The sequence below is a fragment of the Eleutherodactylus coqui genome, chromosome 4, assembly GCF_035609145.1.
Source record: "Eleutherodactylus coqui strain aEleCoq1 chromosome 4, aEleCoq1.hap1, whole genome shotgun sequence".
NCBI lineage: Eukaryota > Metazoa > Chordata > Amphibia > Anura > Eleutherodactylidae > Eleutherodactylus > Eleutherodactylus coqui.
Window position 1 is genome coordinate 207,831,999 of NC_089840.1, and position 72,089 is coordinate 207,904,087.

The window sequence follows — 72,089 nt, forward strand, 5'->3', positions numbered from 1 at the left end:
ATGCTATGGCAGATATTTAATGCAGAATCTGGAGGCGGACGTCCGCTCTGGATTCCGCAATGCAAATCCGGCCATGTGCAGCCTTATGATATTAGGGTTCTATTTAAAGGGGTTGTCTCGCGAAATCAAGTGGGGTTATACACTTCTGTATGGCCATATTAATGCACTTTGTAATATACATCGTGCATTAAATATAAGCCATACAGAAGTTATTCACTTACCTGCTCCGTTGCTAGCGTCCCCGTCGCCATGGTTCCGTCTAAGTTCGGTGTCTTCTTGCTTTTTTAGACGCGCTTGCGCTGTGCGGTCTTCTCCCTTCGGCTCCGCTTGGCAGCATCGGCGGTTTGGCTCCGCCCCCTTGTACGCGTCATCGCGTAGCTCCGCCCCATGACGTGTGCCGTTCCAGCCTCCTGATTGGCTGGAATCGGCATGTGACGGGGCGGAGCTACGCGATGACGCGTACAAGGGGGCGGGGCCAAACCGCCGATGCTGCCGAGCGGAGCCGAAGGGAGAAGACTGCACAGCGCAAGCGCGTCTAAAAAAGCAAGAAGACACCGAACTTAGACAGAACCATGGCGACGGGGACGCTAGCAACGGAGCAGGTAAGTGAATAACTTCTGTATGGCTTATATTTAATGCACGATGTATATTACAAAGTGCATTAATATGGCCATACAGAAGTGTATAACCCCACTTGATTTCGCGAGACAACCCCTTTAATAAGCAGAAATACATGACATAACAATCAAGGCAGTTTTCTGTCTGCTGTAAGATCATCCCCACATACAGAGTAGTTCAACTTGTTAACCAGAATATACAGATACTTGCAGACTTAGGTGTAATGCCCACGGCCGTGACGGACTCTGCCACGGATTCCACTGTGCAAGTCCCGCATGACGCGCCAACGTGCATTCGCAGTACAGCGCATTGCATTGGCAGTGTCATATGGGGACATGGGGTGGGCAGGGAAGGGTATTCATGCTATACTTCTGCTGTGCTACAGCGGAAGTATAGCGTGACGGCCGGCTTCCATTGACTACAATGGAAGCCGGCCGCACGTATTCCCGCGGGTTATTATTTCATGCTGCGGAATTCCGTGGTGTGAACTTTGCACTATTAGGTTCAATAGAACTCGGCCGTGGGCATTAGCCCTAAAGGCCAAAGAATGATCAATACATGAGGCAGAGTCAATATTTATCCACAATGCAGTTACATTTGTGCTTCTGTTGGCAGCACGGTTGTTTTCGTGTGCATCGCTAATTGTGGTTTCCATCTTATCACTGCTGTGCAGATTTGAAGTTGCTAGATTAGTTTCATTGTTGCAACCGCGATATTAACCATGGCTGCTCTGCTTTCTGTTTGCAACAAAGTGGCAGTCACAGCACTGCAACTCAATAGGTTTGGAAGCTTGCTATAACATCATGTATTTTTGTTAGCCATTAAAAGGTATCATATCTACAAGATTACTTGGTTTCTCTTGCTGAGAACAATCCCATTTTCCTCTACTGGCTAACACGGTACCAAACTTTTTTCTTTTTATCAATATTTCTGGGGTGCCTTGCATACACAACCCTCTTCAGATCATGCCACAGCATCTTCATAGGGTTAAAGAACTTTTCCATGACTAAATTATTGATGACTTATCCTCGTGATAGGTAATCAATAGTTGATCAGCAGCTGTCCGCCACTCAGAATACGTGCGGATAAGCTGATTGAAATGAGATCAGCACTCCGGTGAGCGCAGTGGTCTTGTAGCCACCAGAACTGGAAACTATGGGAGAAATTTAACAATTCGTATACACCATGATTCTGGTGCAAAAAAGTTCCAAATGTTTGCATAAGTCTCAGTTAAGCAAATAAATTGCAACTTTCAGGCCTTTTTGCACCTCACTTGCCACTTTTCAAAAAATGGATGAGGCTCAGGAAAAGAAGGGCTTGACCTCAGAGGCCAGTCAGATTTACTATAATAAGAAATCTAAGGCCGGCTGCACATGGCGGAGACCGTCATGGTGCCCTCAGGAGACCCCATAATTACCTGCGGATCCGGCGTCCTCGCTCCCGCAGGACGCTTCCCCGCCCACCTCCGCCGCGTCATGTGACACGCCCACCGCGTCACATAACGCGCCGGCCGCGTCATATGACGCGGCGGCGGTGGGCGGGAAAGCGTTTTTATGCTATCTTCCGCTGTGCTACAGCGGAAGATAGCGTGAATGGACGGCTTCTATTGACTGCAATGAAAGCCGTCTGCGCGTACACCCGCGGCAAATAGAGCATGCCGCGGGTGAGGATGGGTGAATTCACGGTGCGGAATTCCGCGGTGGAATTCCGCACCGTGAGCACTGAGCTATTAGGTTCAACAGAACCTAATAGCTGCGGGCAACGCAGCGGATCTCCGCCGCGAATTACGTGGCGGAAATCCGTTCGTGGGAAGGAGGCCTAAGCCAGCTCATAGCTAAAGTAAATTTTAGTCTGGCGCATGGAGTGGCCAGACATGCACTGAATGCATTAGGAGTCTTTTAGTACATTTGGTTCACATCATTCCCAACTACATGGGATATGCAAAGGCCTATTATAGAGAACTCGCATTACATTTACACACTGTGCACCGCTGCAAACAATAATGAGGTGGTGCACAGTGATCAAATACCACATGTTTTTGCCACAGTTTTTGGAGTAGTCCCGCATGTGGAATTTGCCCTGTCAAACACTATTTTCCACATCATAATTCCATATGTGGATCTTGCCCAGTGACAGAGTAAATTCCATGTGCAGATCTGTGTAGAAAAATACGGCAAGCAGCAGTAGATTGTGACACGATTTTTGAGGTGGTAGATTCCACGGCCAATTCTGCCATGTGAACATACCCTTAGTTTTAGCACATTTATAATTCACATGACTGTAGGAAGCTGCCCGTTACCTTTCATAAATGTATTGGATGCCTATGATCTGTGCTCATGGAAATCCAATAAATGTTCCTATCTGTTGGGTAGGTGGCTAGAGACCCCGATAGTAGTGAACGTTGTTTCCATATTTGCTTTTTTAGGACCCTTGTCTATTTCCCTCTTCTCCATGCACCCATGGGGCTTGTAGGATTAAACAGCATTGCTTTCTGACAAATGCTGCTATAATTGCATGTTGTACAACAATTAAAGCAACATACCAGCAATGCGATTTTCAAGTTCTACTTTCAAGGATACCACATGTTGGTGGGAATTAGAGATGAGCGAGCACCAAAATGCTCGGGTGCTCGTTACTCGGGACGAAATTATCACAATGCTCGAGGGTTCGTTTCGAATAACGAACCCCATTGAAGTCAATGGGCGACCCGAGCATTTTTGTATTTCGCCGTTGCTCGCTAAGGTTTTCATGTGTGAAAATCTGGGCAATTCAAGAAAGTGATGGGAACGACACAGCAACGGATAGGGCAGGCGAGGGGCTACATGTTGGGCTGCATCTCAAGTTCCCAGGTCCCACTATTAAGCCACAATAGCGGCAAGAGTGGGCCCCCCCCTCCCAACAATTTTTACTTCTGAAAAGCCCTCATTAGCAAAGCATACCTTAGCTAAGCACCACACTACCTCCAACAAAGCACAATCACTGCCTGCATGACACTCCGCTGCCACTTCTCCTGGGTTACATGCTGCCCAACCCCCCCTGCACGACCCAGTGTCCACAGCGCACACCAAACTGTCCCTGCCCAGCCTTCAGCTGCCCTCATGCCACGCCACACTCATGTCTATTTATAAGTGCGTCTGCCACAGGAAAAGCAGGCACACACTGCAGAGGGTTGGCAAGGCTAGGCAGCGACCCTCTTTAAAAGGGGCGGGGCGATAGCCCACAATGCTGTACAGAAGGAATGAGAAATATAATCCTGTGCCACCGCCATCAAGAGCTGCACACGTGGGCATAGCAATGGGGAACCTATGTGCCACACACTATTCATTCTGTCAAGGTGTCTGCATGCCCCAGTCAGACCGGGCTTTTTAATTCATAAACACAGGCAAGTACAACTCCCTATTGTGAAGTCCCTGTGGACCCACAGCATGGGTGGCTCCCTGGAATCCACCGGCGGTACATAAAAATATCCCATTGCAGTGCCCATCACAGCTGAGGTAGTAATGTCATGTTTAATGCAGGTGGGCTTCGGCCCACACTGCATGCCCCAGTCAGACTGGGGTTCTTTAGAAGTGGAAACAGATGCATTTATAATTCCCTGTGGACCCACAGCATGGGTGGGTGCCAGGAAGCCACCAGCGGTACATAAAAATATCCCATTGCATTGCCCAACACAGCTGAGGTAGTAATGTCGTGCTTAATGCAGGTGAGCTTCGGCCCACACTGCATGCCCCAGTCAGACTGGGGTTCTTTACAAGTGGAAACAGATGCATTTATAATTCCCTGTGGACCCACAGCATGGGTGGGTGCCAGGAAGCCACCGGCGGTACATAAAAATATCCCATTGCATTGCCCAACACAGCTGAGGTAGTAATGTCTTGCTTAATGCAGGTGGGCTTCGGCCCACACTGCATGCCCCAGTCTGACTGGGGTTCTTTAGAAGTGGAAACAGATGCATTTATAATTCCCTGTGGACCCACAGCATGGGTGGGTGCCAGGAAGCCACCGGCGGTACATAAAAATATCCCATTGCATTGCCCAACACAGCTGAGGTAGTAATGTCGTGCTTAAGACAGGTGGGCTTCGGCTCACACTGCATGCCCCAGTCTGACTGGTAATATGTACCTTAACAGTAACCTCGTTGGTGGTAATGTGGTGGTGACTGCGGACCTGGTAGCGCGGTTTAATGTAGTTGGTTTTCGGAATGTGGCCAGGATTAAGTGGGCCGTGGCGGGGGCATGGTGGTGGTGCTCTCTTGTTGTGTCGTTAAAGGTGAAATTCTTGGACTGCCACCAGACGGACCAATGCAAAGGTATTTGCCAAGAATGTTTTCATTGTTGGAGGAGGAGGGGGATGTTTTGGAGGCACTATGTGTCCTCTACACGTGTCCGTTGTTATATGCACCTTAACAGTAACAGCGTTGGTGGGAAATGGCCTCGCCGCCATCATGTCTTTGTGAAGCCTCTGTTTCCACACCCCAGTGACATACCATTAGCAGCGGTATAGGCAGAGCCCAGAATTATTAACATTTCAGCGGTAGCATTAGGGACAGGCCCCACTAACATATCACTAGCAGCAGTATAGGGGGAGCGCAGTCTTACTTCCATTTCAGTAATAGTAGCACTCAAGACAAGCCCCAGTAACATTCCCATTGCAGCAGTTTAGGGAGATAACAGTCTCTTTCACATTTCAGTAGCTGCAGTATAGACAAGGCCCCAGTTACATTTATGTAGCTAAAGTGTAGGCCAACCCCACACACCTTTCTATACCATGAGTGCAGGCAAAGAACATAGAAATTACTATGATTACACTGTAGGTGAGGGCCCAAAAAAATTGGTGTACCAACAGTACTAATGTACCTCAGAAAAAATTGGCCATGCCCAACCAAGATGGCAGGTGAAACCCATTAATCGCTTTGGTTAATGTGGCTTAAGTGGTAACTAGGCCTGGAGGCAGCCCAGTTTAACGAAAAATTGGTTCAAGTTAAAGTTTCAACGCTTTTAAGAGCATTAAAACATATAAAAATTTTTAAGAAAAATTATATGAGTGAGCCTTGTGGCCCTAAGAAAAATTGCCCGTTCGGCGTGATTACGTGAGGTTTCAGGAGGAGGAGCAGGAGGAGGAGGAGGAATATTATACACAGATTGATGAAGCAGAAATGTCCCCGTTTTGGATGGTGAGAGAGAACGATGCTTCCATCCGCGGGTGCAGCCTACGTATTGTTTAGGTATCGCTGCTGTCTGCTGGTGGAGAAGAAAAGTCTGGGGAAATCCAGGCTTTGTTCATCTTTATGAGTGTAAGCCTGTAGGCACTGTCGGTTGACAGGCGGGTACGCTTATCTGTGATGATTCCCCCAGCTGCACTAAACACCCTCTCTGACAAGACGCTAGCCGCAGGACAAGCAAGCACCTCCAGGGCATACAGCGCGAGTTCAGGCCACGTGTCCAGCTTCGACACCCAGTAGTTGTAGGTGGCAGAGGCGTCAGGGAGGACGGTCGTGCGATCGGCTACGTACTCCCTCACCATCCTTTTACAGTGCTCCCGCCGACTCAGCCTTGACTGGGGAGCGGTGACACAGTCTTGCTGGGGAGCCATAAAGCTGTCCAGGGCCTTAAAGACTGTTGTACTGCCTGTGCTGTACATGCTGCTCGATCTCCGCACCTCCCCTGCTACCTGGCCCGCGGAACTGCGCCTTCTGCCACTAGCGCTGTCGGATGGGAATTTTACCATCAGCTTGTCCGCCAGGGTCCTGTGGTATAGCAACACTCTCGAACCCCTTTCCTCTTCGGGAATGAGAGTGGAAAGGTTCTCCTTATACCGTGGGTCGAGCAGTGTGTACACCCAGTAATCCGTAGTGGCCAGAATGCGTGTAACGCGAGGGTCACGAGAAAGGCATCCTAACATGAAGTCAGCCATGTGTGCCAGGGTACCTGTACGCAACACATGGCTGTCTTCACTAGGAAGATCACTTTCAGGATCCTCCTCCTCCTCCTCCTCCTCAGGCCATACACGCTGAAAGGATGACAGGCAAGCAGCATGTGTACCCTCAGCGGTGGGCCAAGCTGTCTCTTCCCCCTCCTCCTCATCCTCCTCATGCTCCTCCTCCTCCTCCTCAACGCGCTGAGATATAGACAGGAGGGTGCTCTGACTATCCAGCGACATACTGTCTTCCCCCGCCTCTGTTTCCGAGCGCAAAGCGTCTGCCTTTATGCTTTGCAGGGAACTTCTCAAGATGCATAGCAGAGGAATGGTGACGCTAATGATTGCAGCATCGCCGCTCACCACCCGGGTAGACTGCTCAAAGTTTCCAAGGACCTGGCAGATGTCTGCCAACCAGGCCCACTCTTCTGAAAATAATTGAGGAGGCTGACTCCCACTGCGCTGCCCATGTTGGAGTTGGTATTCCACTATAGCTCTACGCTGCTCATAGAGCCTGGCCAACATGTGGAGCATAGAGTTCCACCGTGTGGGCACGTCGCACAGCAGTCGGTGCACTGGCAGAGTAAACCGATGTTGCAGGGTCCGCAGGGTGGCAGAGTCCGTGTGGGACTTGCGGAAATGTGCGCAGAGCCGGCGCACCTTTACGAGCAGGTCTGACAAGCGTGGGTAGCTTTTCAGAAAGCGCTGAACCACCAAATTAAAGACGTGGGCCAGGCATGGCACGTGCGTGAGGCTGCCGAGCTGCAGAGCCGCCACCAGGTTACGGCCGTTGTCACACACGACCATGCCCGGTTGGAGGCTCAGCGGCGCAAGCCAGCGGTCGGTCTGCTCTGTCAGACCCTGCAGCAGTTCGTGGGCCGTGTGCCTCTTATATCCTAAGCTGAGTAGTTTCAGCACGGCCTGCTGACGCTTGCCCACCGCTGTGCTGCCACGAAGCGCGACACTGACTGCTGGCGACGCGCTACTGCTACTGACACATCTTGATTGCGAGACAGAGGTTGCGTTGGAGGAGGAGGAGGGTGGTTTAGTGGAGGAAGTATACACCGCCGCAGATACCACCACCGAGCTGGGGCCCGCAATTCTGGGGGTGGGTAGGACATGAGCGGTCCCAGGCTCTGACTCTGTCCCAGCCTCCACTAAATTCACCCAATGTGCCGTCAGGGAGATGTAGTGGCCCTGCCCGCCTGTGCTTGTCCACGTGTCCGTTGTTAAGTGGACCTTGGCAGTAACCGCGTTGGTGAAGGCGCGTACAATGTTGCGGGAGACGTGGTCATGCAGGGCTGGGACGGCACATCGGGAAAAGTAGTGGCGACTGGGAACTGAGTAGCGCGGGGCCGCCGCCGCCATCATACTTTTGAAGGACTCCGTTTCCACAACCCTATACGGCAGCATCTCAAGGCTGATAAATTTGGCTATGTGGACGGTTAACGCTTGAGCGTGCGGGTGCGTGGCGGCGTACTTGCGCTTGCGCTCAAACACTTGCGCTAGCGACGGCTGGACGGTGCGGTGCGAGACATAGGTGGATTGGGCCGAGGACAGCGGAGGTGAGGGTGTGGGTGCAGGCCAGGAGACGGTAGTGCCTGTGTCCTCAGAGCGGGGTTGGATCTCAGTGGCAGGTTGGGGCACAGGGGGAGAGCCAGCGGTGCAAACCGGAGGCGGTGAACGGCCTTCGTCCCACCTTGTGGGGTGCTTGGCCATCATATGTCTGCGCATGCTGGTGGTGGTGAGGCTGGTGGTGGTGGCTCCCCGGCTGATCTTGGCGCGACAAAGGTTGCACACCACTGTTCGTCGGTCGTCAGGCGTCTCTGTGAAAAACTGCCAGACCTTAGAGCACCTTGGCCTCTGCAGGGTGGCATGGCGCGAGGGTGCGCTTTGGGAAACAGTTGGTGGATTATTCGGTCTGGCCCTGCCTCTACCCCTGGCCACTGCATTGCCTCTTGCAACCTGCCCTGCTGCTGCCCTTGCCTCCCCCTCTGAAGACCTGTCCTGAGTAGGCGTTGCAAACCAGGTGGGGTCAGTCACCTCATCGTCCTGCTGCTCTTCCTCCGAATCCTCTGTGCGCTCCTCCCTCGGACTTACTGCCCTTACTACTACCTCACCGATAGACAACTGTGTCTCATCGTCATCGTCCTCCTCACCCACTGAAAGGTCTTGAGACAGTTGCCGGAAGTCCCCAGCCTCATCCCCCGGACCCCGGGAACTTTCCAATGGTTGGGCATTAGTGACGATAAACTCCTCTGGTGGGAGAGGAACCACTGCTGCCCAATCTGAGCAGGGGCCCGAGAACAGTTCCTGGGAGTGTTCCCGCTCCTGAGCATGTGTCATTGTAGTGGAGTGAGGAGGCTGGGAGGAAGGAGGAGCAGCAGACAGAGGATTTGGATTTGCAGCAGTGGCCGGCGCAGAACTGTGGGTGGACGATAGGTTGCTCGAAGCACTTTCTGCCATCCACGACAGGACCTGCTCACACTGCTCATTTTCTAATAAAGGTCTCCCGCGTGGACCCATTAATTGTGCGATGAATGTGGGGACGCCAGAAACGTGCCTCTCTCGTAATCGCGCAGCAGTCGGCTGCGATACACCTGGATCAGGAGTTCGGCCTGTGCCCACACCCTCACTTGGCCCTCCGCGTCCTCGGCCGCGTCCACGTCCTCTAGGCCTACCCCTACCCCTCAGCATGCTGTATTACCAGTGATTTGATTTCCCAGGCAGGAAATAAATTGGCGCAAGCCTGCTGTTAAACTTAGCTGGCTGCGTATGATTTATTTACGTTCTGCACCCACCACACACGTACCCAGAACGCTGAGGACTGTCAGAGGCAGGCCAAATAGAATGTTTACCTTTTTTTTTTTAAAGGGAAGGCCCACTGACTATATTCAATCAGATAAGAAATGTGTTCCACAGAACTGCAGTGTTATATGAAGTGCAGCAGAGCGGTGATTTTTCCCAGGCAGGAAATAAATTGGCGCAAGCCTGCTGTTAAACGTAGCTGGCTGCGTATGATTTATTTACTGTCAGGACAGTGTCCGGGATATGGGGGTCCCTGAGATATCCCGCAACCCCTGTCCCTGCCTACTTGCCCCCCTGGGCTAACCCCCAGGGCGACAACTGGGCGGCGGTCCCTACCCTCACTAGGGAAGCGGGACACGGGAAGACGAACAGACACTGAGACAAAACAACGGTAGAATGGTCAGACGATCCGGGTTGGCAACAAGAGGGTACGCAGTACGGAGGGGTCAGGCAAAACGTAGTCAAGTCCAAAAGCAGGTGTCAGAAAAGCCGAGGTCACAAAGAGCAGTCAGGATAAACGCGGGTGCAGCTGGAGAACCAAACTAACACTGGCAAGGCCTGAAAGGAAAACACACCTATTTAAATGCTGTCAGTGCTCCCGCCCCAGAAGCTGATTGGGGCGGGGAGCCTGACAGCAGCAGGGCTAATCAGGGCGGTGCTGGGGGCACGCCCCCAGTCTTGCTGCACAGACCGTTACTAGGGAAGCCAGCCTGGTAGTCAGGCGCCTGGAAGCACCAGCTGCCTCCCTAGCAACCCGGCGGCGACCAGTCTTACAGCGGCCCGGGGAGATCACAAGAACCGGGGCACCCCTACGCCGCGCTCCTGTGACCCGGGTGGCAGGACCGGTGGTGCGGGCACGGCGGCCCCGCGAGTTGCAGGTTCTGACAGTACCCCCCCTTCTACGGGGGGACACCGGACCCCCATGGCCAGGTGCGGGCTTAAGCGGGAAAGCCCTGTGGAATGCCTGGACTAGGCGTGGCGCATGCACGTCCCTGGCAGGGACCCACGTCCTATCCTCAGGGCCAAATCCTCTCCAGTGGACCAGGTACTGCAGCACACCTCTAACCCGTCGGGCATCAACAAGCTTTTCTACTTCATACTCCAGTTCCCCCTGTACCAGGGAAGGAGGAGGCGGGTTCTGGGTGGGTAGAACTGGAGTCACATACTTCTTAAGCAAGCTCTTGTGAAAGACCTTGTGGACCTTCCAGGGGTCAGGAAGTGCCAACTTATATGACACCGGGTTGATAACCTGAGAAACCGTAAATGGGCCAATGAACCGAGGAGCGAGTTTCAGGGAGGGAACCTTAAGTCTCAGATTCTTGGATGACAATAAAACTTGCTCCCCGACCACAAAAGGTGCAGAGATAGTACGTCTTTTATTTGCGTATTTACGCAGTTTCTCTTGGGAACCCTGAAGGTTCTTACGAACCTGGGCCCAAACTGTGCACAGTTCCTCAGAGGATATGTCAGCGGCCGGATTGTTCGAGACCAAAGGAGTAGAAAGCGAGAACCGTGGATGGAACCCATAGTTACAAAAAAAAGGTGACAATTGGGTCGACGAGTTAACATGGTTGTTGATAGCAAATTCGGCGAGAGGTAAGTAGTTGGCCCACTGATACTGGTTATCAGAGACAAACAGTCGCAGATACTGGATAAGTTCTTGATTCATCCGTTCCGTTTGTCCGTTACTCTCGGGATGGAAGGCGGAGGAAAAAGACAAATTAACGTTTAGATTTTTACAGAAGGCTCGCCAGAAGCGAGCGACGAACTGAACCCCTCTATCCGACACAATATCCTCGGGGATCCCATGTAACCGAACAATCTCCTTGATGAACATTTCAGACAGAAGTTTGGCGTTAGGCAACTTGCAAAGCGGAACAAAATGTGACATCTTGGAGAAACGGTCAACTATTACCCAGATGACCGTATTCCCCAGCGAGGATGGCAGATCAGTAATAAAATCCATGGACAAATGGGACCATGGTCTGGACGGAATGGGCAAGGGAAGAAGAGGACCCTCAGGACGTCTCCTGGGATTCTTCCCCCTTGCGCAAACCGGGCACGCGGACACAAATACCCGTACCTCCTTGGCCATGTGCGGCCACCAATAGAGTCTGGACACTAACTCCAGGGTACCCCTGATGCCGGGGTGTCCAGCTAGGACTGAAGCATGTGTCTCCTCTAACACTCTCAATCTCAGTGACAACGGGACAAATAATTTGCCTTCCGGAAGGGCTTCAGGAGCAGATTGTTGAGCGGCGTAAATGAGAGGTGAAAGGTCGGAGGAGACAGCAGCGAGGACCACCCCAGGGGAGAGAATGCTCTCAGGCTCCGACTCGGAAGGTTCCGGAGACCCAAAACTCCTAGACAGGGCATCAGCCTTGACATTCTTAGAACCGGGTCTATAGGTAACAACAAAATTGAACCGAGAGAAAAACAAGGCCCAGCGGGCTTGCCGAGCATTTAACCTCTTAGCGGAATCTAGATAGGTGAGGTTCTTATGGTCTGTGAGTACCGTGATCTGGTGATGGGCTCCTTCCAAAAAATGCCTCCACTCTTCGAAAGCCCACTTAATCGCCAGCAATTCCCGGTTGCCTATATCGTAGTTCCGTTCAGTGGAAGAGAACTTTCTAGAAAAATAGGCACACGGTCTAAGGTTAGTGAGAGTGGAGGGACCTTGGGACAGTACCGCTCCCACACCAAACTCAGAGGCATCTACCTCCACCACAAAAGGGCAGGACAGATCCGGTTGAACTAGGACGGGTGCAGAGGAGAACGCCGCCTTTAGGGTATCGAAGGCCCTCAGAGCCTCTGAAGACCAGGTCCTCACATCTGCCCCCTTTCTGGTGAGGTCCGTTAGAGGTTTAGCCACCACGGAGAAGTCTTTAATGAACTTGCGATAGTAGTTGGCGAAGCCGAGGAAGCGTTGAAGGGCTTTCAATGAACCTGGCTGGGCCCACTCCGTGATGGCTTTCACCTTCTCAGGATCCATCTGGAAGTCGCATGGCGTGATGATATATCCTAAGAATGATATCTTTTGTACCCCGAAAACACATTTCTCGAGTTTAGCAAACAGCTTGTTATGTCGGAGTCGAGCTAGCACAGTCTGAACATGAGTATGGTGACTAGGCAAGTCGGAGGAAAAAATCAAAATGTCGTCTAGATATACGACAACGAACACCCCCATGATATCCTGAAACACTGAATTCATGTACCCCTGAAAAATGGCGGGGGCGTTACATAATCCAAAAGGCATAACTAGGTATTCAAAATGGCCGAGGGGCGTATTGAAGGCGGTTTTCCACTCATCCCCCTCCCGAATGCGGATGAGGTTGTATGCTCCCCTGAGGTCAAGTTTAGAAAACCATCGGGCACCAGCGACCTGGTTGAGGAGGTCAGGGATGAGTGGAAGAGCATACTGGTTTCGGACTGTGATTTTATTTAGCTCTCTATAGTCAATACAGGGCCGGAGACCCCCATCCTTTTTCTCAACGAAGAAAAACCCGGCACCCACCGGGGATTCTGAGGGCCGGATGTGCCCCTTGGCCAGGCTGTCCTGGATATAGTCCCTCATGGATTCTCTCTCTGGAACCGTAACGTTATAAATGCGGCCCTTCGGAAGTTTGGCCCCAGGAATCAAGTCGATTTTACAGTCCCATTCCCTATGAGGGGGCAGAGCTTCGGATAATTGTTTGGAGAACACGTCAGGAAACTCGGAGAGGTAATCTGGTAGGAGGCTCCCCTCGCAGGTGGAGATTCCCACCTTCACCGAACAAAGGTGGTTGGCACAGCGGGGACCCCACTTTACCAGTTCCAACGTGTCCCAATTTACCACCGGGTTGTGCTCCCGGAGCCAGGGGAGGCCTAGGACGACGTCCACAGACAAATCTCTCATCACTAGAAAGGTGCAGGTTTCCACGTGTAAGGCTCCTATCGTAAACCTTACTTCAGGGGTAACCAGATTAACAACCCCTGCTTGCAATGGAGTGGAGTCCACTCCTGAAACCAGAATCGGAGTCTCTAAACGTAACAAAACCCCGGACAGTTGAGCAACGAAATTAAAGTTAACGAAATTAGCCGCAGCCCCAGAATCAACGAAGGCTTGCCCAGTGCGGTGGAAAGCATGAAATTCTAGGGTGCAAGGCAATAACATCTTTGACAACACAGGGAGTACCTTGGCTCCTAGACAGTCCTCCCGACAACTGCCTAGGAGCGGAAGTTTTCCTGCCGTGGCTTCTTAGCGCAGGTTGCAATGCGGTGACCCGGCTCCCCACAGTAGAAGCAAAGATTCTTCTTCAGGCGATATTCCCGTCGCTGCTTGGGGTTCATGGCTCCCAGCTCCATGGGCTCAGTGGTGGGAGGTGAGAGAGTCAAGTCAGTAGAAGAAGTGGGCGTGGGGAGTGGAGTGGTCCGAGCGGCGTGTCGGCCCCTCAAACGTCGGTCGGCCCGAATAGCAAGCGTCATGGCTTGCTCCAGGGTTCTTGGCTCAGGGTGGGCCACAAGTAGGTCCTTGAGACCCTCAGACAGACCGGTCAAAAATAAGTCTTTTAGGGCGGCATCGTTCCATCCGGATTCCGTACAATGTTGACGGAATTGGGAACAGTAGTCCTCCGCCATCTTACAACCCTGGCGCAGGGCCAGAAGTTTGGAGACTGCGTAGCCCGCCCGGTCGGGTTCGTCATAAATTTGACCCAAGGCGGAAAAAAAAGGCGTCAAGGGATAGTCGGGCGGGAGAGCCAGCTGGTAGCGAGAAGGCCCAGTTTTGGGGATCCCCCCTCAGGCGGGTGATTACAATTCCCACTTTCTGGTATTCGGTACCAGAGGAGTGGGGTCGGAGATCAAAGTAGAGTTTGCAGCTCTCTCTAAATGCAAAGAACTGACCTCTCTCTCCAGAGAAGCAGTCCGGCAGCGTGGCTCGGGGTTCTGACATAGTCCCGGGAGCGGAAGGGGGCTGCGTGGGACCTGCAGCCGCCACTTGTTCCCGTAGCTGCATGCGGGCGGTTAGGTCCTGGACAAGGTTAGTAAGGACCTGGACCTGGTTCGCTAAAGCAGCCACGGCCTCCATCGAGGGATTCAAAGTAGCCGGGCGGATGCACGAGTCTGACCTACCTTCGGCCAGTGTTACTGTCAGGACAGTGTCCGGGATATGGGGGTCCCTGAGATATCCCGCAACCCCTGTCCCTGCCTACTTGCCCCCCTGGGCTAACCCCCAGGGCGACAACTGGGCGGCGGTCCCTACCCTCACTAGGGAAGCGGGACACGGGAAGACGAACAGACACTGAGACAAAACAACGGTAGAATGGTCAGACGATCCGGGTTGGCAACAAGAGGGTACGCAGTACGGAGGGGTCAGGCAAAACGTAGTCAAGTCCAAAAGCAGGTGTCAGAAAAGCCGAGGTCACAAAGAGCAGTCAGGATAAACGCGGGTGCAGCTGGAGAACCAAACTAACACTGGCAAGGCCTGAAAGGAAAACACACCTATTTAAATGCTGTCAGTGCTCCCGCCCCAGAAGCTGATTGGGGCGGGGAGCCTGACAGCAGCAGGGCTAATCAGGGCGGTGCTGGGGGCACGCCCCCAGTCTTGCTGCACAGACCGTTACTAGGGAAGCCAGCCTGGTAGTCAGGCGCCTGGAAGCACCAGCTGCCTCCCTAGCAACCCGGCGGCGACCAGTCTTACAGCGGCCCGGGGAGATCACAAGAACCGGGGCACCCCTACGCCGCGCTCCTGTGACCCGGGTGGCAGGACCGGTGGTGCGGGCACGGCGGCCCCGCGAGTTGCAGGTTCTGACATTTACGTTCTGCACCCACCACACACGTACCCAGAACGCTGAGGACTGTCAGAGGCAGGCCAAATAGAATGTTTCCCTTTTTTTTTTTAAAGGGAAGGCCCACTGACTATATTCAATCAGATAAGAAATGTGTTCCACAGAACTGCAGTGTTATATGAAGTGCAGCAGAGCGGTGATTTTTCCCAGGCAGGAAATAAATTGGCGCAAGCCTGCTGTTAAACGTAGCTGGCTGCATATGATTTATTTACGTTCTGCACCCACCACACACGTACCCAGAACGCTGAGGACTGTCAGAGGCAGGCCAAATAGAATGTTTCCCTTTTTTTTTTAAAGGGAAGGCCGGCCCACTGACTATATTCAATCAGATAAGAAATCTGTTCCACAGAACTGCAGTGTTATATAAAGTGCAGCAGAGCGGTGATTTTTCCCAGGCAGGAAATAAATTGGCGCAAGCCTGCTGTTAAACGTAGCTGGCTGCGTATGATTTATTTACGTTCTGCACCCACCACACACGTACCCAGAACACTGAGGACTGTCAGAGGCAGGCCAAATAGAATGTTTCCCTTTTTTTTTAAAGGGAAGGCCCACTGACTATATTCAATCAGATAAGAAATGTGTTCCACAGAACTGCAGTGTTATATGAAGTGCAGCAGAGCGGTGATTTTTCCCAGGCAGGAAATAAATTGGCGCAAGCCTGCTGTTAAACGTAGCTGGCTGCGTATGATTTATTTACGTTCTGCACCCACCACACACGTACCCAGAACGCTGAGGACTGTCAGAGGCAGGCCAAATAGAATGTTTCCCTTTTTTTTTGAAAGGGAAGGCCCACTGACTATATTCAATCAGATAAGAAATGTGTTCCACAGAACTGCAGTGTTATATAAAGTGCAGCAGAGCGGTGATTTTTCCCAGGCAGGAAATAAATTGGCGCGAGCCTGCTGTTAAACGTAGCTGGCTGCGTATGATTTATTTACGTTCTCCACCCACCACACACGTACCCAGAACGCTGAGGACTGTCAGAGGCAGGCCAAATAGAATGTTTCCCTTTTTTTTTTTAAAGGGAAGGCCCACTGACTATATTCAATCAATAATATATGTCTTCTGGCCCTGCCTACACAATTCTGTCCCTGTAGTATTACTGCAGGGCGCAATGCTCTGCACAGCTGATTTTGAAAAAAAAAAAAAAATGCAACACTGCTAACAGCAGCCTGCACAGTACTGCACACGGTTAAATGTGGCCCTAAGAAGGACCGTTGGGGTTCTTGAAGCCTACACTCACTCCTAACACTCTCCCTGCCTAACCACCACTTCTGTCCCTGTATAATTACTGCAGGGCGCAATGCTCTGCACGGCCGATATACAAAAAAAAAAAAATGTGCACCACTGCAAAAGGCAGCCTCCACAGTACTGCACACTGTTAGATGTGGCCCTAAGAAGGACCGTTGGGGTTCTTGAAGCCTACACTAACTCCTAACGCTCTCCCTACAGCAGCTCCAGCACCAGCAGCACTGTCCCTCAGCTATCTCACAAGGCATCTGAGGCGAGCCGTGGGAGGGGCCGACTTTTATACTCGGGTGACATCTGATCTCCCCAGCCACTCACAGCAGGGGGGTGGTATAGGGCTGGAACATCACAGAGGGAAGTTGTAATGCCTTCCCTGTCTTTCAATTGGCCAGAAAAGCGCGCTAACGTCTCAGACAGGAAACTGAAAGTAACCCGAACATCGCGTGGTACTCATTAAGAGTAACGAGCATCCCGAACACGCTAATATTCGCCTGAGCATCAAGCTCGGACGAGTACATTCGCTCATCTCTAGTGGGAATACATCAACTCATAAATATTACTACTATTGACATAAAAGAAACAGACCGGGTGTTTGGAATTTTTTAATAATAGTCTTAAATCATGAAAAGTGATTATTTTTGACTATGTACTATGAAAAAAAGTGCTGCCAGTCTTTGCAATGGCAACAGTCCCATAGATTTTATTTGCATTTTCTGAGTTTCATAGAGCTTTAGTATGTTTTTTCAACCCCTTTCCCTTCAATTATGTACATTTATATCATTGGCAGGGGGAAGTAAGGTGGGCTTTAGAATAAAGTGCTATATGTTTAAGACATATTGATGATATGGGCTTAGCAGCTGGGCCCGCAAAATCCTTAACAGGATCGGGCTGTAACTGACAGCCAAGGTCCTGCTGCAATGGGTGGGTTTGGAGGTAGCTCTGACCCTGACCACTAATCCCTTAGATGCCACAGTGAATGGTGACCATAGCATATAAATGGTTAACAGAGAGGGTTAACTCTCATGAGCCCATAAGTTTAGTTTATGGGGCTCATTGCAACTGATAGATTCCCTTTAAATTACATTTTACTTAGACACACAGAGAAAAAATGACTCAGACAAAATATAATAGGTTAAAAAATGTAATATTTATTATTATATGTGTTTTGGTTGTTACCTCCCATCACTCACGAAGAGGGAACAGCAACACGCAGGACAGGAAAAACCCCCAGTGGAGGAAACCTGTAGGGAAACCATGGCCGCTGTACTGCCCTTCCTCCGGGCATACTAAGGGAGGTAACACTATAGAATGGAATGTATGCAAGGTGAAGGTGTGTGACTATCTACAGTAACTGCATGTGACTACCTACAGTGTGGCGGTGTGTAATCATGTTTATTGAAAGTGTTTTTCGTCTGCACGTGTGTGTGCGCATGAGTAAGTATGAGCTGTGAATGTGTGAAGTCTTGTGTGTGTTCATGTGGTGACCATAGGAAGGAAATGTGACGTCTTCACCTGTCGTCGCAGCTGTTGGGATCCGTGTCGGGTTCCTCTTCTGCCTGTTGGACTCTCCACATCGATGGAAACCTGTGGATGTTCTTACAAAGAGCGCAGGGTGGAGGTGGGCTGCCCCATGGGCCGTGGATGGTGAACTCCTCATGATGTCTTCTGAATATGGGAATAGCCCAGCTGTGTTGGATCTGCCGCTGTCTTGTCCATGCCCAATGTGTAGGATCTTCTGCCATGACCTAGGATTAAACAATATATGATTAATATTATTATCACACAGACTCTTCATTCAAGACTGGAGTGTTTTGTATTATTCCTACTAACCCGTTCACAGGTGCTCCGGTCCACCAACGCATTGAATCCCATCCGGCGGAATAGCTGGTTCCGTTGTTCCAGGAATTGTTCCTTCCTCTTCCTCCAGCCATCTCCTAAGGCCCAGGCATAGATTTCATCACAGAAGTCGATGTCCTCCTCCATCTGGTTGGCTAAGAAGCTGCCACAAAAAAATTTAACCGGATGAAGAATAAGTCAGAAGTAATGCTATGGGGTCCTGGAGTCTTCTCCATAGTTCACTTGGACTCCTGTTACTTGTTTTAGTATTCATCTTTATATTTCTACATCCGCCTGTAAATACAAATCTGTTCTAATAAAAGCAACTCACAGCGCTCGAAAGAAGTTCTTTCTATATTCCTCGGTACGGAGTCCGGCTCTCCTGAAGTACACGAGGACCATCGCCAGGAGGTACTGGTGGGAGGAGAAGGACAGTGAGGGGCTGGAAGTAGATTTACTTTCTACATAACTTATAATTTATTATATATGTGATCAATACACTATGAATACTAGTCAGTACAGAATATAACTACACTGTATGGTTAAATGTCATTGTTACATATAATATTGACTATTATGTCACCAAGTAACAGAGTGCAATGTGTCACCAGGCCTATTACATCAACATAAGTCCCTTTATTTAACGGCGTTATTCCATGACAAATAGTGTTTATAGTTAAATCCAGGTGAGGTGGACACAACAGAAACAGCAGGTGGCGCTATTCTATCAGTCCTGGAATATCTGGGGATGGAAACATTTTAAAAAGTGTAAATGCAAAAATATTTAAAATTATTGTCTGGATTTATCTATAAACAATAATTGTCGCCCCTTTAAATATAATGAATATGACAGATTTTCTATTTCTTTCCAAAATATTATCTTACCTTGTCAGATGTTCTCATACAGCTGTCTCTGGTTAGAAACTTTTTGAAGTAGTCAAGCTCTAGAAAAAGAGGAGAAATATCAATATTTCAGCAATTAATGTATCAGTTTACCTGTTTGACTTTGAAACAGAGCTCTGAAGTTAATGAGGCGGGCCACACCGGACTCTCCTCGCCTGCAGCTTGTTGACTGACAGTCCTCTCTCTGCTTGTGTATAGGGATAGACCTGTCAGTTAACATGATGCGGACGAGGAGAGTCCGCCGCGGCCCGCCTCATTGACTTTAGAGCTCTGTTCCCAAGTCAGACAGGCAAACTTCTAAGTGTGTTATTCTGAAACGCCGCAGTGTTTCAGAATAACACATGTGGGCACCTTGTATTCCTGTCCTGGGATCATGATTTATCATAGATTTATCTAAGATGCTTTAAACCTGCTGCAACACAAGGAACATCGGATGGAGTCTTACCGAGGACACGGAAGAAAGCTTCCCTTTCCTCCTGTAGTTGGGCCCGGTCATCCCTCCTTCTCTTCTGGAGGTCTTCCTCACACGGGCAGAGTTTTCTCTTTCTCTTCCGGCTGGGGCGTCCTCTGTTGTTTGTTCTGGACAGCGTGCCATCCGTAATCCTTAGCAGGGGAAATAAAAAGGGATTATTATTAGGCCAATGTTCATAGTTTCTGTGCCCAGTATAAGGGCTCCTACCCACTTGTGTATTTTAAACTCTGCGATTACAGCATTGTTGTACATTGGAGTTAGTTATAGCAATGCGTTAAATATCAAGTAAATGTTACTACAGTTGTACATGTCTCCAATAGTTGTTAAAAATAGTAAATAATAGTAATTTGTTACAATTTGCTATGGACAGATGAGCAAAAAGTGACATTTTCTGGATAACACTGGTGCTAATATTTCTGTTGATATTCAATAATATTCTATTATAAAAGTATCAAATTAACAGTGACAGTAATATGTTGTCCGCACAACCCACAGCGAGCCAGAACCCAACAGCAGTATGGTAGTGTAATATCAAGTAGGAAAGTTCTATCTATCAGCCTATCTCTATCATCAGCAGTCTGCACACACCTCTGATGTATAAAGGTCTGTGGAATATGTGGGGCGCTATATAAATAAGCATATAATATACCCTGAACAGCTAAATCAATAAATTTGGGAATCTAGCTCATCCTGCCCAGCCTTTCCATATGTTTTGGCATCAAGTGAGGGATTGGGGTGCAAGCTTTGGACCACCCATCAGGGCCCATAGCGCCCTCTTTGGTAGGGATAGGTGATGGGGCCATAGCAGAAACTGCTACAAACACTGAATTACACGGTTAAACATAATAAAAACACATTTAGATTACATCATTATCCTGCAGTTCTGTAACAGCTATCTGCAATAAACATTATCTATCAGAAGCATTTGTCTAACAACTCCCTACAGCTGGACATCCCTCATCTATCACTGCAAACCCCCTATATTATGTATAACCGCTACATTATACACTCTACATATAAGGCATGTATATATTACACTTCTCATATAAGTACACTGCCAAATAATACCCTTGGACCGTATATAAAGTACAATGGCATGACTCTTACCAGGCTCTAGTAGTATAACACATGTTTCTCCCACCCACCCCCAACCAACCAACCCCCCCAAACAAAAAAAACTAACAAAAAAAAGGAATAACACAAGAATACAGCAGGTCTGTAAGACAACTTTTACAATACAGCAGGCTCAGCATATGGCACTATACATTCCTCAGATTTGGTACTTACCTCTCCTCACGGACAGCGGGCGGTGTATTCTCCATCACTGATGTGGATCCGAATCTCAGTTGAAGATAAAAGTCGCTGAAGTCGCTTTAATAAGAGCAACAGGGAGCTGGTCTCAACTCTAGTAGAGCAATCGCAGACTGGCACCAACTGTCATTCTCCTGCTCGGCTTGGAAGCAAATCCTGCGATCCTATTGGCTGTTGCTGGTGCCACCTGTCACAATGGTTCACACAGCAGTAAAGGTAAAGGGAGGCCGCACTCTCATCATCTTACCCTCCATACTACTATATTAGGGCTTTGAATGGCTACTTAAAACTTTCCATTTCTTATATTTTCCATTTTATTATCCATCTAGCGCCATTTATAGTGGCTGCCATGTTGTTCTCTTGGGTGAGATACAATCTGTCATGCTGTATATTCATACACTTGGGTATATTACAGCTTTATTCATATATGTTATCTTTAGTGAGTTTTTCCTGCCGCCTCCGAATGTTACCCTCTGTATGAAGAGAAAACTAGTTTTTTAACTCCCTCATTTCCTATTGGTAGTTATTTGCCATTTACATCAGTTTTGTTCCAGCTTTTACCTTCTGATTTATATGGCAATTAGTAACTGTTGGCAATATGTAGATCAGGGGTCAAACTCATTTTCACCGAGGGGCACATCAGCCTTATGGTCGCCTTCAAATGGCCGATTGTAATTGTATACTAAGGGTTTGTTCAGATGAACATATTTGCGCAGTGCTTTATGCGTGCAACTGTCATGTATGTGATAAGCAGTGAATAGAACCTATTGATTTCAATGGGTTCGTTAACATGAGTGTATTTTTTCACGTGACGTGCAATCACCTGTAAAAATACGCAGCATAACCTATTTTGTTGCGTATTACACACCACAATAGGCCATAAAAGTGAATGATCCTGCCAGTGTAAAAAAAACTAATTTAAAAAAAATTCCCACTGTGTTCCGTCTCCTTGTCCCGTAGTCACCCATCCGGTGGTCAGTCAGTGTAGTGTGAGGTTAGTCAGCATAGTGGCAGTGTTTTAATAAAATTGCTGCTGTGTTCCCATTCCGTAGTCACCCATCCCATCGCTAGTCTGTGTAGTCTCAGCATTTTTCCTGCTGTGTTCCTGACCCGTCCTGTGGTCCCCCCACCCCAGTGATCCCCCCGCTTCCTGTGGTTACCCACCAATAATGCACTTTATGCAGTTCTTTGGGGGCATAATAAATGCATATATCTGTAGTACGGCCTGCAGGAGTTTTACTGTGGAGGACGCTTACGCAATAATTTAGTCTGAGTCAGACTCAGCTAATGAGGATCCCAGTTCACCTAATGCTCAGTCGATTACTCCAGAAAATTTCAGACCCAGACCCCTGACTTTACTGGGAACCCAGGGATACAATCTAATAAAGCAGGGCTCAGACGGGGGGACTTTTTAAAGCTTTTTTTTTCCAGATGATTTTATTGCCCACGTTGTTACCCAAACTAATTTATATGCGCAGAATTTCACAGGAGAAAATTTCAACTCCAGTTTTGCAAAACCCCAGAAGTGCACCTCTGTGGATGCATCAGAAATCGCTAAATTTTGGGGTATTGTATCATGTATTGGGCTAGTAAAAAAAGCCGAGCATTAGGGCCTACTGGAGTACGGATATTTTATAGCACACCCACACAATATTCCTAATGGCTCTGTTAAGGGCACGTTTTGAAACAACTTAACATTCCTAATAATGACAATATACAGTGCCCACCCAGCGATGACACCAATTATGATCGCTTATATAAAATCAGGCTGGTAATAGAGCATTTTAATGCTAAATTTGCCCAGGCATACACACTTAAGCAGGGGCATAGCTAAAGGTTTGTGGGCCAGGGTTCAAAAGTTTAGCTTGGGGCCCTTCTGAAGCTTCACGACCGTGTCTCCCCCATCACTTTTAGCAGCATCGCTCGCTGGCTTTATTTTAGTGATTCATTAATGTAGCACAAGCCTTCGAGAGATAAGTACCCCCTCCACAATGTATTGTATATACACACTGAAGACAACATCAGATAACCTTCATGCCATGTTAGATTCAGACACGGTATAATGGTCAGATATTAGTTCTACACAGTGATAGCGATTACAGTGCAGTTACCTTCAGTGATCACAGGTGAGGACATATCTGATTAGGATCATTCACTTTTGGTTTTCACCTCTACCAGGCCCAGACTGCCATGAAAACTTTTTCCAGCCACCATGCATCTATGCAGAATTTGTAACACAGACATCTGGCTCCATGGTTTCCCACCACACACCACATCCACACACTATCCACAAACCTTCATCCTGCTGCCCCCTTTCATAATGCCAACCAGCTTTAACATCTAATAAGTCATCTCTCACAGACTGCTCCCTATGCTGCTCTCCCTCACAGAGTGTTCACCTCTCACACAGACTGCTCCCTATGTTGCTCTCTCTCACAGACTGTTCACCTCTCACACAAACTGCTCCCCATCATTCCCTTATCTTTACACAGACTGCTGAAACTCCTTATGGTTCTACCCTTTCCCCATCACACAGAATCCCCCTCGTTGACGGCTCCTCATTCTCTCCCCTGCCTCATCATCACACAGAATGCCCTTTCATGGTTCTGTCCACCTTCCTTGTCATACAGAATGTCCCTTATGTTTCTCCTCTTCCTCCTTCATCACACAGGATGCCACACATGGTTCTCCTTCTACCTTGTCACACGAAGTGCTGCTTCTTTCCCCATCACACAAGATGCCCGTTATATTTCTCCCCCTCACCCACACATAATGCCCCTTATATTTCTTCCTCTGTCCTCCTGTCACACATTATGTTCCTTATAGTTTTCTCTGCCCCTATCACACATCATGCCCCTTATTGTTTTTCCTCTGTCACCCAGTCACACATCATGTCTCTTAGAGTTCTCTCTCTGCCCCCTACACACATCGTGCCCTTTATAGTTCTCTCTCTGCCCTCTACCACCCATCATGTCCCCTATAGTTCTCTCTCTGCCCCCTATCACACATCATGCCCCTTATAGTTCTTCCTCTGTCCCCCTGTCACAGACAATGCCCCTGATAGTTCTTCCTCTACCCTTCTGTCACACATCATACCACTTATAGTTTAATAATAATCTTTTTAATAATAATCTTTATTTATATAGCACCAACATATTCCGCAGCGCTTACAATACAGGGGAAATAACACAAGACAATGGTTACATTAAGTAATCAATTGATGGAAACAGTGAGGGTCCTGCTCCAACGAGCTTACATACTACTGATAATGGGGTGATACAGAATGTAAAGGGGCTGGAGATTTACACGGTATGGTGAGGTGGAGAGTGGAGATGCTATACACACAGACAATGGTCAGGCCGTATAGTGGCGGAATCGGGATGACTGCAGGTGCCGGTTGATTATGGCTAGCAGGGATTGCAGTCTGTGGGATAGGGAGCATGTTATCAGGCGGAGTACTGAGGGGTTTGGTTTAGGTAATATGGTATGCCTTCCTGAAGAGGTACGTTTTTAGAGCACGCCTAAAGTTTAGTGTGTCAGTGATTGCCCGGATATTTTTTGGTAGCGCATTCCAGAGGACTGGTGCTGCTCTGGAGAAGTCTTGGAGGCGCGAATGAGATGTTCGAATTAAAGGGGCACTCAGTCTGATTTCATTAGCAGAGCGGAGGGCGCGGGCTGGATGGTGAATTGAGAGGAGGGAGGCAATTTTGGGTAGCACGGTGCTGTGGAGAGCTTTGTGGATGAGGGTGGTGCGTTTAAATTGTATTCTGATTTTGATGGGCAGCCATTGCAGTGACTGGCACAGGGCAGAGGCGTCCAAGTAGCGGCTTGACAGGAAGATGATAGTTTACCTTGGAATACTAATTGAGAACTAAGAAGAGGAGAGACCACAGGTAAAGCTATATCTCAGCAGGTTGTAAAACAAGTTATAACATTATATAGCAAAATTACATGCTATCACCTTATGGAGCATTGAACTTTTCCTTGGAGTCACCTGTAAAGGCATCTATGGGTGCTTTAATCTTTTAATAGAGTGAGCTGAACCATTTCCCGGCAGACACGTTAGACCATAGGTGTGATGTCCAAATACTTCACTTTACTCAAGACATACTTCCCAAAGACATTAGTAACCGTGACTGTGAGGTTTTTTCCCCGATGGTTGTCCACCTCTGCTGCGGAAAAAGGAAATCTCTCCCCAAATGTATACTGCACAAACCACTGACAGGGGTCCTGGCTGTAGCATGGGGTCCGTCATGTTGTAGGTGCAGTAACATTCAAGTTCCTGTGCCGCAGTGTGAGCGTAGGATGTAGTCAGCTCCAAGCAATTATCGCCTTGTGTAGTCCAGGATTCATCCCTCCCACCTCCCCAATTGTTTGCGTTCTTCCTATGCACAGTATTTGTTAGTGGGTCCCTTGAGAATGAGCAGATCAGTGTCCCCCTGCTGGGATCTTTGGTGACCGCCTGTAATCTGTGGGGAAATCTGGCAGTAAGTCTTGTAGTAGTGCAGAGGTTTTCCTAAACACGGGGTATATATTATATGATAACCTCATATTCAAAACAGACCAGAATATACTCTATAGTCCAGGAAGGAGAATCTATGCCAGAGATAAAACGAAGGATAGCATTGGGGTGAAGCGCGATGCTAAACATGGACAAAATCTGGAAAAGCAGCGATATCGGCATCGCAACTAAACACAGGATAGTGCAAACCACTGATCTCCCCATAGCCATGTATGGATGTGAATGCTGGACTGCGAAAAAAGCTAATAGAAGGAGTATGGATGCGTTCGAGCTGTAAGGCTGGCGAAAGCTGCTGCGTATGCCCTGGACGGCGAGCGTAACAAACAGAAAAGTCATATATGAATCATATAAGACCCGAAATATCACTGGAGGTCAACATGACCGGGCTTGGGCTCACGTATTTTGGCCATGTAATGCAAGCAGAGTCACTAGAAAAATCTATAATGGTTGAACAGATCAGTGGCAAAAGAAGACCTGGCTGCCAAAATACACGATGGCTGATACTGGCATGGAAGAAGCCGTGCAAAACTGAAAAACATTGAGGGAGCTCGCCTTTAGGGCCGCTGAGGGTCGTGAAAGACTAAACGGCTAACAACAACAACAACAAGTCGTTAATGAGATATCACAGAACATGCACAGTATTAATTATATACCCTTCTTCTCAGCATCCCCACAGGATCGGGTAGGGACTCCGAGACATCTGCTGACTCATCACTTGTTTGATATTTTAGATCTGACTGATGTAATTATACATGTTCTGCATTGTGAGCAGTCACTTCTGTTCCTGGCACTAAACTAGGTGATACAGTTCTAGGCGCTGGTGACATCTAGCGGCTCTCTATAAGTCTGCATCATCTTCCTTATTAGAGGAATAGCGATACATGTGGGGTTCATCTTTCTAGTATTTATTTGCAGTACATCGCTCCGGATCACCAACCCGATGCCCTTCAGTCTTACAGTATTTGGTATTTTTTGCTAGCACCTTATACCTGGACAGATAACATCAGGATTTGGATATTAGCTATAGATTATATATGATTTTGTTCTGCTGCCTCTATTATCTATGGAATACTGTGGTTGGATCTGCTATATGATTTTGTGGTCCAAATGTATTTTATTTTGTTTTTTCAGAGTTTTTATCTTTATTGTCTGTTTTTGCTTTATGTAATTGCCCAGTAAATTTGATATACATTTTAATGGGTGTGACACATTTGTTGTGTGCTTGCTTGCTGGCTATAATAAAGGAATAGCGCCTGTAGACGTCCTTAAGGACCCTGCAAGGCGTTATGCTGACGATACCGATTGAGACTGTCTGGTTATACGTGTATTCTGGGACTTTTAATTTTTTTTCTCTTGCTGACTGACAGGTCATCAGTAGATGATCGGGGTAATCATCGCTTGGATCCCATTGAATTCAACAGGAGCTGGGCTGTAGTACCAATCTGGGCCTCTTTACTATGGTCAGCACTTTCTGCCTTCTACACTGACCACATTGACAACGGCCACGAGAATCAGCTGATTGTCCAGGATCTGAGCGGTGGGTACCTTAGCGAACAGAGGCCCCCGCAATATACTGTCTTACTGCCGCAGCACGTGGGCCGGCTGTGGGTGGCACTCAGGGAGGCGAGCGCCATTACCTGGGGAGCCAGCAGCCAATTACAAGCTGCCGACTTCCCCGGCGCGTGGTCCTTCCTTCCCACTGAGAGACTACAATTGTGATTGGTCAAAACTGCAGTCTGTCAGTGCACTGCTGGCCGTGTGACTCGTCCAGTCAGCGGTGCACTAACAGTGTCTGAAAGAGGAGAGAGGAGCTGAGTCACAGGACCATGCTGATAGTATGTACTGCATATAATTCTCTATATATAGCTGGTATAGGTTATACTAGCTGTACATACATAATTATATATAGGAAATGCGCAGGTTATACTAGCATGCTCCATATCACTATATACATCTCCTGTATATAGTGATATAGACATGCTGGTGTAACCTGGGTATCTCCTGCATATAATTATATATGTACAACTTGTATTAGTTATACATCTCCTGTATATAGTGATATGGACCATGCTGGTGTAACCCGGGTATCTCCTGTATATAATTATATATGTCAGCTGGTATAAGATATACATTTCCTGTATATAGTGATATGGACCATGCTGGTATAACCTGGGTATTTCTTGCATATAATTGCATACATTACATACAATAAAAAAAAATGCATCAAAAACCTGCATGCAGTTACTTAAAAAGCGCATCTATTGTTTAAATCCACATGCGCGTTTCAATAATGCTGGCGTTTTTTTAATGTAATTTTAATTGTGGTTCTCCATTGCAATAAAAAACATGAACACAGCCTTAAAGGGGTTGTTCCGCGAAACAAAGTGGGGGTATACACTTCTGTATGGCCATATTAATGCACTTTGTAATGTACATTGTGCATTAATTATGAGCCATACAGAAGTTATTCACTTACCTGTTCCGTTGCTAGCGTCCCCGTCTCCATGGTGCAGTCTAATTTTCAGCGTCTAATCGCCGGATTAGACGCGCTTGCGCAGTCCGGTCTTCTTCTTTTCTGAATGGAGCCGCTCTTGCCGGAGAGCGGCTCCTCGTAGCTCCGCCCCGTCACGTGCCGATTCCAGCCAATCAGGAGGCTGGAATCGGCAATGGACCGCACAGAAGACCTGCGGTCCACCAAGGGTGAAGATCCCGGCGGCCATCTTCACAAGGTAAGTCAGAAGTCGCCGGAGCGCGGGGATTCGGATAAGTACTGGACGGTTTGTTTTTTTTATGCCTGCATCGGGTTTGTCTCGCGCCGAACGGGGGGGCTATTGGAAAAAAAAACAAAAACGTTTCGGCGCGGGACAACCCCTTTAAGCTAACATCACACGGGCGAGTGCGATATGGGGCCATGAATCTATTAAGGCAGTGGAACACAATAATCACGCAATGCATGAAGGGACAGGGCAAGGTTTTTATGGAGGGCTAATTGGGGAAGGAACAAGACAAAGGGTAGACTTAGACATAGAAACATGGAACCAGGAACAGGAGACAAGGAATGAGGAACAAAGTATCAGGACTCAGGGGAGCTATCCAACATGCTGAATAGCTCAATCAGCAGAGGCCTCGCTCAGCGCATGTGAGGTCACCTCGAATGAGGTGAGGTGGCAGTGCCGCATAGTATGAGATCAGCTGCAGACCGCTGGTTGGCAGTCAAAATCCTCCCCAATAGGGTGAAATATCTGCTGGGGATAATCTACAGCATTTACATGTAAATATACAATAAGTCATCTAGAGCTTTGCTGCCATGTGCAGAGTGGCCTCAGTAATAATATTGGCCCCTATATTGGCCCCAGTAGTAATAGTGACCCCCACAGTCACCTCAATAGTAATAGTCCCCCCCCCCCATCCCCGCAAGACCTTCTCAGTTTTATTCTAGGACTGCCATGGCCACTTGCTGCCCTCTGTGAAAGACACCTCGCTAGTCTGTTTCTTGTTTGTAATACAAGACCCCCTGTGTCTTTTGTACTTAATTTCTTTTCCTGTTCCTGCCTTCAGTCTTCTTTCAGGTAGCATGTTGCGTAGATTTGAGGACACACAATGTTAGTGCCCCCCAGAACAGAGTCTGAACCCCATATGCTGGGTGTAGATTACAGTTTAATACTAATTCTGGAGAGCAATTCAGTGGCTGTCAGTAGAGGTCTTCCTTCCAGCACCTTTGCAATACACTGCCTGTCATTAGGTCTTCAGCTTCTCCAGTAATAGGGACATACGTACATTGCTAGCTGCTACATGCAACAGAGGAGGGGGCATTCAGATGTTGCCTTGCTCTTTGGACCGATCCCACAGAAAAGCTTCTGTAGTAAAAATTACTAAAAAAGTAAATAATGGCTACGAAAAAAATGTTATCTCACACTTCTACTTCAACTACGACTACTTGTGCTGTCGCACTATATGTGGTAGTGATACACAAGAGGTTTCTTCTGCATGTAGCAGGTAGCATTCAAGGCACAGTGTGCTAGGTAGCCCACCCAGAGATCAAGAATGTGCCACATCCACGCTGCTTTCAGTTTTCTCCTCAGCGCCGGCTGGCCACCCATGTGCTTAAATAGCTAATCCTCTGCTGCTTGCTGATTAGTGGGGGTCCTACCATTTGAGTCCCCCACCAATCTTGAGAATAGGGTCCTGTGTCTCCCCTCCTCACTGTGGGCTTGCTGCATCCCCTGCAGTAAAGAGGAGGCTGAATGGAGCAAGTGCGCTGCCTTTCCATTCACTTTCAGTGGGAAAGGTGTGTAGATAGCCTAGGTGCAATCACTAGGATATTTCCACCAGCCGCAATGAAATGAATAGAGCTCCGACTATGCATGCTCAGCCAGCGGTCCATTCATTGTGATGTTACCTGAAAGGAGAGAAGCAGCTCCTGCAGTGACAGTCTGATGAACACGTGACCCACATTCTCAAGATCAGTGGAGGTCTGAGCGGTGAGACCCCCACCAATCAGCAAGTTATCCCCTATCTAGTGGATGGGAAATAACTTGTAATCTTGGTACAACCCCTTTAACCAAAGCCAGGAGTAGATCCAAATGAAATGAAAATTCTAACTATGTACACGCAGTATGGTCTTAACAGCATTGTGGGCCCCCAGGCAAAGCAGTGAACTGGGGCCCTTACGACAACTACTCACAGGAATAAAAATGTAAATTGTTGGTAAAATTAAACATATATTTATTTTATTGGCACTTCCAACAAAATCAGTGTTGAAACCTTAAAACCATGCTGTGCAGAAACAACTAATCAACATGATGAAACGGTTATTCACCTGGAAATGTATATTATATGGGGATGCGGCAGGTATGGGACGACGTCGAGAAAACTCGGGAGGACGAGCCAGTTAGTAACCGGCGATCTAGACAGGAGAACCGGAAGTTTAAGTTTCTAGAGCCCATTTTCCTCTCGCACTGTAGACGTCTCTTTGTTCATAGTCCCAGGCTACTTTACTCCAGAAAGTAACAAGACGATGCACTACGCTTCACAAGGGGATCCACACATCCATTCAGCTAATGAAGTGGCGTACACTGACCTGCAGGAAGCAGAATGCCGAGAATGGACGCAACGTCACAGGAAGAAGAGGAACCGGCCGGCTGGAGGTGAGGCGATCCGGGGGACAGGGAGGCCAAGAGAAGATGCGGTAAGAAGACTGACGGGGAGGAATAGGTAAGTATAGGATTTTTCTTTTCTAATAACGGAACCCCTTTATGGAGTTAAAGCAGTATTCCCGTCTCAGCGTCTCTCCCTCTCTTGCTCTTTCTCACATCCAGGCTGTCTGAGGTGGCCAGGCTTTATGGAAACAGCCAAGTAGACTGTTCTATGTTCTTTCCTTGTCTCTTATGGCAGTGAATGAAATATATGTAATCAGTGTGATTTCTGGGATGCAGAGACAGAGTAGCTCGAACAGAAGAGGATTGAAGGGTAGGACAAACCCCTCGGCTGCTTTCTCCTTCAATGGAAGTGTTCAAACAAAGGCTGGACAGACATCTGTCTGGGATGACTTAGTGAATCCTGCACTGAGCAGGGGGTTGGACTCGATGACCCTGGAGGTCCCTTCCAACTTTACCATTCTATGATTCATTGGAATGTTGTCTTGTTAACGGTCACACGACTTTTGCAGGTGAACCGCAGTTTTACTAAGAAAAGTGTACAGCCATTAATCAATGTTAATAGCTTGCGGTTTCTGCATGGGACTGTGTGTAGGATGTAAGCATCCCATCTGAAAACCGCACATGGTTTGACTATCTTCTGCAGTTTTGTGATGTAGTTGCTGGCCATGGGTATGTTTGGAAATGTCCCCCTTGACCCCTATTGTGGTGAGAGCTTTTTCAGGTAGTTGAAAACCGTTGATACGCTCCCTTTAAGTTGTGAAATGTATTTTTACTTTGCAGGCACTAGATGTCCCTATTAAACTAGTATGACCTTATCTCAGGAAGTGTTAACACACTGTGCGTTGAGACCCGTCTCAGATATAAACTTTGTGCTCTTATAAGACAATATTTATTTTTAACTAGGGGTTCTGGGACTGAGTTATTGATGAGCTATTCTAAGTATATGTCCTCAATATCAGATCGGTGGGGGTCTGTTTGAAGAGGCTGTGGCCTTTGGGTGAATGCCGCAGCCTCTTCCCAGGCATGGGATGTCACATTTAGCGGTTATATGGCCTGAGAGTAGCTCAGTCCTATTTAAGTGAATGGGATTGAGCTGCTATACCGTAAGCAGCACAATGGCCACATCACGTATCCAAGCTCTGCGGCCACTTCAAACAGCTGGCCGGGGGATCCCAAGCAGCAGATCCCAACTAATATGATATTGATGAATTATCCTAAGGAAAGGTCATCAATATCTTAGTCTGAGAAAACCGCTTTAGGCAAAACAGCTTCAATACTGCTCATCCACTAGTCCCTATAGAAGTCAATGGTGATGTGCAAATGGGAGTGCAATTTGATAGAAGTTATATAAAAAATAGTAATTGCGTAGGAAAAAGAACACATCTGGAACTCATTAGACTAATTAGCTATTTAAATGGTTGGGAGCATCAGTGCTTTTTTATTGTGGTGCGTGCAAAAGGCAACATTCATTCCGCAATAACGGGACACTCATGCGCGCCCAAATACCCATTGCTCGTATGAAGCCGGCCCTAGGCTGGTTTCAGAGAAGTGTATCTCATCTCTGTATTTGGTTCATGGGACCGTACTATGATGCTACTATAAATTTATGTATTTGTTCACATGGCCGTTTTTCCCAGGTATTTCTGAAAAATGCATGATGACCCATTTTGGGCGTTTTTGCCTCCATATTGTGATTCTTTTTTATAGGACAAATATGGATGAACATTTTCCCAGTAGAAAATATAATAAACAGAGACAAATACTGAACAAATATTGATGAAATACTGATGATATACGGTTGTAATGTCATGTAATACATCCCTAATACAAATCCCGTATTACGGTCATATTAGTCCAGAAAGTAAAAGATTTCCAGCAGCAGCTTAAGGATGAAAACATAACTTTTATTTCTCCATGTACAAATCACAGAAAATAGCGACGTTTCACCTCTAATGCGGGAGCTTTCATCAAGCCTGTATTGGAGCCGAAACGTTGCCGTTTTCCGTGATTTGTACATGGAGGAATAAAAGTTATTTTTTCATCCTGAACCTGCTGCTGGACATCTTCTACTTTCTGGACTATCGTGGTGCAGATTTTGGATCCATCTGCTAGTCCGGCGCGCAGCTTTACCAGTTCCAGCCATATGGGTTTGGCCTACATGTGAGTGCTGCTGACACCATCTCTTGACCACTACTTTGCGGTCATATTAGAATACACTAGTATGAAACCAGCCTTACGCTGAATTCACACAGCCATATATTGGCCGGGTTTTCACGTCCGACCGATATACGCTGACCCGTCTGATGCATTGGTTTACAATGCATCAGTGCACATGGGCATAGTGCCACCGTGTAAAAGCACCCAGCAGGCCAAGATAACGCATTTTGACCGGACGCTTTTATGCCACTACCAGCTGCATAGACTCCTATGGGAGCCTATGACAGCTGCTGGAGAAGGGAGGTGGAAGGGAGTTTAGTAACATGACTGCTAAACTCCAACCCCCTTCCCTGCTCCTCTCTGCCCCTTGCTAGCTGTTTGCAATGGGAGGGGCGGGTCAGAGAGGCTGGCTGTGACTAGGGGCGGAAAGGGGGCGGTAGCTTATCACACAATCTCCTGCCCCTTCCCGCCTTATCTCCTTGTCAAGAGACGGCGAGGGGAAGGGAAGGAGAAGACAAGGGGCATACATGCCGAGGCATTGCGGCCTCGGCATATGTGCGCAAGGCTAAGGTCGTCGAACCGGGCGCACAAACATTAGATTTGTGCATCCGTTTCCATGTTTTTACATAGCCTGGGGGTGAATGTAAAAACACTGATGCTTGTGTGAATCCAGCCTAAGGGTGCGTTCACATGAGCGTAGGCGTATTTACGTTTGCACGAGCGCAACGTATAATCGCCGGAGAGAACGTTTTTCGCCGATCACGACCAGAGCTGGAAAGCGTATTTTCGTTTGTTCCTACTTTGCAAAGTAGCTTTTCGGCCATCGAATATGCGTTGGCGCATATTTCGGTCGCATATGTTCCGTTTTTTTTTCAGGTTGCCGTTTTTACGCGCCGTAAAATCGCCCATGTGAACGAATACATTCGAAACCATTGCCTCAGATGGTCACGTATATACGTTTGGTCGCAAAAACGCGCCGTTTATGCGCTCATGTGAACGCACCCTTAGGAAGTGTTCACATCACAATTTAGTCTCCGTCCAAGCGTTCCGATTAAATCCCTAAAGACTGGGATTCAGGCGGAGCCTGGCACAGAACTATAGGCCATTACTGCTTTGTGGCATATATCCTCCCAGCACTTATCCATGTTCCTGCACAATAATAGTTAAAATAAAAAATACAAGGAATAAGACTCCAATTATCACAAAAAGCGTATACTTTATTCATTACAACAACCATGAATAACAGAAGAACGAAACTGAACCCACATAAACACAAGTACAAAACCCTCTGGGGACACCCATGATGAGACGAAAGCCCAACAGTTACTCAGATAAATTAAACATATTCCTATCAGATATGCCAAAAGTGTAAATACGACATTAGATGTACATAATAATAGCATATGGTTCAATCCATGTCACTGTGTATCTTCAGTGCCCTTGTGGAATTGCACAAGTATCGCTGCTTTTCAGTGGCTTCCTCAGCGGTATATCACGATTCTCATAGGATACAGTATATAACCTGATCAGTCATAACATTTAAACCACTGACAAGTGAAATGAACACCACTGATTATCTTGTTACAATGGCACCTGTCAAGCAGTGGGATATGTTAGCCAGGAAGTGAACTGTCAGATCTTAATATGTTGGCAGCAGGAAAACCGGACCAACATACGGATTTGAGCCATTTTAACAAGAGACAAATTATGATGGCTGGATGACCAGGTCAATGCATCTCCAAAACGACAGGTCTTCAGGGGTGTTCCCGGTATGCAGTAGTTAGTAGCTACCAAAAGTAGTCTAAGGAAGGACAACTGATGATGAAGTCATGAGTACAAAAGGCTAATTGATGTGTGTGGAGTGAAAGCTAGCCTGTCTGGCTACTGCTGGCAATGATGGAAAGATCAAATAATTATAATCCTGGCACAGTAGAATTGCAACTTCTGATATCAAAGGGGTAAAGATAATCCAATACCATCACGATGTGCAGTGAGTATCCATAGATCCAGAAATACTCTTCATATCAGATGCATATCTCAGCAAGTAGTAGTCCATACAGAGCGCGATCAGAAGGTAGAAACAGGTGTGAACACACAGCAGCTACATTTTGGGGAGGCTCTGTCCCTGGTTCTTGCTTGCTCAGAGTGTCCCTAAAAAGGTCGCTGGTGTGTATTGTCGCTTGTTTCACCTTTTCTTTGCCCTCTGTATGGACTACTACTCGGATATAATGTATAAGTGACATGAAGACTATTCCTGGATCTATGGATCACTGCATATTATTATTAAACTGTATTATCTTTACCACTTTGATATCTAAAGTTATAATTATTCAACTGAAAGAAGTCTGTGCAATGATTATATTTACTGGAGATGGACACGGGATAGGGAGATACCCGGATTGCACAGGCTTTGTAGTGGCTACTGAATGTTGTTTCTATTTATTGTATGAATGTGATAGAAAGGTGCAGAACATGCAGTGCAACACAGATTGCTGCACATGGGGCTGCCTTACTGCAGACTGGTCATAGTGCCCACACTAACCCCTGTCCATCACTGGAGGCATTTACAATGGGTACATGAGCATCAGTAATGCACCATGAAGCAATGGAAGAAGGTGGACTGGTCTGATGAATCAGGTTCTCCTTTATACCATACAGCTGGCTAGGTATGTGTGCATCACTTACCTGGGAATGAGATCATACCAGGATGTAGTCTGCAAAGAAGACAAGCTAATGAAGGCAGTGTGATACTTTGGACAGCAGGACTGTGGATTTGGAGTCAAAGTCCCATTTTGGTGGAATCAGAAAAGGTAGACATGTACTGACTCTGCAGTGACCGAGGAGCAGGCCACGGCCTAGGAGACGGCAGGTAAAGTTTGGGCCTTGTCACAGTGGCTCTACCGTCTCCCACCCGGAAGGTAACCAGTGACACGTCCAAGGGCCAAGGACAGGTTAATAAAGGGGAACCCAAGTGATGGATTACCTTCAGTCCTGTTTTTGTCTCGTGACGCCACCATTTTTTCCACATCGGGGGAATCCTGGATGATGGAGTGAATCCACACACACACACGGGTACTGTTTAAGACACAGCCTCCAGAAACAGACGGGCGACTGGTCGTTTTACTCAACTTCATAAACAGAACAGTTCAGCAGCTACTTGACAGGTGATGTGACAGGGAAGACTCATGGGACATCAGGAGAAACCACAGCCGCAGTTATCTGTAGGTCCTGGCCTGGTACAACACTTTCTTCTCTCTCTTTCTCTGACTCTCTAACAGTTCACAGATTAGGGCATGCTGCCAAACCGCTGGGGAGCAGTAGTCCCCACATTCCCTAGGCCATTCTCTCTGCCTTTTCCATTCTGTGCCTGTGGGTTGAAGGTACCCACAGACAGCTGCCTTGTAATCCTGTCTCAGGAAGGAACAGAACAGGCTCTCCCTTTCACATATACCAAGCATCATCACGTGACAGACAAAACGATACAAAAGCAGACAGTCAACTACATACCAGACATATAACGCATTCAGTACTGCAGCTATGCAATACACACTAATCTTGCAACATGAAAACCACCAACAACATGAAGCTGAGCATACACACCATTAAAGAAGGGGCCCCGTTGTACTGGGCCACTACAGACTCCAACTTAAAAAATAAACTTAGAGGGGTTTTGCCAGGGAAAATACTAATGATGACCTATCCAGTGGATAGGTCATCAATAGTTGATCTTCTGGGGTCCGTTATTCAGGATTGTGCACCTGCTTACAGTGCCGCAATTAAATAGTGGTCAGAGCGTAACTCTCTGCTCTGACTCCTGCATACTGTCTGGCACGTGTAACTGCAAGAGCAGCGCTCATTAAAATCAATCGGATCATGCCTACAGTTACAAGCGCTGGACACTACACAGGGGTTGAAGCAGAGACTTCTGCTGCTTCCACTCTGACCTCTGTGTAATTGCGGCAATGCCAGCGGGTGCACAAGCAGCTGATTGGTTGGGGTCCCGAGCAAAGGACCCCAGCTGACCTATACTGAGGATAGGTCATCAATATCCAGGACTGACAGAACTTCAGGCGTGCTCTAAAAACGCACCTCTTCAGGGAGGCATACTGCATTCCCTGAACAAACCCCTCTGTACGCCTTATAACATGCTTCGTGACCTACTGACTGAAATCCCTGCTAGCCATCATAAACCGCTCCTGCAGTCATACCGATTCTGCCGTCACACGTCTAAATGTCTGACCATTGTCTGTGTATAGCATCCCTCACTCTCCACCTCGCCATACCGTGTACATCTCCAGCCCTTTACCTTCTGTATCCCCCCATTACTTGTAGTATGTAAGCTCGTTGGAGCAGGACCCTCACCCCTATTGTTTCCATCAATTGATTACTTTGTAACCGTGGTTCTGTAATTTTGTACTTTTGTCTTTCTGTATTCCCCCTGTCTATGTAAGCGCTGTGGAATATGTTGGATGCCAGCGGGTGCACAAGCAGCTGATTGGTTGGGGTCCCGAGCAAAGGACCCCAGCTGACCTATACTGAGGATAGGTCATCAATATCCAGGACTGACAGAACTTCAGGCGTGCTCTAAAAACGCACCTCTTCAGGGAGGCATACTGCATTCCCTGAACAAACCCCTCTGTACGCCTTATAACATGCTTCGTGACCTACTGACTGAAATCCCTGCTAGCCATCATAAACCGCTCCTGCAGTCATACCGATTCTGCCGTCACACGTCTAAATGTCTGACCATTGTCTGTGTATAGCATCCCTCACTCTCCACCTCGCCATACCGTGTACATCTCCAGCCCTTTACCTTCTGTATCCCCCCATTACTTGTAGTATGTAAGCTCGTTGGAGCAGGACCCTCACCCCTATTGTTTCCATCAATTGATTACTTTGTAACCGTGGTTCTGTAATTTTGTACTTTTGTCTTTCTGTATTCCCCCTGTCTATGTAAGCGCTGCGGAATATGTTGGCGCTATACAAATAAAGATTATTATTATTATCAATAGTATTTTCCCCAGAAAACCCCTTTAACGTAAAATAATTAGATCAGATTTGATGTCATCTCTGAAGGAGGATCTGATGGGAGGCGATACGATTTCTGAGAACAAATTCATAGACTGTACAAATATTGTTTACTGCGTTTCTGTTGAAAACTTTTTTCTTCACTTACCAAACGGACAGTGTTTTGGATATTTACAATTTTGTAAAGTTTTGTGTTGTGATATTGTATTCCAATAAATATTTTTATGTTCTGTTTGGCTTGATTATTTTATCATAATGGTGATGAAAGCCTAATGTTACCATTTTAATACTGTAAATTTATAGTCCTATATGAAGGAGTCGGAGGTTTGGCTTACTGACTCCACTGCCCTGTTAAGCAGTGTGCTGCTGGAAAACCTTGTGTCCTGGCATTCACGTAGACGTTACTTTGACATGTACCACCTGCCAAAACAATGTCAAATAGATGTCACCAATGACAGCTTAATTTATAGGTCATAAACTGATGCCCTGATTAGAGGTGGGTATCACATTAGAAATCATGCAGGATTGATTCCACAATTCTGATATCACCTCTGCCAATTGGTGTTTGTGGCCAAGATTAGAGATGAGCGAGCACCAAAATGCTCGGGTGCTCGTTACTCGGGACAAACTTTTCGCGATGCTCGAGGGTTCGTTTCGAGTAACGAACCCCATTGAAGTCAATGGGCGACCCGAGCATTTTTGTATTTCGCCGATGCTCGCTAAGGTTTCCTTGTGTGAAAATCTGGGCAATTCAAGAAAGTGATGGGAACGACACAGCAACGGATAGGGCAGGCGAGGGGCTACATGTTGGGCTGCATCTCAAGTTCACAGGTCCCACTATTAAGCCACAATAGCGGCAAGAGTGGGCCCCCCCCCCTCCCAAAAACTTTTACTTCTGAAAAGCCCTCATTAGCATGGCATACCTTTGCTAAGCACCACACTACCTCCAACAAAGCACAATCACTGCCTGCATGACACTCCACTGCCACTTCTCCTGGGTTACATGCTGCCCAACCGCCCCCCCCTCCCCCCACAGCGCACACCAAAGTGTCCCTGCGCAGCCTTCAGCTGCCCTCATGCCACACCACCCTCATGTCTATTTAGAAGTGCGTCTGCCATGAGGAGGAACTGCAGGCACACACTGCAGAGGGTTGGCATGGCTAGGCAGCGACCCTCATTAAAAGGGGCGGGGCGATAGCCCACAATGCTGTACAGAAGCAATGAGAAATAGAATCCTGTGCCACCGCCATCAGGAGCTGCACACGTGGGCATAGCAATGGGGAACCTATGTGCCACACACTATTCATTCTGTCAAGGTGTCTCTGCATGCCCCAGTCGGACCGGGCTTTTTAATTCATAGACACAGGCAGGTACAACTCCCTATTGTGAAGTCCCTGTCGACCGACAGCATGGGTGGCTCCCTGGAACCCACCGGCGATACACAAAAATATCCCATTGCATTGCCCAACACAGCTGAGGTAGTAATGTCGTGCTTAATGCAGGTGGGCTTCGGCCCACACTGCATGCCCCAGTCAGACTGGGGTTCTTTACAAGTGGAAACAGATGCATTTATAATTCCCTGTGGACCCACAGCATGGGTGGGTGCCAGGAAGCCACCGGCGGTACATAGAAATATCCCATTGCATTGCCCAACACAGCTGAGGTAGTAATGTCGTGCTTAATGCAGGTGGGCTTCGGCCCACACTGCATGCCCCAGTCAGACTGGGGTTCTTTACAAGTGGAAACAGATGCATTTATAATTCCCTGTGGACCCACAGCATGGGTGGGTGCCAGGAAGCCACCGGCGGTACATAGAAATATCCCATTGCATTGCCCAACACAGCTGAGGTAGTAATGTCGTGCTTAATGCAGGTGGGCTTCGGCCCACACTGCATGCCCCAGTCTGACTGGTAATATGTACCTTAACAGTAACTGCGTTGGTGGTAATGTGGTGATGACTGCGGACCTAGTAGCGCGGTTTTATTTTGTTGGTTTTCGGAATGTGGCCAGGATTAAGTGGGCCGTGGCGGGGGATGTTTTGGAGGCACTACGTGTCCTCTCCACGTGTCCGTGGTTATATGCACCTTAACAGTAACAGCGTTGGTGGGAAATGGCCTCGCCGCCATCATGTCTTTGGGAAGCCTCTGTTTCCACACCCCAGAGACATACCATTAGCAGCGGTATAGGCAGAGCCCAGAATTAGTAACATTTCAGCCGTAGCATTAGCGACAGGCCCCACTAACATATCACTAGCAGCATTATAGGGGGAGCACAGTCTTAGTTCCATTTCAGTAATAGTAGCAGCCTACACAGGCCCCAGGAACAATTCCGAAGCAGCAGTATAGTGGGAGTGCAGTCTTCGTTCCATTTCAGTAATAGTAGCAGCCTACACAGGCCCCAGGAACAATTCCGAAGCAGCAGTATAGGAGGAGCATAGTCTTAGTTCCATTTAAGTCATTGTAGCAGCCTACACAGGCCACAGGAACAATTCCGAAGCAACAGTATAGTGGGAGCGCAGTCTTAGTTCCATTTCAGTAGCTGCAGTATAGCCAAGGCCCAAGTTACATTTATGTAGCTAAAGTGTAGGCCAACCCCACACACACTTCTGTACCATGAGTGCAGGCGAAGAACATACAAATTGCTATGATTACACTGTAGGTGAGGGCCCCAAAACATTGGTGTACCAACAGTACTAATGTACCTCAGTAAAAATTGGCCATGCCCAACCAAGATGGCAGGTGAAAGCCATTAATCGCTTTGGTTAATGTGGCTTAAGTGGTAACTAGGCCTGGAGGCAGCCCAGTTTAACGAAAAATTGGTTCAAGTTAAAGTTCCAACGCTTTTAAGAGCATTGAAACGTATAAAAAAATTTTAGAAAAATTATATGAGTGAGCCTTGTGGCCCTAAGAAAAATTGCCCGTTCAGCGTGATTACGTGAGGTTTCAGGAGGAGGAGGAGGAGGAGGAATATTAGACACAGATTGATGAAGCAGAAATGTCCCTGTTTTGGATGGTGAGAGAGAACGTAGCTTCCATCCGCGGGTGCAGCCTACGTATTGCTTACGTATCGCTGCTGTCCGCTGGTGGAGAAGAGAAGTCTGGGGAAATCCAAGCTTTGTTCATCTTGATGAGTGTTAGCCTGTCGGCACTGTCGGTTGACAGGCGGGTACGCTTATCTGTGATGATTCCCCCAGCCGCACTAAACACCCTTTTCGACAAGACGCTAGCCGCAGGACAAGCAAGCACCTCCAGGGCATACAGCGCTAGTTCAGGCCACGTGTCCGGCTTCGACACCCAGTAGTTGTAGGTGGCAGAGGCATCACGGAGGACGGTCGTGCGATCGGCTACGTTCTCCCTCACGATCCTTTTACAGTGCTCCCGCCGACTCAGCCTTGACTGGGGAGCGGTGACACAGTCTTACTGGGAAGCCATAAAGCTGTCCAGGCCCTTAAAGACTGTTGCACTGCCTGGGCTGTACATGCTGCTCGATCTACGCACCTCCCCTGCTACATGGCCCTCGGAACTGCGCCTTCTGCCACTAGCGCTGTCGGATGGGAATTTTACCATCAGCTTGTCCGCCAGGGTCCTGTGGTATAGCAACACTCTCGAACCCCTTTCCTCTTCGGGAATGAGAGTGGGAAGGTTCTCCTTATAGCGTGGGTCGAGCAGTGTGTACACCCAGTAATCCGTAGTGGCCAGAATGCGTGTAACGCGAGGGTCACGAGAAAGGCATCCTAACATGAAGTCAGCCATGTGTGCCAGGGTCCCTGTACGCAACACATGGCTGTCTTCACTAGGAAGATCACTTTCAGGATCCTCCTCCTCCTCCTCCTCCTCAGGCCATACACGCTGAAATGATGACAGGCAAGCAGCATGGGTACCGTCAGCAGTGGGCCAAGCTGTCTCTTCCCCCTCCTCCTCATCCTCATCCTCCTCCTCCTGAACGCGCTGAGATATAGACAGGAGGGTGCTCTGACTATCCAGCGACATACTGTCTTCCCCCGGCTCTGTTTCCGAGCGCAAAGCGGCTGCCTTTATGGTTTGCAGGGAACTTCTCAAGATGCATAGCAGAGGAATGGTGACGCTAATGATTGCAGCATCGCCGCTCACCACCTGGGTAGACTGCTCAAAGTTTCGAAGGACCTGGCAGATGTCTGCCAACCAGGCCCACTCTTCTGAAAAGAATTGAGGAGGCTGACTCCCACTGCGCCGCCCATGTTGGAGTTGGTATTCCACTATAGCTCTACGCTGCTCATAGAGCCTAGCCAACATGTGGAGCGTAGAGTTCCACCGTGTGGGCACGTCGCACAGCAGTCGGTGCACTGGCAGATTAAACCGATGTTGCAGGGTGCGCAGGGTGGCAGCGTCCGTGTGGGACTTGCGGAAATGTGTGCAGAGCCGGCGCACCTTTACGAGCAGGTCTGACAAGCGTGGGTAGCTTTTCAGAAAGCGCTGAACCACCAAATTAAAGACGTGGGCCAGGCATGGCACGTGCGTGAGGCTGCCGAGCTGCAGAGCCGCCACCAGGTTACGGCCGTTGTCACACACGACCATGCCCGGTTGGAGGCTCAGCGGCGCAAGCCAACGGTCGGTCTGCTCTGTCAGACCCTGCAGCAGTTCGTGGGCCGTGTGCCTCCTATCTCCTAAGCTGAGTAGTTTCAGCACGGCCTGCTGACGCTTGCCCACCGCTGTGCTGCCACGCCGCGCGACACCGACTGCTGGCGACGTCCTGCTGCTGCTGACACATCTAGATTGCGAGACAGAGGTTGAGGAGGAGGAGGAGGAGGAGGGTGCTTTAGTGGAAGAAGCATACACCGCCGAACATACCACCACCGAGCTGGGGCCCGCAATTCTGGGGGTGGGTAGGACGTGAGCGGTCCCAGGCTCTGACTCTGTCCCAGCCTCCACTAAATTCACCCAATGTGCCGTCAGGGAGATGTAGTGGCCCTGCCCGCCTGTGCTTGTCCACGTGTCCGTAGTTAAGTGGACTTTGCCACTAACCGCATTGGTGAGGGCACGTACAATGTTGCGGGACACGTGGTCGTGCAGGGCTGGGACGGCACATCGGGAAAAGTAGTGGCGACTGGGAACTGAGTAGCGCGGGGCCGCCGCCGCCATCATAGCTTTGAAAGCCTCCTTTTCCACAACCCTATACGGCAGCATCTCAAGGCTGATAAATTTGGCTATGTGGACAATTAACGATTGAGCGTGCGGGTGCGTGGCGGCGTACTTGCGCTTGCGCTCCAACACTTGCGCTAGGTACGGCTGGACTGTGCGGTGCGAGACATTGGTGGATGGGGCCGAGGACAGCGGAGGTGAGGTAGTGGGTGCAGGCCATGAGACGGTAGTGCCTGTGTCCTGAGAGGGGGGTTGGATCTCAGTGGCAGGTTGGGGCACAGGGGGAGAGGCAGCGGTGCAAACCGGAGGCGGTGAACGTCCTTCGTCCCACCTTGTAGGGTGCTTGGCCATCATATGTCTGCGCATGCTGGTGATGGTGAGGCTGTTGGTGGTGGCTCCCCGGCTGATCTTGGCGCGACAAAGGTTGCACACCACTGTTCGTCGGTCGTCAGGCGTCTCTGTGAAAAACTGCCAGACCTTAGAGCACCTCGGCCTCTGCAGGGTGGCATGGCGCAAGGGTGCGCTTTGGGAAACAGTTGGTGGATTATTCGGTCTGGCCCTGCCTCCACCCCTGGCCACCGCACTGCCTCTTGCAACCTGCCCTGCTGCTGCCCTTGCCTGCCCCTCTGAAGACCTGTCCTGAGTAGGCGTTGCACACCAGGTGGGGTCAGTCACCTCATCGTCCTGCTGCTCTTCCTCCGAATCCTCTGTGCGCTCCTCCCTCGGACTTACTGCCCTTACTACTACCTCACTGTAAGACAACTGTGTCTCATCGTCATCGTCCTCCTCACCCACTGAAAGGTCTTGAGACAGTTGCCGGAAGTCCACCGCCTCATCCCCCAGACCCCGGGAACTTTCCAATGGTTGGGCATCAGTGACGATAAACTCATCTGGTGGGAGAGGAACCACTGCTGCCCAATCTGAGCAGGGGCCCGAGAACAGTTCCTGGGAGTGTTCCCGCTCCTGAGCATGTGTCATTGTAGTGGAGTGAGGAGGCTGGGAGGAAGGAGGAGCAGCAGACAGAGGATTCGGATTTGCAGCACTGGACGGCGCAGAACTCTGGCTGGATGATAGCTTGCTCAAAACACTTTCTGCCATCCACGACAGGACCTGCTCACACTGCTCATTTTCTAATAAAGGTCTCCCGCGTGGACCCATTAATTGGGCGATGAATGTGGGGACGCCAGAAACGTGCCTCTCTCCTAATCGCGCAGCAGTCGGCTGCGACACACCTGGATCAGAAGCTCGGCCTGTGCCAACACCCTCACTTGGGCCTACGCGTCCTCGGCCGCGTCCACGTCCTCTCGGCCTACCCCTACCCCTCAGCATGCTGTATTACCAGTGATTTCCAAGCCAGGAAAGAAATTGGCGCAAGCCTGCAGCCAAAATAGAATTTTTTCCCTTGTTTTCAAAGGACAAGCCACACTGCGTGTATTCAATGAATACTACTAAGTTTAATAACTGTGTTGTGGCCCTGCAAATGTGTCAGAGAACTGCAGTGATGCAAAGTTATTCGCTACAGCAGATCAGGGAATTCCCATGCAGGAAAGAAATTGGCGCAAGCCTGCAGCCAAAATAGAATTTTTTCCCTTGTTTTTCAAAGGACAAGCCACACTGCGTGTATTCAATGAATACTACTAAGTTTAATAACTGTGTTGTGGCCCTGCAAATGTGTCAGAGAACTGCAGTGATGCAAAGTTATTCGCTACAGCAGATCAGGGATTTCCCATGCAGGAAAAAAATTGGCGCAAGCCTGCAGTAAAACGTAGCTGGCTGCGTCTGATTTTTTTTAACGTTCTGCACGCAGCACACACGTACCCAGAGCCCTGAGGACTGTCAGAGGCAGGCGAAATAGAATTTTTTCCCTTGTTTTTCAAAGGAAAAGCCACACTGCGTCTATTCAATGAATAATGTATGTCTTCTGGCCCTGCCTACACAATTCTATCCCTGTAGTATTAATGCCGGGTGCAATGGTCTGCACAGCCGGTTTTGAGAAAAAAAAAAAAATATGCAACACTGCTAACAGCAGCCTGGACAGTACTGCACACGGATAGATGTGGCCCTAGAAAGGATCGTTGGGGTTCTTGAAGCCTACACTCACTGCTAACACTCTCCCTGCCTAACCACCACTTCTGTCCCTATTGCAGGGCGCAATGCTCTGCAGATCCAATTTTGAAAAAAAAATAAAAAATACAGTGCTAACACAGTACTGCACACTATTAGATGTGGCCCTGAGAAGGACCGTTGGGGTTCTTGAAGCCTACACTATCTCCTAACGCTCTCCCTACAGCAGCTCCAGCACGATACCACTGTCCCTCAGCTAACTCACAAGGCATCTGAGCCGAGCCGCGGGAGGGGCCGATTTTTATACTCGGGTGACATCTGATCGCCCCAGCCTGTTACGGCACTCTGCCCCCCGAGCGCCAGTTGGGGTGCCCTGATCTCCTGCACCCCACTGTCCCTGCCTACTTGCCTCGGCCCTGGCTAACCCCAGGCGGACAACTGGGCGGCAGTCCCTGCGCTGGCTAGGGACCTGGCGACTACCTGGATAGAACTACTAACAGGGGACAGAGTGCCGACAGAGGAGGCAGGTGTAACAGACCAACAAAACTACTAGGTGAATCAAGGCTGGAGGTGAAGCTCACAGGCAAACGAAGGATACTGACAAGCAACTAGGACAGACTAGAATAGACCTGACTAGAGGCTAGCAGAACCAATAACTGGCAGTGAGTTCAGGTCACTGCCAGTCTTTTAACCAAAAGCCTCCGCCCCGGGGCGGAGAGTGGGAGGAGCCGACTCTCCCACTGTTGCATAAGGGAGGTGGATGAGAGCGGGCGGCACCCTACGGGCGGACACGCCCACGCCGCAGCACGCCGGCTGCTCCACGCTGCTGCATGCTGGCTGCTCCACGCCGCCGGGAGATCCCTGACAGCACAGCTCCGGGACGCCGAAGCCGAGCTCGAAGCGGCGCGCGCCGGCCGCGGGACCCAGCGCCGCCCTGCATGGTAACACAGCCACTCACAGCAGGAGGGTGGTATAGGGCTTGAACGTCACAGGGGGAAGTTGTAATGCCTTCCCTGTCTTTCAATTGGCCAGAAAAGCGCGCTAACGTCTCAGAGAGGAAACTGAAAGTAACCGGAACACCGCGTGGTACTCGTTACGAGTAACGAGCATCCCGAACACCCTAATATTCGCACGAATATCAAGCTCGGACGAGTACGTTCGCTCATCTCTAGCCAAGATCTGAATTTCTAGGACAGCGCATAGGCTTGTACTAACTCCATTCTCAAACTTGGGGCTTCCCTTCCTAGTCACGCTGTGTTGGTATAACCATGAATAACTTTGTGATTAGGCTACGTCCTGGCTGACTGGTACAACACATGCACCTATATCACTTTCCCTGTAGAATTGGATTTATGTCTAAGTCCCGTCTCTTATGGGCTCCGTAATCATGGGGATTATTAGCACGTACGCTATGCAGCTTTCACACTGGTCGGTTCTACCTAACCTGCGCAGCCATCGGATTCTGATTGGCAAATGATTTGGGGATGGATACAGCCTGTGACTTTTCTATTGGCTCATCCCACTATTCCTACTGACACTTCTCTGACGTTTGCCTTTCTAATTGGTGAAGTTTTCTTCTGGAGACCTCCTGTCAATCTTGACTCCACCAGGAGTTCCAGGTGGCATCAAGATACACTAATACCATTGTTATCTTGGCCTCTGCCCACTACTATTTAAGAGCTGTCATCCTCTGACTGCTTGCCTATAGCCCTATTTCCCCGATGATGTTAGTTGTTTGACATGTCGGGGGAACTGGTTTGAGTTTTAGGTCAGACGTAACGTGCACCATGTTTGCTTCCTACTTGTGTATCTGGCTACAGTAGGAGACTTTATCTATTTTAGTGGAAATCATTGCTTCTATCATTGTCTGATATATGTCTTATATTGATTTTGGCCCCAAAAGAGGCACTAGGTCTTTTTTGGGGGAAATATCTTATTTTACCTACCCAGCAGGCTCAGTCCAGGTCCCTCCCACTGCTCTCCCAAACACCAACGTGGTTCCTGCAGTCCTCGGCCAGCCACACAGGATCATTTCCTGGTTACGTGGCTCAGCAAATTCACAACCCCCGCATCCTCAAAGCGATGGCTGTGATTGGTTCTTCGAGTGCTGCTTAGCCAATCAATGCAGCGCTGGAATAACCAATCATGGGCCATCAGTTTGCGGAGAAAGTGATCTTGTGTGGCCGCCCAAGGACTGCAGGAACCATGTTGGGGCTCTGGAGAGCAGCGGGAAGGACCTGGACAGAGCCTGTTAGTTAATGTCTTCCATTTTTTTATGTAATCTAGCTAGGGCTTATTTTGAGAGTAGGCCTCTCCTTGAAAATCCTGAAAAATCAGGTTCGGGCTTATTTTGGGGGAAATTCCAATTTTTGGGGAAACCTGGTAGTATATTAAGTGAAAAAAGACATATATCCATCCAGTTCAGCCTACTACCTGCCCCCAATGTTGATCCAGACAAAGGCAAAAAAAACCAAAGACCTCATGTCCACGAGATTTCTGCTCCGGATGGACTATATTTGTCTTTTCTTTTCATGCAGCAGATGAATAGAGATATGAGCTCTATGAGCTCCTGCGTGTGTGATCCGCACTAAAATGAGCATGTGATCCTTATATATTTAAGCCCTTCCTGACAATTCATCCCGCGCACGCTGGCAGCCCATTGCTTTCAATGGAGTCGGCTGTATTGCCGGCTCCATTGAATTCAATGGGCAAACATCGTTCTTCTCTGCCACAGCTGTTACAGCTGTGGAAGAGAAGAAGGATTTGTCTTCTATATGTTCTCAATGGGGTCGGCGCTGCTGCCGCCGGCCCCATTGAGCGCATATACAGAAGAGAACAGGAATCGCAGATCACAGATAGGTGCGATCTGCGATTTCTGTTCTATAATTTATCGGACGAGCGCATAAAAAGCGCTCATGCGTCCGATACCATTGCAAAGCAATGGTTTTATAAAATCGCCGGACGCATGCGCATGCGCAAATCGCGGCAAAAAACGCCCGTCTAAGGCCTAAGTCTGGGCAGGAATAGCTTGTCATTCCTCGTGCAAGGCTGTTAGAAGAGATTGGCTGTGAGAATAGCGCGAGGATGCGCGTGGGTGGAGGTGTCATACCCATCGCTCCAGTCCGTCCCACAAGTACTCGATCGGATGAATGAATAGTTATTACAAAATGAGCAGCCTTTTATCTTACCCATTCCCTTCCCAGCATACCATTCGGCAAACTCAGAATTTGCTGATTTGCTGATTTTCTGCAGTGTCCAAATACTTTTGTTCATATAGTGAAGGAAACATATCATATATATATATATATATATATATATATATATATATATACACACATACATGTATAAAAGCCAGGTAGTTTGATTGGCTTATATGGTATGATTGGCAGATACATTCCGTTAGGCTGGGTTCAGACGGCCGTAATTTGCTGCGTGCCGCTCATGAGACACACACGGCATGCTGCATCTTGACATGTATACATTCTGAAAAAGAACATGCTGCGATTTTTCTTGTGCGCACATTTTGCACAATTTGTGTGAACGTCAACATGGCTGCCTATGGCAGATTGATACGTGCAAAAGACATGCACGGAATACACTGTAACAATATGTGTGTGTGAGAAAGCCCTTAGTGGTCCAGAGGTTCTATATTTTTATAATGTTTCATTTGCATACTTTTAATAACATTAACCCCTTAATGACACAGCCCCTTTTTCTTTTTTTCTTTTCGTTTTTTCCTCCCTTCTTCAAAAAAATCGTAACTCCTTTATTTATCCATCGATGTCGCTGTACGAGGGCTTGTTTTTTTGCGGGACGAGTTGTATTTTTAAATTGTGCTATTTAATGTACTGTATAATGTACTGAAAAACTTTTAAAAAATTCTAAGTAGAGTAAAATAAAAAAAAAACGACATGCCATCATCTCTCAGTGTGTCTTGTTTCTATGGCACACAAACTGTAACAAAAATGACATGATATCTTTATTCTATGGGTGGGTACGATTGCTACGATACCAAACTTGTATAGTTTATTTTTTTACTGTACTACCCCTTTTTTTTCCTCACAAACATTTAATTTTTTGCAATTATTTTCTGCCGCCATTTTCCGTGCGCAATAAGTTTTTTATTTTTCCGTCGACCTAGTTGTGCGAGGGCTCATTTTTTGCAGGATGTCCTGTAGTTTAAGTTAGTTGAAATATATTCGACTTTCTGATCGCTTTTTATTGTGTTTTTTCCCCACGGGGATGGCTTGATGTGCAGTCCCCCAAGGCAGCCCTCGGGAAGGTCCCTGGCTGCCATGACACCTGCACGGCTCCCCCGATCTCACCCCGGGGGGCCGTACAGGACCTCTGAATATCGGTCGGGGGATTTAAATGCCGCTGTCAGAATTTACAACCGCATTTAAAGGGTTAATAGCCGTGATCAGCCGCACGGCCGATTGCAGCTATTGCCCGCGGGTGTCAGCTGTAATAAACAGCTCACGCCCACACTGTATGAAAAGAGGTCGCCCCGCGTACCCTTACGTCCTTGGTCCTGAAGGGGTTAATAAAAGTAATTTTTCAAAAGGATACAACCCTTTGTGGCCCCAGTTTTTGTTTTTCAGTCTATAACTAAGTACTGGGTGTGACCCTAGGGGCCCTTAGTCCTGGTATTGTCTGTAAAACTTCATTTACAGGGCTGTAAAAATGCTGCATATTACACACATAATACACATTGAATAGAACTCATTAATTTCAATGGGTTCATTCACATCTGTGTATTTATACACAGCATGGCCTATTTTGGTGCATGTTAGGGACCGCAATAGGCCAGAGAAGTGAATGGACTAGCTCAAATATGCAGTGAATACACCTGAAACATGCCTATTTGTGCATTAAAACAATGAACGCAAAAAAACACAAAAGTGCCAAAATATGCAGGGAATAGGCATTTTTTTGTCCGTGAATACGCTGCATGTTCACAGGTCAAAATACGCTCACGCCTATGTGAATGAGACCTTATTGTCAGGGAACACAACAGCATGGCTTAGTATGAAAGGGGCGTGGCTTAACAAAACTTGCCGTGTCACACTAAATGTACAGCAAAAATTGCCCCTCATTTGACTTTTCAAAGGTTTGAAGATATACTATCATATCATAATGCCTATTAGGCAATGCGTAAAATGTCGCCATATACATTAGACTATAGTTGACAATTTACAGCATTTGAATGAACAAACATTCATTGGGTGAATTTTAACAGGCAATTGTTCTATCTGCCCAATGACAGTCTGGCACCATCTGGAATGAGAAATGAAATTGACTGTGTTTCAGATTTTCAACCAGCATACGAATGATCATTCCATAAAAATCTCTTTCATCTAGTGCAGCGGTTCCCAAACTGTGCTTCGTGGAGCCCTTGGGGCTCCGCGAAAGACAATCAGGTGCTCCGACCGAGGGTCTCTGTAGTGAGCAGCTGATGGCTGCTGACCACTGTAGTAATTATCGGCAAAGTGCCACAGCTCCCCACTGGCAATCACGCTGTGATGCTGATCCCTGTGCATACGCTGACGTCAGTGTGCACCCAGGATCCTCCTGCCCCTCTCCTCTTCAGTTCCGCAGGTGAAGACTTAGGGAGGAATGGTTCCAGGCGCACACACTGCTGTCAGTGTGTACCGGGGATCAGAGCTGAGCAGAGGAAGAGTGGCGCTGACTACAACGAGAAAGTAAGTACATGGGTTGGGGGGATATTTTTACTGGAGCTACAGTGGGGTTAATATTACTGTGTGGGTAATATTGCTGAGGGGGTTAATAATACTGTGGCTACTGTGGAGTTAATATTACTGAGGGGGTTAATATTACTGTAGTTACTGTGGCGTTAATCTTACTGAGGGGGGTTAATATTATTAATGTGGTTACTGTGGGGGTTATTATTATTACTAAGGCCACTGTGGGGCTCACTATTACTACGGAGGCCACAGTGGGGGTCACTATTACTACTGGAGCCACTATGAGTGTCGATATCACTACTGGGACCACTGTGGGGGGGTCACTATTACTTCTGGAGCTACCGTGGGGGGTCACTATTACTACTGAGGCCACTGTGGGGGGTCACTATTACTACTGAGGCCACTGTGGAGGTCACTGTTACTACTGAGGCCACTGTGGCGGTCATTATTACTACTGGGGCTACTGTGGGGGTTGCTATTAGTACTGGGGCCACTGTGGTGGTTGCTATTACTACTGGGGCCACTGTGCAGGTCGCTATTACTTCTGGGGCCACTGTGGAGGTCACTATTACTTCTGGGGCCACTGTGGGGTTCACTTTTTCCTCTGGCACCACTGTAGAGGTCGCTTATACTTCTGGGGCCACTGTGGAGGTCACAATTACTACTGGGGCCACTGTGTGGGTCGATATTACTACTGGGGCCACTGTGGGATTCACTATTATGACTAGGGGCCACTGTGGGGGTCAATATTACTACTGAAGCCACAATAGGGGTCACTATTACTACTGGGGCCACCAATATATGGGTCACCATTACTACATGAGACAGATTTGCTGTGGAATTTACATTAGCTGTGACAGCAAAGTAGATGAGATTTTTAAAATTTCATCCACACCCTGTGGAAAAAATCTGCACAAAACCCATGCAGATATTGACATGTGGGGCAGGATTTAATTCTGCAGCATGTTAATGTAAATAAAATGTATAACAAGTATAGCTGGCCCCTCTGTGGTGATTTGAAGGTAGTTGTCCTTTTAATGGGACTGCAGCAAGGATATACAAAATACATTTCACCAGCTTCCCTTCCCATCTCAATTTCTTTCTAGACAACTGTGGCATGGTTAGTGATTAACATGGCGAATGTTTTCAGCAAAATATCTGTAAAGGACCGTGGATGTGAAACCACTGTGTCAACCTACCCGGTAGGTGAAGATCTGACCCAGCACGGCTGACAGCCAACCCCAGCGTGGGAGGTAAGATACCAGATGAACAGCCCTGTATATGGATGGAAACTAGGGAAGATATCTTGCCCTGAACTTATAACCAGGAGAGGGAGACCCCTGCCTATAAGTAGAGCACTCGTCCCAATAAGGATGATCCCATGGTCTTCCTCTAGGCGCTGACTTACCCTGGTGGGCCAGAACACCTATAGGACAAAGGTAGAACAACACCAGGGAGTACAGAAACAAAGAAGGAACAAGCTGACAAGGATAAACAAAAAAACAGACAACGGGAATAACAGACTACAGAGTACACAAACAAAGAACACAGAACATAAGCAGACAGCAAGGTAGCAAGGAAACTGCAGAAGCAGTGGCTGGACATGAAGTCATAGGAACAAACTCTCAACAACACTGCAGCAAGGTCTGAAAGGCCCAGGGCAGCTATATAGGGCGGTGATTGGAAAAGGTACATCAGCTGAACAGGAGGCCTGAAGCTATTAAGCCTAGGAGTACTGGAAGAGAGTGGATATAAGCTCAGGGAACAGATAGAATGGTCCGACACCCATATTTGCCAGACACAGAAGCAGAAGATTGCATCTGAACAGAGCACCTAACAATATCACAACGATGGAACAAAGATACCAGGGAAAATGGTCCACTACTAAAATAAAACAGCACAGAGATGCTCCCGAAGTATCATATGGGGATGTGAGGTGACAAAGAGCCTGTTAATGTATTTTGTATGTTCAAAAGAGTGTATTCAAAGTAACACAAGTAGAGAAAAAAGAGAATAAACACATTTTTAGATAACAAATAGAGATGAGCGAACGTACTCGGATAGGCACTACTCGTCCGAGTAATGTGCCTTATCCGAGTACCGCTGTACTCGTGCTCAAAGATTCGGGGCGCTCCGCTGCTGACAGGTGAGTCGGAGTGGGGAGCGGGGCAGAGCGGCCGGGAGAGAAGGAGAGAAAGATCTCCCCTCCGTTCCTCCCCGCTCTCCCCTGCAGCTCCCCGCTCCGCAGCGCGTCCCGAATCTTTGAGCACGAGCACAGCGGTACTCGGATAAGGCACATTACTCGGACGAGTAGTGCCTATCCGAGTACGTTCGCTCATCTCTAATAACAAAACAGTTTTTATTAAATAGATATGATTGATGAGATACACATTTGGTAATCATAACGTCTCGTATAGTAGGTTTGCACGGCCTTCATTGACTGCATATTAAACTCATGCTGAAAGATTAATTGCTGCAATACAAGTGATTATTAGGACTTTCCCAGAATGCTGACTTTTCTCTCTGTGGCTCTCAGTTGCCTAATTTAGAAGTCATCCCACTGAACCTTATGTATGTTGGCACAAAGCCTGTATGGCTGTGCATGGAACCGCAACGGCTTCTTTAGCTTGGGAACGTACAGCCTCCGTGCAATGCTGCACTGTGTATACGGAGATACTCTACCTTAAACACGATGGTGCGTCATGACGAAGGACGCTTTTACATGGAATGATTCAGTTAATCACTAATCGTTTAGTGTACAAACTGCCAGCGACTGAACGACGAGCGATTTTATTTCTTTTCTTATCATTTGTTGTTTGGTTTATCCAGGCATAAAAATCAATCAATGATCGGGGGATTTAAAGAGGCGGTCATTCATCTGAGAACAACGCCTGTATATGTGAATGGAGTGGGCGGCCAGAAGAGCTCTCCGGCGCACTCTGACTCGGTTCCGTGGGTAATTATCGCTCTTGTGTGAAAGCATGGGAGCGATAATCCTTGGAACAACAGTCATCCCGTGTAAAAGGACCCTAATTATCCTTTTGAAAAAACAATTATCGTTTAAGTGACGCCCCCACTAGCTTGTTCGCGGACACGCAGCCTGTTTAGACAGGTAGATACATCATTGGCTCAAGCGAGAATCGTTCAGTCTTTTACACTCGCAGTACGATTGAATGAGATGGACTGAACGAGCGCTGTTTAATGCGAATCATAAGTGAACGAACCACCATGCTTGCTTTTATGCCTGCGTAATATTAACAACTAACAGAAAGTAAACGATTCCCGTTTGTCGTTCAGTTATTGGTTCGTGTTTAGAACAAATGATTATCATTCACTTTCGCTCGTTTGAATGATAATCGTTTAGTCTAAAAGCACCTTAAGTGTCACCAACATTCTACAAACTGACAGGTGTCTATCACCTGCTTCCAGCTGTGCCTGTTGTACAGAGGCCAGCAGGTGCCATTCGAAAAAGTGCTCTTGTATGTAAATCATGTGGCCCTCTTGGTTTGTTGGTCAGGAGCCCAAGGCTTCTTTCTTACCAAAGCTTCCCTGTTCAATTTTTGGAATATACCCATCCTTTAAGAGACCTACTCAAATGTTACTGTACAGAGATATTCTAGATTACAGGAGGTAAAGATACGTACTGTATCCAATGGAACAAGTCAGGGTGCACACTCCAGTCCTCAAGGGACCCCAACAGGTCATGTTTTCAGGATATCCTATAGTGAGAACAACTGTGGCAATGTCTGAGGCACCGACAATAATTACTAGAGATGAGCGAACGTACTCGTCCGAGCTTGATATTCGTGCGAATATTAGGGTGTTCGGGATGCTCGTTACTCGTAACGAGTACCACGCGGTGTTCCGGTTACTTTCAGTTTCCTCTCTGAGACGTTAGCGCGCTTTTCTGGCCAATTGAAAGACAGGGAAGGCATTACAACTTCCCCCTGCGACGTTCAAGCCCTATACCACCCCCCTGCTGTGAGTGGCTGGGGAGATCTGATGTCACCCGAGTATAAAAATCGGCCCCTCCCGCGGCTCGCCTCAGATGCCTTGTGAGTTAGCTGAGGGACAGTGGTATCATGCTGGAGCTGCTGTAGGGAGAGCGTTAGGAGTTAGTGTAGGCTTCAAGAACCCCAACGGTCCTTCTCAGGGCCACATCTAATAGTGTGCAGTACTGTGTTAGCACTGTATTTTTTTTTTTTTTTTCAAAATTGGATCTGCAGAGCATTGCGCCCTGCAGTAGGGACAGAAGTGGTGGTTAGGCAGGGAGAGTGTTAGCAGTGAGTGTAGGCTTCAAGAACCCCAACGGTCCTTTCTAGGGCCACATCTATCCGTGTGCAGTACTGTCCAGGCTGCTGTTAGCAGTGTTGCATTTTTTTTTTTTTCTCAAAACCGGCTGTGCAGACCATTGCACCCGGCATTAATACTACAGGGATAGAATTGTGTAGGCAGGGCCAGAAGACATACATTATTCATTGAATATACGCAGTGTGGCTTGTCCTTTGAAAAACAAGGGAAAAAATTCTATTTCGCCTGCCTCTGACAGTCCTCAGGGCTCTGGGTACGTGTGTGCTGCGTGCAGAACGTTAAAAAAAATCAGACGCAGCCAGCTACGTTTTACTGCAGGCTTGCGCCAATTTTTTTCCTGCATGGGAAATCCCTGATCTGCTGGAGCGAATAACTTTGCATCACTGCAGTTCTCTGACACATTTGCAGGGCCACAACACAGTTATTAAACTTAGTAGTATTCATTGAATACACGCAGTGTGGCTTGTCCTTTGAAAAACAAGGGAAAAAATTCTATTTTGGCTGCAGGCTTGCGCCAATTTCTTTCCTGCATGGGAAATCCCTGATCTGCTGGAGCGAATAACTTTGCATCACTGCAGTTCTCTGACACATTTGCAGGGCCACAACACAGTTATTAAACTTAGTAGTATTCATTGAATACACGCAGTGTGGCTTGTCCTTTGAAAAACAAGGGAAAAAATTCTATTTTGGCTGCAGGCTTGCGCCAATTTCTTTCCTGCATGGGAAATCCCTGATCTGCTGGAGCGAATAACTTTGCATCACTGCAGTTCTCTGACACATTTGCACTGCCACAACACAGTTATTAAACTTAGTAGTATTCATTGAATACACGCAGTGTGGCTTGTCCTTTGAAAAACAAGGGAAAAAATTCTATTTTGGCTGCAGGCTTGCGCCAATTTCTTTCCTGGCTTGGAAATCACTGGTAATACAGCATGCTGAGGGGTAGGGGTAGGCCTAGAGGACGTGGACGCGGCCGAGGACGCGGAGGGCCAAGTGAGGGTGTGGGCACAGGCCGAGCTCCTGATCCAGGTGTGTCGCAGCCGACTGCTGCGCGATTAGGAGAGAGGCACGTTTCTGGCGTCCCCACATTCATCGCCCAATTAATGGGTCCACGCGGGAGACCTTTATTAGAAAATGAGCAGTGTGAGCAGGTCCTGTCGTGGATGGCAGAAAGTGCTTCGAGCAAGCTATCATCCACCCAGAGTTCTGCGCCGTCCAGTGCTGCAAATCCGAATCCTCTGTCTGCTGCTCCTCCTTCCTCCCAGCCTCCTCACTCCACTACAATGACACATGCTCAGGAGCGGGAAGACTCCCAGGAACTGTTCTCGGGCCCCTGCTCAGATTGGGCAGCAGTGGTTCCTCTCCCACCAGAGGAGTTTATCGTCACTGATGCACAACCATTGGAAAGTTCCCGGGGTCCGGGGGATGAGGCTGGGGACTTCCGGCAACTGTCTCAAGACCTTTCAGTAGGTGAGGAGGACGATGACGATGAGACACAGTTGTCTTGCAGTGAGGTAGTAGTAAGGGCAGTAAGTCCGAGGGAGGAGCGCACAGAGGATTCGGAGGAAGAGCAGCAGGACGATGAGGTGACTGACCCCACCTGGTGTGCAACGCCTACTCAGGACAGGTCTTCAGAGGGGCAGGCAAGGGCAGCAGCAGGGCAGGTTGCAAGAGGCAGTGCGGTGGCCAGGGGTGGAGGCAGGGCCAGACCGAATAATCCACCAACTGTTTCCCAAAGCGCACCCTCGCGCCATGCCACCCTGCAGAGGCCGAGGTGCTCTAAGGTCTGGCAGTTTTTCACAGAGACGCCTGATGACCGACGAACAGTGGTGTGCAACCTTTGTCGCGCCAAGATCAGCCGGGGAGCCACCACCAACAGCCTCACCACCACCAGCATGCGCAGACATATGATGGCCAAACACCCCACAAGGTGGGACGAAGGCCGTTCACCGCCTCCGGTTTGCACCGCTGGCTCTCCCCCTGTGCCCCAACCTGCCACTGAGATCCAACCCCCCTCTCAGGACACAGGCACTACCGTCTCCTGGCCTGCACCCACACCCTCGCCTCCGCTGTCCTCGGCCCCAACCACCAATGTCTTGCACCGCACAGTCCAGCCGTCGCTAGCGCAAGTGTTGGAGCGCAAGCGCAAGTACGCCGCCACGCACCCGCACGCTCAATCGTTAACCGTCCACATAGCCAAATTTATCAGCCTTGAGATGCTGCCGTATAGGGTTGTGGAAACGGAGGCTTTCAAAGCTATGATGGCGGCGGCGGCCCCGCGCTACTCAGTTCCCAGTCGCCACTACTTTTCCCGATGTGCCGTCCCACGACCACGTCTCCCGCAACATTGTACGCGCCCTCACCAATGCGGTTAGTGGCAAGGTCCACTTAACTACGGACATGTGGACAAGCACAGGCGGGCAGGGCCACTACATCTCCCTGACGGCACATTGGGTGAATTTAGTGGAGGCTGGGACAGAGTCAGAGCCTGGGACCGCTCACGTCCTACCCACCCCCAGAATTGTGGGCCCCAGCTCGGTGGTGGTATGTTCGGCGGTGTATGCTTCCTCCACTAAAACACCCTCCTCCTCCTCCTCCTCCTCAACCTCTGTCTCGCAATCTAGATGTGTCAGCAGCAGCAGGACGTCGCCAGCAGTCGGTGTCGCGCGGTGTGGCAGCACAGCGGTGGGCAAGCGTCAGCAGGCCGTGCTGAAACTACTCAGCTTAGGAGATAGGAGGCACACGGCTCACGAACTGCTGCAGGGTCTGACAGAGCAGACTGACCGTTGGCTTGCGCCGCTCAGCCTCCAACCGGGCATGGTCGTGTGTGACAACGGCCGTAACCTGGTGGCGGCTCTGCAGCTCGGCAGCCTCACGCACGTGCCATGCCTGGCCCACGTCTTTAATTTGGTGGTTCAGCGCTTTCTGAAAAGCTACCCACGCTTGTCAGACCTGCTCGTAAAGGTGCGCCGGCTCTGCGCACATTTCCGCAAGTCCCACACGGACGCTGCCACCCTGCGCACCCTGCAACATCGCTTTAATCTGCCAGTGCACCGACTGCTGTGCGACGTGCCCACACGGTGGAACTCTACGCTCCACATGTTGGCTAGGCTCTATGAGCAGCGTAGAGCTATAGTGGAATACCAACTCCAACATGGGCGGCGCAGTGGGAGTCAGCCTCCTCAATTCTTTTCAGAAGAGTGGGCCTGGTTGGCAGACATCTGCCAGGTCCTTCGAAACTTTGAGCAGTCTACCCAGGTGGTGAGCGGCGATGCTGCAATCATTAGCGTCACCATTCCTCTGCTATGCATCTTGAGAAGTTCCCTGCAAACCATAAAGGCAGCCGCTTTGCGCTCGGAAACAGAGCCGGGGGAAGACAGTATGTCGCTGGATAGTCAGAGCACCCTCCTGTCTATATCTCAGCGCGTTCAGGAGGAGGAGGAGCATGAGGAGGATGAGGAGGAGGGGGAAGAGACAGCTTGGCCCACCGCTGACGGTACCCATGCTGCTTGCCTGTCATCATTTCAGCGTGTATGGCCTGAGGAGGAGGAGGAGGATCCTGAAAGTGATCTTCCTAGTGCGGACAGCCATGTGTTGCGTACAGGTACCCTGGCACACATGGCTGACTTCATGTTAGGATGCCTTTCTCGTGACCCTCGCGTTACACGCATTCTGGCCACTACGGATTACTGGGTGTACACACTGCTCGACCCACGCTATAAGGAGAACCTTCCCACTCTCATACCCGAAGAGGAAAGGGGTTCGAGAGTGTTGCTATACCACAGGACCCTGGCGGACAAGCTGATGGTAAAATTCCCATCCGACAGCGCTAGTGGCAGAAGGCGCAGTTCCGAGGGCCAGGTAGCAGGGGAGGTGCGGAGATCGAGCAGCATGTACAGCCCAGGCAGTGCAACAGTCTTTAAGGGCCTGGACAGCTTTATGGCTCCCCAGCAAGACTGTGTCACCGCTCCCCAGTCAAGGCTGAGTCGGCGGGAGCACTGTAAAAGGATGGTGAGGGAGTACGTAGCCGATCGCACGACCGTCCTCCGTGACACCTCTGCCACCTACAACTACTGGGTGTCGAAGCTGGACACGTGGCCTGAACTAGCGCTGTATGCCCTGGAGGTGCTTGCTTGTCCTGCGGCTAGCGTCTTGTCGGAGAGGGTGTTTAGTGCGGCTGGGGGAATCATCACAGATAAGCGTACCCGCCTGTCAACCGACAGTGCCGACAGGCTAACACTCATCAAGATGAACAAAGCCTGGATTTCCCCAGACTTCTCTTCTCCACCAGCGGACAGCAGCGATACCTAAGCAATACGTGGGCTGCACCCGCGGATGGAAGCATCGTTCTCTATCACCATCCAAAACGGGGACATTTCTGCTTCATCAATCTGTGTATAATATTCCTCCTCCTCCTCCTGCTCCTCCTCCTGAAACCTCACGTAATCACGCTGAACGGGCAATTTTTCTTAGGGCCACAAGGCTCACTCATATAATTTTTCTAAAAATTTTTTATATGTTTCAATGCTCTTAAAAGCGTTGGAACTTTAACTTGAACCAATTTTTCGTTCAACTGGGCTGCCTCCAGGCCTAGTTACCACTTAAGCCACATTAACCAAAGCGATTAATGGGTTTCACCTGCCATCTTGGTTGGGCATGGCCAATTTTTACTGAGGTACATTAGTACTGTTGGTACACCAATTTTTTTGGGCCCTCACCTACAGTGTAATCATAGCAATTTCTATGTTCTTCGCCTGCACTCATGGTACAGAAAGGTGTGTGCGGTTGGCCTACACTTTAGCTACATAAATGTAACTTGGGCCTTGGCTATACTGCAGCTACTGAAATGGAACTAAGACTGCGCTCCCACTATACTGCTGCTTCGGAATTGTTCCTGGGGCCTGTGTAGGCTGCTACTATTACTTAAATGGAACTTAGACTATGCTCCTCCTATACTGCTGCTTCGGAATTGTTACTGGGGCCTGTCTTGAGTGCTACTATTACTGAAATGGAACGAAGACTGCGCTCCCACTATACTGCTGCTTCGGAATTGTTACTGGGGCCTGTCTTGAGTGCTACTATTACTGAAATTGAACTAATACTGTGCTCCCCCTATAATATAACATAGTGATATGTTAGTGGGGCCTGTCGCTAATGCTACGGCTGAAATGTTACGAATTCTGGGCTCTGCCTATACCGCTGCTAATGGTATGTCTCTGGGGTGTGGAAACAGAGGCTTCCCAAAGACATGATGGCGGCGAGGCCATTTCCCACCAACGTGGTTACTGTTAAGGTGCTTATAACCACGGACACGTGGAGAGGACACGTAGTGCCTCAAAAACATCCCCCTCCTCCTCCAACAATGAAAACATTCTTGGCAAATGCCTTTGCATTGGTTCGTCTGGTGGCAGTCCAAGAATTTCACCTTTACCGACACAACAAGTGAGCCCCCCCACCATCCCCCCGCCACGGCCCACTTAATCCTGGCCGCATTCCGAAAACCAACAAAATACAACCGTGCTACTAGGTCAGCAGTCACCACCACATTACCACCAACGCGGTTACTGTTAAGGTACATATTACCAGTCTGACTGGGGCATACAGACACCTTGACAGAATGAATAGTGTGTGGCACATAGGTTCCCCATTGCTATGCCCACGTGTGCAGCTCCTAATGGAGGTGGCACAGGATTGGATTTCTCATTGCTTCTGTACAGCATTGTGGGCTATCGCCCCACCACTTTTAAAGAGGGTCGCTGCCTAGCCGTGCCAACCCTCTGCAGTGTGTGCCTGCAGTTCCTCCTCATGGCAGACACACTTATAAATAGACATGAGGGTGGTGTGGCATGAGGGCAGCTGAAGGCTGCGCAGGGACAGTTTGGTGTGCGCTGTGGACACTGTGTCGTGCAGGGGGGAGGGGGGTTGGGCAGCATGTAACCCAGGAGAAGTGGCAGCGGAGTGTCATGCAGGCAGTGATTGTGCTTTGTTGTAGCTAGTGTGGTGCTTAGCTAAGGTATGCCATGCTAATGAGGGCTTTTCAGAAGTAAAAGTTGTTGGGAGGGGGGGGCCCACTCTTGCCGGTATTGTGGCTTAATAGTGGGACCTGTGAACTTGAGATGCAGCCCAACATGTAGCCCCTCGCCTGCCCTATCCGTTTCTGTGTCGTTCCCATCACTTTCTTGAATTGCCTAGATTTTCACACATGAAAACCTTAGCGAGCATCGGCGAAATACAAAAATGCTCTGGTCGCCCATTGACTTCAATGGGGTTCGTTACTCGAAACGAACCCTCGAGCATCGCGATAAATTCGTTCCGAGTAACGAGCACCCGAGCATTTTGGTGTTCGCTCATCTCTAATAATTACATTACCTATGCAACACTGAGGAAATCCTGAAAACATGACCTGTTGGGGCCCCTTAAGGACTGGAGCTGTGCATCCCTGGAACAAGCCATTTGATTTCTATCGGATTTGTGCAAAATCAGGCAGGAAAAACCTCTGTTTAAAATTGTAGGCATACAGAAGTAAAGTAGAAACCCCATGTCCACCTAGTTATCCGGCCGAGAAACTCAGAACGTGAAAAGAAAGGACATGCAGCAATTTTTTTTCACAATGTGGTAAACATCACCGGTGTATATGCCTCCATTCAAAAGAATAAGGGTCATGTTCGCGCAAGATTTGTGCGTCTTACACAACTCACAGCTAGAGGTACTAAGGGAGACTGCAAAGAAACTCCATCATACCCTATACAAGGATGACCATCTGAAAACCATATTCCCTATTTCTCCTAGGTTACAGGCAATTTGAGGAACTTTATGATCAGGAGTGCATTGCCCTCGGACACACAAAAAGAAATGTATTCCTGTAATGTAAGGAGCTGCGAGACCCGCTCACATGTACGGCTAAGTTTTTAGTGGTGAATTCTGCCTTAAAATAGCATCACATTCCTCAGGTTTTTGCCACGGTTTTTGGCGTAGTTCCGCATGTGGAATTTGCCCTGTCAAACACGATTTTCCACATTATAATTCCACATATGGATTTTTTACTGACAGAGTAAATTCCATGTGCAGATCTGCGTAAAAAAATGCGGTAAAAAGCAGTAGATTGTGACGCGATTTTTGAGGTGGTAGATTCCACGGCCAATTCTGCCATGTGAACATACCCTTAGTTTTACCACATTTATAATCCACATGACAGCAGGAAGCTGCCCGTTACCTTTCATAAATGTATTGGATGCCTATGATCTGTGCTCATAGAAATCAAATAAATGTTCCTATCCGTTAGGCCGGCGGCTAGAGACCCCGATAATAGTGGGCGTTGTTTACATGTTTGCATTTTCAGGACCCTTGTCTATTTCCCTCTTCTCCATGCACCCATGGGGCGTGTAGGATTAAACAGCATTGCTTTCTGACAAATGCTGCTGTACTTGCATGTTGTACAGCAATTAAAGCAACATACCAGCAATGCGATTTTCAAGTTCTACTTTCAAGGATACCAGATGTTGGTGGGATACATCAAATAATAAATATTACTACTGTTTGATATAAAAGAAACAGACCGGGTGTTTGGGGATTTTTTAATAATGGTCCTAAATCATGAAAAGTGATTATTCTTGACTATGTACTATTAAAAAAAAGGGCTGCCAGTCTATGCAATGGCAACAGAGCTTTAGTATTTTTTTTCCACCCCTTTCCCCTCAATGTTATACATTTACGTCATTGGCGGGGGAAGGAAGGTGGGCTTTAGAATGAAGTGCTATATGTTTAGGACATATTGATGATATGGGCTTAGCAGCTGAGCCCGCAAAATCCTCAATAGGAGCAGGCTGTAACTGACAGCCAAGGTCCTGCTGCAATGGGTGGGTTTGGAGATTGCTCTGACCATGACCACTAATCCCTTTGATGCCACAGTCAATGATGAGCATGGCATATAAATTGTTAACAGAGAGGGTTAACTCTAATAAGACCATAAGTTAAGTTTATGGGGCTTATCGGAACTGACAGATTCCCTTTAACCCCTTGAGTGGCAGGTTTCTTACCACCCTGTCAGACCCACCAGGGCAGGTTTTTTAAATGGTCTAATCATTTAATTTCAACTAATTTTGCAGTCGCGTTCCAACATCCATAACTTTATTTATTTATTTACTTTTCCATTGACACAGCTATATGAGGGCTTGTTTTTTGTGGGACAAGTTGTACTTTTTGGGTATATATAATGTATTGCATAACTTTTGTAAAAAAAATTTGTAGGGAGATTGGGGAAACAAAAGAAATTCTGCCATTTGTTTTTTCAATTTCATTTTTACGGCATTAGGCGTGCAGAATAAATAGTGGGATAACATTATTCTCTGATAGAGCACTATTCCGATGATACCAAGTTTATACAGTTTTTTTATGTTTTGCTATTTTTGTACATTTAAAACATTTTTTTCCTTAAAGTTTGCTTTTGTGTCGCCACATTCCAAGAGACGTATTAATTTTATTTTTCCATTGCCGGAGCTCTAGAAGGGCTTGTTTTTTGCGGGATAAACTTTTGTCTTCATTTATCTAATTTTTTGGAACATGTAAAATTTTGATCGCTTTTTATTCCATTTTGTGTAGTGGCAAGATTAACAAAATCTGTAATTCTGGCATGTTTTTTTTTCTTTTATTTATCACTGCATTCTCTGAGCAGTATAAATAATGTATTAAAGTAATTCTACAGGCCGGTACGATTATGCCAATACCAAATTGTAATAGTTTTTTTCTTTTTCACGACTTTTTCACACTTAAAAAAAAAATAATAATAAAAGTTTAAATTACCCTCCTTTTGCCATATCTATAATAAAAAAAATCGAAATCATAAAAGAAAAAATATATATATACGGTATCACTGCGACCGTAAAAGTCAGATCTATCAAAGTAGTGCATTATTTACCCGACACGTTGAACGTAGTCCAAAAAAAAAAATAAAGAAAGCCAGAAATGCACTTATCAGGGTTAAAATTCTAAGTGCAACACCAATCGGGCCCACCCTACTTGCCCTGCTGCCGGTCGTAAGAATAGACACCACACAGAGGTCTGGTATAGTTTCTCACACGGGACATGGCTCTCAGCTGTGCCCACGTCGACGTCGTGCTTTATTACAGTTTACATGAGATCTTATACCCTTTGTCCCATCCCCAATGGGGTGATGGGCTCATAACCATATATGGGAAGTCCGGATTTGCGGACTGAGACAGTGAAAATCATATAACAGTCATTATCTTGATACTGGCGCCTCTGGCTTACGTACAGAAAATCACGTATTCAATTAACTCCAGTACAAAGAATCACCCACTCAATTCTAAGAAGTCCGGATTTCGGCCTAAGACAGTGAAAGTTATGTACATTTGAACATCTTGATATCTTGTTTCTGGGAAAACGGCCAAGTACATGCGTCCTTCATGTCTGGTTCGGTATCTTCTCTGAATTTCTAGAACATCTCTCAGCCTTCTAAAGCCTCTTGGAATATCTGATGTAAGGCGACATTTAAGTTTTTTTTCATTTGGAATTGAATATAACTTGCATATAGGTATAAAAGTATAAAAAACACATATGGCAATATATATATATATACCCTCACACACTTTTTCAGTCACCCTGTTTCCCAGAAAAAATGCAATAAAAAGCGATCAAAAAGTCAAATGTATTCTGGATTGGTACTAACTAGAGATGAGCGAGCACCAAAATGCTCGGTCCCTGCGCTGAGCCAATGAGAGACAGCAGTCACTCACCCATTCATGAATTCATGAATGGGTGTGTGAGTGAGATCTGCCTCTGATTGGTCAGGCTGTGACCAATTAGAGGCAGCTCATTCAGCAGGCGGGGATTTTAAACCCTTTAGTATGATTTTCGGGTAGGGGTTGAAATATAAACCCTCTCCCTGAAAAGCGATCAAAATTTTACATGTTCCAAAAAATTAGATAAAACTTTTGTCTTAAAAGTTTATCCCGCAAAAAACAAGCCCTTCTAGAGCTCCGGCAATGGAAAAATAAAATTAATACGTCTCTTGGAATGTGGCGACACAAAAGCAAACTTTAAGAAAAAAAATGTTTTAAATGTACAAAAATAGCAAAACATAAAAAAACGGTATAAACTTGGTATCATCGGAATAGTGCTCTATCAGAGAATAATGTTATCCCACTATTTATTCTGCACGCCTAACGCCGTAAAAATGAAATTGAAAAAACAAATGGCAGAATTTCTTTTGTTTCCCCAATCTCCCTACAAATTTTTTTACAAAAGTTATGCAATACATTATATATACCCAAAAATGATGCCATCAAAAAGTACAACTTGTCCCACAAAAAACAAGCCCTCATATGGCTGTGTCAATGGAAAAATAAATAAATAAAGTTATGGATGTTGGAACGCGACTGTAAAATTAGTTGAAATTAAATGATTAGACCATTTAAAAAACCTGCCCTGGTGGGTCTGATAGGGTGGTAAGAAACCTGCCACTCAAAGGGTTAAAGGGAATGTGTCAGTTCCGATAAGCCCCATAAACTTAACTTATGGTCTTATTAGAGTTAACCCTCTCTGTTAACAATTTATATGCCATGCTCACCATTGACTGTGGCATCTAAGGGATTAGTGGTCATGGTCAGAGCTACCTCCAAACCCACCCATTGCAGCAGGGCCTTGGCAGTCAGTTACAGCTCGCTCTTGTTAAGGATTTTGCTGGCTCAGCTGCTAAGCCCATATCATCAATATGTCCTAAACATATAGCACTTCACTCTAAAGCCCACCTTCCTTCCCCCGCCAATGACGTAAATGTATAACATTGAGGGGAAAGGGGTGGAAAAAAAATACTAAAGCTCTGTTGCCATTGCATAGACTGGCAGCTCTTTTTTTTAATAGTACATAGTCAAGAATAATCACTTTTCATGATTTAGGACCATTATTAAAAAATCCCCAAACACCCGGTCTGTTTCTTTTATGTCAAACAGTAGTAATATTTATTATTTGATGTATTCCCAACAACATCTGGTATCCTTGAAAGTAGAACTTGAATATCGCATTGCTGGTATGTTGCTTTAATTGTTGTACAACATGCAAGTACAGCAGCATTTATCAGAAAGCAATGCTGTTTAATCCTACAAGCCCCATGGGTGCATGGAGAAGAGGGAAATAGACAAGGGTCCTAAAAAAGCAAATATGTAAACAACGCCCACTATTATCGGGGTCTCTAGCCGCCGGCCTAACGGATAGAAACATTTATTGGATTTCCATGAGCACAGATCATAGGCATCCAATACATTTATGAAAGGTAACGGGCAGCTTCCTACAGTCATGTGAATTATAAATGTGCTAAAACTAAGGGTACGTTCACATGGCAGAATTGGCCGTGGAATCTACCACCTCAAAAATCGCGTCACAATCTATCGCTTTTTACCGCATTTCTTTACGCAGATCTGCACATCGAATTTACTCTGTCACTGGGCAAGATCCACATATGGAATTATGATGTGGAAAATCGTGTTTGACAGGGCAAATTCCACATGCGGAACTACGCCAAAAACTGTGACAAAAACCTGAGGAATGTGATGCTATTTTAAGGCAGAATTCACCACTAAAAACTTAGCCGTACATGTGAGCGGGTCTCGCAGCTCCTTACATTACAGGAATACATTTCTTTTTGTGTGTCCGAGGGCAATGCACTCCTGATCATAAAGTTCCTCAAATTGCCTGTAACCTAGGAGAAATAGGGAATATGGTTTTCAGATGGTCATCCTTGTATAGGGTATGATGGAGTTTCTTTGCAGTCTCCCTTAGTATCTCTAGCTGTGAGTTGTGTAAGACGCACAAATCTTGCGCGAACATGACCCTTATTCTTTTGAATGGAGGCATATACACCGGTGATGTTTACCACATTGTGAAAAAAAATTGCTGCATGTCCTTTCTTTTCACGTTCTGAGTTTCTCGGCCGGATAACTAGATGGACATGGGGTTTCTACTTTACTTCTGTATGCCTACAATTTTAAACAGAGGTTTTTCCTGCCTGATTTTGCACAAATCCGATAGAAATCAAATGGCTTGTTCCAGGGATGCACAGCTCCAGTCCTTAAGGGGCCCCAACAGGTCATGTTTTCAGGATTTCCTCAGTGTTGTATAGGTAATGTAATTATTGTCAGTGCCTCAGACATTGCCACGGTTGTTCTCACTATAGGATATCCTGAAAACATGACCTGTTGGGGTCCCTTGAGGACTGGAGTGTGCACCCTGACTTGTTCCATTGGATAAAGTACGTATCTTTACCTCCAGTAATCTAGAATATCTCTGTACAGTAACATTTGAGTAGGTCTCTTAAAGGATGGGTATATTCCAAAAATTGAACAGGGAAGCTTTGGTAAGAAAGAAGCCTTGGGCTCCTGACCAACAAACCAAGAGGGCCACATGATTTACATACAAGAGCACTTTTTCGAATGGCACCTGCTGGCCTCTGTACAACAGGCACAGCTGGAAGCAGGTGATAGACACCTGTCAGTTTGTAGAATGTTGGTGACACTTAAGGTGCTTTTAGACTAAACGATTATCATTCAAACGAGCGAAAGTGAATGATAATCATTTGGTCTAAACACGAGCCAATAACTGAACGACAAACGGGAATCGTTTACTTTCTGTTAGTTGTTAATATTACGCAGGCATAAAAGCAAGCATGGTGGTTCGTTCACTTATGATTCGCATTAAACAGCGCTCGTTCAGTCCATCTCATTCAATCGTACTGCGAGTGTAAAAGACTGAACGATTCTCGCTTGAGCCAATGATGTATCTACCTGTCTAAACAGGCTGCGTGTCCGCGAACCAGCTAGTGGGGGCGTCACTTAAACGTTAATTGTTTTTTCAAAAAGGATAATTAGGGTCCTTTTACACGGGATGGCTGTTGTTCCAAGGATTATCGCTCCCATGCTTTCACACAAGAGCGATAATCACCCACTGAACCGAGTCAGAGTGCGCCGGAGAGCTCTTCTGGCCGCCCACTCCATTCACATATACAGGCATTGTTCTCAGATGAATGACCGCCTCTTTAAATCCCCCGATCATTGATTGATTTTTATGCCTGGATAAACCAAACAACAAACAATAAGAAAATAAATAAAATCGCTCGTCGTTCAGTCGCTGGCAGTTTGTACACTAAACGATTAGTGATTAACTGAATCATTCCATGTAAAAGGGTGCTTTATCATGACGCACCATCGTGTTTAAGGTAGAGTATCTCCATATACACAGTGCAGCATTGCACGGGGGCTGTACGTTCCCAAGCTAAAGAAGCCGTTGCGGTTCCATGCACAGCCATACAGGCTTTGTGCCAACATACATAAGGTTCAGTGGGATGACTTCTAAATTAGGCAACTGAGAGCCACAGAGAGAAAAGTCAGCATTCTGGGAAAGTCCTAATAATCACTTGTATTGCAGCAATTAATCTTTCAGCATGAGTTTAATATGCAGTCAATGAAGGCCGTGCAAACCTACTATACGAGACGTTATGATTACCAAATGTGTATCTCATCAATCATATCTATTTAATAAAAACTGTTTTGTTATTAGAGATGAGCGAACGTACTCGGATAGGCACTACTCGTCCGAGTAATGTGCCTTATCCGAGTACCGCTGTGCTCGTGCTCAAAGATTCGGGACGCGCTGCGGAGCGGGGAGCTGCAGGGGAGAGCGGGGAGGAACGGAGGGGAGATCTTTCTCTCCTTCTCTCCCGGCCGCTCTGCCCCGCTCCCCACTCCGACTCACCTGTCAGCAGCGGAGCGCCCCGAATCTTTGAGCACGAGTACAGCGGTACTCGGATAAGGCACATTACTCGGACGAGTAGTGCCTATCCGAGTACGTTCGCTCATCTCTATTTGTTATCTAAAAATGTGTTTATTCTCTTTTTTCTCTACTTGTGTTACTTTGAATACACTCTTTTGAACATACAAAATACATTAACAGGCTCTTTGTCACCTCACATCCCCATATGATACTTCGGGAGCATCTCTGTGCTGTTTTATTTTAGTAGTGGACCATTTTCCCTGGTATCTTTGTTCCATCGTTGTGATATTGTTAGGTGCTCTGTTCAGATGCAATCTTCTGCTTCTGTGTCTGGCAAATATGGGTGTCGGACCATTCTATCTGTTCCCTGAGCTTATATCCACTCTCTTCCAGTACTCCTAGGCTTAATAGCTTCAGGCCTCCTGTTCAGCTGATGTACCTTTTCCAATCACCGCCCTATATAGCTGCCCTGGGCCTTTCAGACCTTGCTGCAGTGTTGTTGAGAGTTTGTTCCTATGACTTCATGTCCAGCCACTGCTTCTGCAGTTTCCTTGCTACCTTGCTGTCTGCTTATGTTCTGTGTTCTTTGTTTGTGTACTCTGTAGTCTGTTATTCCCGTTGTCTGTTTTTTTGTTTATCCTTGTCAGCTTGTTCCTTCTTTGTTTCTGTACTCCCTGGTGTTGTTCTACCTTTGTCCTATAGGTGTTCTGGCCCACCAGGGTAAGTCAGCGCCTAGAGGAAGACCATGGGATCGTCCTTATTGGGACGAGTGCTCTACTTATAGGCAGGGGTCTCCCTCTCCTGGTTATAAGTTCAGGGCAAGATATCTTCCCTAGTTTCCATCCATATACAGGGCTGTTCATCTGGTATCTTACCTCCCACGCTGGGGTTGGCTGTCAGCCGTGCTGGGTCAGATCTTCACCTACCGGGTAGGTTGACACAGTGGTTTCACATCCACGGTCCTTTACAGATATTTTGCTGAAAACATTCGCCATGTTAATCACTAACCATGCCACAGTTGTCTAGAAAGAAATTGAGATGGGAAGGGAAGCTGGTGAAATGTATTTTGTATATCCTTGCTGCAGTCCCATTAAAAGGACAACTACCTTCAAATCACCACAGAGGGGCCAGCTATACTTGTTACACTCAATGGAATTCAGTAGCTGCTTTAAGTCATCCTACGTCTTTCATATGGACAGCATGCACTACTGGAATAGATGGAAGTTAGTTTCCAATGTGCAAAAGCACAGCCTTAAGACTCAGTTTCGAAGAGTCTTCAAATATTTTCCATTCTTGTGGGTCATGAGTGATTTTTAAGGCATTCATGAGGCCCTCAATATCGGAACAGAATACCTTCCTTTCTGAAGAAAGGCTCAAACTAGACTCAATCATTCACTAGATCGTGGTTCCCAAGCTTTTTCAGCCATGTAGCCCTTTTTGAAGCAAACGTTTCTTATGGAGCCCCAAGGTGTGGTCAGGGGAGGGATTAGGGGCGTGGCTTATCACAACATATATTTTTTTCCTCTGTCATTATAAGAAGGACAGGGTCATTTAAAAAGAAAAGCAGGGAGTAACGCTGGAGCACTGGATTGTCTATTGATGTACATTTTATTTACATTAACATGCTGCAGAATTAAATCCTGCCCCACATGTCAATATCTGCATGGGTTTTGTACAGATAATAATTATTGGAAAGTGCTGCGGAATAAGTTAGCGCTATACAAACAACAAGTCCCTTTCCCCCCAATTTCCTGACATTTGTCATTTTGGCCTTGCAGCGAGGAGCACCCAGCAATGATCTGATGTTTAGATATGGGTTATGTGGTGGTCCTTCTGCAAGCACTGCAACATTAAAGCATTTATTTACCTTATGTACCTTTGAAAATAGGAAACAGACTTACAAGGTATCATTCAAATGTGCTTTCTGCTTTTCTGCCATGACATGCAGAACTGCGATCTATTGGGGATGCATCCTGTGGCCATGAATAAATGCTGTGCTCAAGCTACGCTTAATCTACATAACAGTCTGTCCTGGTGGTGCTGCATTTTGAGGTACCTATCCACTGCTGGAATTACATTTGTCATTTTGGCTTTGTAGGGATCAAGGAAGGTGGCCACCCAGCAATGATCTGATATTTAGATGTGGGCTATGTGGTGGTCCTTCTGCAAGCACTACAATATAAAAGCACTCATATGTCTCAAAGTACCTAAGGGTGGTGGCCACTACTCTTCAGTGTCAGGCCTAAGAGTGTCATCCAGCTGGTCCCCTATCCATGTAGAATAGCTGGGGTTAGTGATAGATGGAAGAAATGTTGCATAGATCCCTCCACTGCCTCTGGACCTATATTATACCCCTCCTCTTCTTCCTCCTGTGCACTTCTCCTATGGATGTAGAAACGTGTTGGAGAAGACACCCCCCTTTTTTGCCCAAAGCCACCCATCCTGCATTGTCGAGTAATGGCAGACTGGGCATAGAGCTGGAAGATTGGTATCCCTTCCTCCTGTGACATCAACACTTCATTGTCTGCGAGGCCATATAGCGTCTGTTCCAGCAGGCAGACAACAGGGATGGTCATACTGATCAGTGCATCATCATAAGCGACAATTTTGGTTGCTTCTACAAAGCAGGCTACAATGGCACACACATCTTTGATCTATACCTTCGCTACAGCTATCTAGTAACCAACCTCCATGCAGTGTCTGCTAACGGCATGCACCATCTGGTACTCTATGATTACTCTTTGCTGCTGGCTTAGCCTCTGTAACATATGTAACATGGAATTCCACCGTGTAGACACATCACAGATGATACGGTTGGGTGGAAGTCCGAGCACAATTTCTTGACCTTTTCCAGCACTGGATGTGAACCTGAGTAATGGTTTAGGAAGCACTGCACAACCAGGTTCATCACATGGACAACGCAAAGTACATGTGTAAGATTGCCAAGGCGAAATGGTTGCAGGCAGGAGCTCCATTTTCCCCCACAAACTTGCCTGGCTTCAGATTGTTCAATGTCAACCATGTGACAGCCTAGGTCTGTAGAGCTGTCAATAGCAATTTGGTAGTGTTGCTGCGCTTCCCAAAACATATGGGATTTAGGACAGTATTTTGCCATTTGCCATGTGCAGCACTGTATGTCTGCCAGGTTTTGTCACATATGGATATCTCTCCCAATGTGGAGGGTTTTGAAAGATGGTATGAAGAGGTGGAGCGAAAGAAGGTTGAGGATGAGTGGAGTGAGGAGGGGACAGACAAGGATGAATGTCCCACAACTCTTTGGGTACCATGTAATGTGGACCACCACTTTTGG

The 72,089-nt window shown here is 47.6% G+C and overlaps 1 protein-coding gene across 1 annotated transcript; it reads right to left on the reverse strand.

The window, feature by feature from the left end:
* Positions 1 to 17,552: 17,552 nt before the first annotated feature.
* Positions 17,553 to 21,045, reverse strand: LOC136624847 (speedy protein 1-A-like). Its single transcript, XM_066598780.1, has 6 exons — positions 20,914 to 21,045; positions 19,600 to 19,757; positions 19,137 to 19,195; positions 18,583 to 18,665; positions 18,246 to 18,414; positions 17,553 to 18,160 (listed from the first exon to the last, which is right to left on the reverse strand). The coding sequence occupies exons 1-6, from the start codon at positions 20,946 to 20,948 to the stop codon at positions 17,924 to 17,926; spliced, it is 741 nt and encodes a 246-aa protein (XP_066454877.1). The 5' UTR covers positions 20,949 to 21,045; the 3' UTR covers positions 17,553 to 17,923.
* Between the last annotated feature and the right edge of the window lie 51,044 nt (positions 21,046 to 72,089).

What these genes read in the sequence shown, in the direction of transcription:
- LOC136624847 (XM_066598780.1), bottom strand. Translation starts at nt 20,948, where the DNA reads ATGGAGAATACACCGCCCGCTGTCCGTGAGGAGAG. An exon ending in CCCGCTGTCCGTGAGGAGAG is followed by an intron (nt 19,758 to 20,913) that starts GTAAGTACCAAA and finishes TCCCCTGCTAAG; the next exon opens with GATTACGGATGGCACGCTGT. An exon ending in AGCTTTCTTCCGTGTCCTCG is followed by an intron (nt 19,196 to 19,599) that starts GTAAGACTCCAT and finishes CTCTTTTTCTAG; the next exon opens with AGCTTGACTACTTCAAAAAG.